Genomic DNA, 72,089 nt, shown 5'->3' with positions numbered 1-72,089 from the left:
ATTCCCCTAGAAGTAGGTAGAGGTCAGAGCTAACATAAAGTCAAAATAAAGAAGTAGGTTAGAAGAAGGAGCAAACATACAAACAAAAAGAGAATTCCACCATAAAGAACTATTATGGTGACCCAGAAGCTCAAGGCATAAATCCAAAAGAAGAGAATGACTCAAAAATATCTACCAGCAGATCTCAAAGAAAAATGCAGCTTAGACAACAAATCCAACTAGAATTCCTAGAAGAGTTAAAGTAGGAGTTAGAAATAAGAGCTAAAAACAATTTTAAAACCTAATGAAAACAAAAAGGAAAAAGCTTGGAAAATAAATGAGGATCATGGAAGATATGAAAAGACAACATCTTAGGACAAGAGGTAAAACCTTATGCAAAGTAAATAATTCCTTGAAAATTAGAATTGACCAAAGAGAAGTTAATGACTGTATATGAGATATCAAAAATAGTCCACTAGACACCATAAACATTTGGTTTTTTTCTAATAGGAGTGTCCTCACCTTAAGGCATAAAACAAAATAATCAGTCCTTCCTACAGATATATTAAAGAATTTTAAATCTGGACATATAAACATAAACTATTATATGTGAAAAAATTTGAATGTTACATTTAATGAGAAAAAGAGATTCGAATCCCAGCCTGTTCTGCCATTTTACTGTGTGACCTTGGCCAATTCACTCAATTATTCTGGGTCTCAGTTTATTCATTTATAAAGTTACCTCTTGTAATGGCAAGCGAAGTGGGATTTATTTTTTGCTCTTTTTTTTGGAGTTAAGTTTCTGTAACACATTAAATGCTTAATGTAATGTTGATGGAATGTAACGTTAATGGAATAAGACCTGTTTTGAGCTCTAGCTCAGTTAATAGCTGTGGTGCATCCTGAGTCACATGGACCTGACTCACATGGAACCTGGGTCACATGGAGGAGTTTGCCAGAAAAGGAAAAAGAGCAGAAAGTGAGAGCCAGTCAGAGGTGATGGAGAGCAGCAGAGGGCAAAGGGAGGAATTTTCCTGGGGGAACTTGTTTGTGGGAAGGCCTAACAGAAAGAATGTTTGGAATGTTGGTGCTCCCTCTGTTGATCTGTGTTAATTTCTCAGACAGAAGCCCTGTCTCTTGGTCTTTATGAGTGAATTGAGCTTCAGGGTGGAGACCTACCCACAGGAAGGAGGCTTAGCTTAAGCCCCTTTAAGAGTTGTTAAACTGAGTTGATGGTGCTGGTAATGTGTGTAAATATTGTTGTAGCCCTGTTAAGCTTTGTTTTTCCAGAAACAGAAGCTGCAGACAGAAGCCCCTGGAGCCTGCTGTTAGGCAGCAGCAGGAAGAGCTTGGAGTGGAGCAGTCCCCACGAGCTGAGACAAGGAGCAGGAGTAGAGAGCTGCCTGTGTGTGAACCCAGGAAAAAGCTGGAAGTGGTCAGTCCATGGAGGAGGAGTCATGGGGTTTGGAAGTCAGCCTCGAGTAAAGGTGAAAGAGGACTTTACTTAGACACTCTATATTGATTGAGGAGATAGTGACTTACTGTGACCTAAGGGTGGATGGTGTTTGCATTTTCTGCTATGCCTTAAGGATGATATTTTGTGGTAGGGAAGACCCTGGCCTGGGACCTCCTGCTCGTGTAAACAAGTATTTCAGGGAATGCTACTGAATGCAATGATAGATGCCATGTCATAAGATATAATGAGTGTTATGATATATATATATATATATGCATATATGTGTAGGTATACATATACACACACACATATATATATACATATAAATATATATATATATATAATATGTTTTGCTTAAGGATATTGCTATGAATGTTATGATTTAGTTTATTGAACAATGTTTAGTTCTGAATAGAGAGTTCATTATACTATGTGATTAGACCCTTAAAATTATCCATGGCAGCAGTCCTCAAGAGTGCTACCCCGACTGGCATTATACCTCTATAATCCTTTCTAATTTTAAATCTGTGATGTTATGACAAAATGAATCCTCTTGAGAGATATAAGCTGATTTTTATTGACCCAGGCTCTCTGTGTTGCCTGAGGTGAAGCTCATTTACCCTCAAGTTATTTAAGTAAAATGCGTTTTGAAAAAAAAGTCTAAAAGAAACAGGCTTGTATAGTTAACAAGTGTCTGTGTTTCTTCATAAGATAATTGTTGGAAGAGTCAATGGTACTTCAAGGCAGCGAGGTAATAGACTAGAGGTGCAGAATGAGATACACATTTTCAGCCTTGCCCAATGTGCTGATCTGTTTTTCTTGACTATACGTATTTTTATGGGGATAGGAGGCAGGCTTTGACTTGGGACTAAGTATGAATTAATAAGATGTGATAGAGATACAGAAAAATAAAGAAAATTGTGGTAAAAAATAAAATCTATTTGGGAACACAAATAAGGCAATTTTACTGCTACTTTGTTAAATTTAATGTATAATTAAAAAATCTGTATGTTACAGAAGTTCACAGGTTCAGAAGAGTCTTCCTTTTTATTCCTTTTTTCATATTGTAATGTAAGTGCTTTTGATCATCATTAAAATTATAATTTTTTTTTCCTAAAATAGACTTAGTGAGTCAGAGTTAAATAAAATGTGACCTGTTACCTAGATGTAAATGAGTCATTTTGGAAAGTGAGCTGAATGATTTGCATCCTACTGGCAAGGAGAAATTAATATAGTTTCCAAAAATGCCTTAGTATAGGAAAAAAGTATTTATGTTGGAAGCCTCTAAATTAAAAAAAAATTACTTCAAGTATTCAAATCAGAAAATGACTAATGTGACAATAGACAATGACTCAGTCTTGGAAATAAATCACTCGGATTTGGACGGTTTCACTTGCACACACGAACCATATGTTAGGTTTTGTCACAGATCTTGAATATCTTTGTTTCAGAAACAATAGCAAATGTTTGCTCCATTTCAGGCATTCCAAAACTATGCTTCCTTCTCTTTAAAGTGTATAATGAATATATCCCAGAAAATAATTTTATAGCTTTCTACTTCTCAAATTGAGCCTAGAAATGCAGGGTCAAATTTAAGCCACATCCGATTGGTATTTTACTGTTGTTAGTATCCCATCAGCCATGAAAATCTGCACTGTAAAAATGCAACTCTGCATAGTGTGATTTGGTTTAAAAGATTTCTACTAAAAGAGTTACTTCTGAGATACATTCCAAAAGATAAACAAATTGAGTTCCTGCACATTGTCCACTTCTCGATAGAGTAACTGCAGTCTATTAAACCTTAGAGTTTCCTACCGTAAACAACAACAACAAGAACAAAACCCATTGAAGTCCTTCCCAAAGAATGCTGCGTATCCTAGGTAACTAGTATTTCTCATTGTGGGGGAAAAGAGGGCAATTTCCAAATTCTTGATTAATTTGCACAGGGGGAATTACTGTTAGAGTGATAGTCATGATGATTTCCTCAATATCCAAAAGAACTGAGATTACATTTGTAGGTCAGCATGGCATGGTGAAATGGATAGAGAGCCAGCAAACTCTGGGTTCAAGTCCTACCTCTGATTGTTCGCACTAGCTGTGTGACTCCGGACACATCATTTCATCTCTTGGTGCTCTACGTAACTAAAACAATGAATTGCAGAGAAGGGGCTAATCTGTATTTGTAGAGGGAATTTCCACATCCAGTAGTTCTCTGTACCAATGAAATAATAGGTCTATCTGCTATTCTTATTTTTAATCAAGTATTAAAGTTGAATCATTCTATGTAATACCCCAAAATGAAACTCATTAGAAAAAATGCCATCAAATTCTGGCATACTTTTTTATGAAATTATACTATTGTCAGACATCATCTGATATCAACATAAGTTAATGTAAGCCTCAAGTTTTCATTGCTAAATAAATAAAGAAGAATCAGAGAATACATGATAATTTCAATGATAGTATATGAAATATGAATGTAACATAACTTATCTTTTCCATTAAGTAAATTGATCCTGTTTCTTGAAATTGCATGTTATAAAAACAATTTTCATAAATAAACTAATCCACTAAAAACAAAATTATGAATTAAAATAACATACTAAGTAAATATGGACTATATACACAATTTATTATGATTTTAGAAGCAATTCATTTTTATAAAGTGTTTGATCAATGGAGATTTAAAAATCAATTTTGGTACTGATTTTATATTTCTTAACTGAACAAACAAATATCCTTTTCTTTGAAAAATGAGAAAAGAATTGTACTTAAAATAAATGGGAGGAAATATGTTCTGTATGTATAGTGTTCAGATAGGTTGCTGTCTATCAACATGCTGCTATTCAAAATACTCAGAAAGCTAGGAAAATGAGAAGTACATTTATATCAATTTGAGTTTTAGATATTTATTTTCATGAAGCCATTTAGCCATCGAAGCTTTTCATTTCAGAAACTATTTTTGCGAATTTGCCAAAGAGAGCAGTTAGACAGTCTTCTCTGCTTTGTTACAGTTCCTCTAGGAAAAAAAATCATATGCAATATTTTTCTTTTCTTCCATTCCTCTACCATCAAGGCTTCTCCTAGGGATAGAATTTTTCTGAGACTTTCAGATAATGAATATGGATAATGCTTGTGTGACTTCAAGGGGGCATATAGTGTGATATATCCACAAATAGAATATGCTAGATTGCGAGCATGCCTCCACAAGAATGTGTTTTCCATATGCCTGCTCAGGAGCTTTGGAAAAAACTTTTGTCTTCTGGAGTCCACAAAGAATTCCCTGAAGAATGACTGAGGCAGTATAAGTTATTGGAAGAACTGCATACATGTTTTAGGGCCTCATTCTTAGAGGAAAACAAAACATACCTCAATAGCTGATGCCTTAATATTCTAATTGTTTCACTATGAAAGAGCATTGGTTCAGGAGTCAGAAGACCTGGGTTCCATTTCCAGCTCTGTCACTTAAGTGACTGAAGGCAATTCATTTCAGATGTCTAATAGTCTTGTGGAACAAGGAGGCTGGTCTTTATAGAACCTTTCAGCTCTAAGTCCTATGAACCAATATTTTGTATCAATTCCTACCACAGAAATTCAACACAGTCAATTGTCTTTCAGAAATAGAGTTGATAACTGTCTCTGAATTCTGCCACAAAATTCAGTATTCTGACAGATGACCAACCTGACAGACTGTGAAGCTGGTAAATCAGTAAGCCCAGTAATTCTTTAGGGTGATTGGCTAACCAAGTATAGCAAAGCACATTTAAAGGTCTAAAGAATTCGTCTACCTATCCAACCTGTTAGAGAATTGCTGATTTGGACCTTGCCAATTTCTTGGCATCCAACTAGAGTAGAGTTACTCATTCACATACTATCATTGGCATAAACAATGTAATCTCAAGCCATCAGAGAAGAAATGATCACGTCAAGCAAGTTCTGCTGAGAAGAGAACTATTCCCCTCCTTTTTCAATGGGGTAAGGACAGAGGTGTACTAGAGCCAGCTCAAACTGGCTCACAAGAGTCAATTGTTAAAATCACAAATTTTGACAAACACTACAAATCAGGGCTTGATTCATTGTTCTGTCGATTTCTAGACTTAAAAAGTAACACAGAAAATATTAATATTACAGATTAAACTTAAAAGTGTGATGAGGGTACATTTTTTCCCACAAAGAGATCATTACCATCACATCCCTGGGTAGGTGTATTGATTATTTATTTCTATGATCAACTAAACTAACTTGAACTGATTAGAAGAAGAGGAAGAATTCTTTCTTGCATCTACAGAGTTCTCATGTTGTCTTTCAGAGATCTTCACAATTTGACTCCAATATATCCCACTAGAGCCAAATTGTATGGTAGCCTTTTTTATACTAATGCCTTTCGTTTACTCTATAAACCAGTCAAAGTGGCTTTACTTGCCAATCCTCATTCTCATGCTACCTACTCCCACTCTTTTCCATTGTTCACACCATCCCACATGCCTGGAATGGAGTTCCAACTCAGGTGCATGGAGGCCTTCTTGGGATAAACATCTCCTTGGGATAATCATGATCTCTTCCTTTTCAAATTCTTCAGTCTAAGACATTCGCTCTTCTTTCATAGTCATTTGTCAACATGTCTTTAGTCTTTATCAGACTGTAAGCTCTTTGAGAGGTTTGTGCTGTATCTTTTTGTCTCCTTGTTAAATTATACTCCCTGCTAATTAGATGCTTCATAAATGTTGTATGAATTAAAATTAATTGTATGTAAGATAGTGAGGGCTCATGACAAATCTGCTATCATCTTTCAGTTTTAAAACTTCTCTGTAAAGGGATCTTTTATGCTAAGTACATAAATGCAATAAGAGAAGAATTGCTAATGTCTAGAACATTTCCTTTGCCTCTCCCTCTACTCCACTGACAGTTACTGAAGTCTTACAGATGTTTAAAAGGGGCATTTCCAATCACTAGTATATTGGGAACTACATTAATCAGCATGAGACCTGTCTCTGGAAATATGTCTGCATTTCCCTATAGAAATATAATTGCATCTTACCTGTTTAATTCTTTTTACTCCATATGATATTCTGGTGAAGATGGCTCACAAAGGATAATTTCATTCCAGAGGGACATTTCCTTCTTTGCAATGTTGTAGATTTGCCTAGCTCCCTGCTTCATTTTCTTCTTCCTTGTTTCGCAGGGATGTGATGAGGCTCTGAGACTTTGTTTGCCCAGTATATATGGTTCCAAGACCTTGTGTATCATGTCTAACCTTGAAGCACTGCTGCTGGCCCACATGAGCTGGGAGTACTGTGCCTACTCCTTTTTCTGTTCCCAGGCATGCAGATTGACCAGGTTCAGACTCAGGGTATCTGGAGGTATCTAGAGGGAATAGGCTGCCTTATCACACACTCTTTGCCTGATTAAGTCCCCACTCCCCTGTTCCCTGGGGGATATTTTATTTATACCTTAGGATACAGATCACAAGTCTGGAGTTTCCTCAACAAGGGGAGAATAAAGAGGGTGTGTGTGTGTGTGTGTGTGTGTGTGTGTGTGTGTGCGTATAAAATATGGGACAGGTGATTATTTCCTTCGCACAAAAGGAATGCTAAACACAAGACACTCAAAAGTACACAATACCACTAGTCTGCTAGGAGGCTGATTTTAATATAAGCATTGTTTGGATAGTAAAACAACTAGCAGCAATGGTGATTAGGCATTTTACTTTGGTTCTGCACTATCACTCCAAATCCAAAACTCCTCTTACCTTTGCAATCACCTGTTTCCAGAAGAAACCATGTCTACATCTGATACAAGCAACTACTCCTGCCCCTGTTTTAGCTTGCTAGTTCCAAAGCAGTGAGGCTCAAGACTTAATGATTCTTTGAACTCAGAAGATTGCCTCCAAACCTGGGCATGTTGAACATGAAAACAATGTTTTGTCAACTGCTCTGGAAAAGAAATATAAAGTGGAAAAGTAACAAGTTGTCTTCCCCTCTCAGACTGAATTTTTTGTGCGTAGGTAAAAGAGGCTATTTTTTTGCCTCATTTCTTACCTAGCTTTAATCATCGAATGGTTGTTACCTCAAACAAACTGAGAAATGGGAAAGACCTTAGCTTAAAAAGGCCAAAGTCTCCCTCTGTATCCATGGCCATCTCCAGTTGTCCTGACCTATGTCTTGCCACTGAACCCACGTGGCTCTCAAGAAGAGAGTGAGGCTGGTTACTTTGCACAACCCTGCCTCACTTAAATCCAATTCCCTTAAAGGTCAAGACATCACCTTCCTGGTGTCATTGGCTCTCTTCAAGAACAAAGGGCAAACAACAACAGCAACAGATATATGGAGACCAATTAAGGTAGGGCTAGCTTCCCTTCCCACATGTAATTCTTGGAATGCAGCTTAAAATATTCCCACATAATTTATAGACAGAAAAAAATGAAGCTGGGTAGGACAATTCCTTTTGTATAGCCACTAAATCATCAGCTTTTCTGACTTTTGTTGTTGTTTAGTTATGTCCCACTCTTCATGACCTCATTTGCAGTTTTCTTGGCAAAGATATTAGAGTAGTTTGCCATTTCCTTCTCCAGCTCATTTTTACAGATGAGGAAACTGAGGCAAACAGGGTTAAGTGATTTGCCCAAGGTTACACAGTTAGTAAGTGTGAGATGAGACTTGAACTTAGGAAGATGAGTCTTCATGACTCCAGGGCCAGCACTGTATCCACTACCACCTAGCTGCCCTTTTTTAGCTTAGGAGTCAATAAAAGGACTCTTCATCATCTGAAAGTGTCATCCCTTTGTGTTAGTCACACCTGATTGAAAGCAGGTCCCAAGGTGCTCAACTGGAAGGATGGCTCTGATTATGCTCCATGAAATGGCTCTATTAAGTCCATCCAGACTCTGGTACAAATAGAAGTCTAGTGCATCTATGTTATGATGTATCATATTTTCTAGGGTAAGGTCTATGCCAACAATTTGTCATATTTTCCTGGAAGTCCAACAGTTTGCCATATTTTTCTGGGTGGAAAGTAGGTTAGTATTTAAACTCTGAAGATGACTATACTGCATGAAATGGGAAAATTTACCCATGAAACATGTCTATGATAATCTCTGTCTCTGTCTCTGTCTCTCTCACTCTCTTTTCCTTTCTCTCTTCTTTTCCCCCCTCTCTTTCTTTCTCTTTTTCCCCCTTCCCACCCCCACTTCTATAACTCCTGACTTCCTTCAAGTCCCACCTAAAATCCCCCCTTCCTCAAGAAGTCTTTCCCAATTTCCTTTAATTCTAATTCCTTCCCTCTATTGACTATGTCTAATTTATCTTGTACGTAGCTTGTATATACTTGCTTACATGGTATATCCCCCATTAAACTATGAGCTCCATCAGAGCAAGGACAGGCTTTTTTTGGCATTGATTTGTATCCCCAATGTTAATCCCCAATGGCATAAGTAGGCACTTAATAAACGTTTGTTGACTGAGTGTTATCCAGGCTTACAGAGCTAATAAGTGGCAGAGGCTGGATTTGAACTCGGGTTCTCTGATTCCACACCCAGTAAATCATCCCCTGTACAATGCTGTAATACTCATGAGTTCAAGGCAGTGTTTTGTGACATAAAGGTGATGGGCAAGGTCAGAATTAGTCAAACACATTGTCAGACGTGACCAATGTATTAGTGTATTTTAATTAACTGTACTTCTTTGTTACATGAAAGAGTTGTGAAGTAGTAGTTGTGCAAAGGACAGAAAAATAAGAAAAAGAATATCATTAAAACAAAGCTGTTCAAGAAGGGGAAAATGTTACACTATGCCAAGGAACTGTGCAACTTCATTGGTATGGGAATTGTTTCCATTTATAGAATGCAACATGTCGATAACTTATCACAATGCTTCTTAAACTTGATTTGGGGTGGAGGTGGAGAGAGGGTCTTCCTTGCAGTAAGAAGGTCTGGCACATTAATTATTTAAGTTGTCAAGAAAGAAGAATTTTCAAAGAGGCAAGCATCTAGACCCAATCTCTGGGCCTTTGGATTCCTTTAACTCATTTCTTCCCATTCCCTCTTTTTTGTTTTTGCTTCCTCAGCCTCAAAGCAAAGGAGGTTGGTTTTCAGGCTCCATGGAGAGGATTGTCATTGTGACCTTCGGGAAGACAAATCCAGAAGAGCAGTCAACCAACTGCAGCTGGAGGCAGTGATCAAGGTATGTGGAAGTGTTGGGATTTGGGGAGAATTTTCACAGCATACCTAGCATCCAAGATCCACACTGTTAGAAAACCAGTGATTTACTATCACAGACATGGGCCTATACTCCAGGGTAATTTAGTGACATGCCCTCTGTCACAAAGCAAATAAATGTTAGAGTCAGGATTTTCCTAACTCCCAGTCTATTATTCCATATTCCTTGCTACCTTTAATATTTCAAATGACCCTAAAACAATACTGTAGATCAGAGGTATCAGACTTGTGGTCCATCGACCTCATATGGCCTGCACAACTTCATGATTTTGCACCCAAACCAGATTAAAATGTAATTAGGAAATATTTAGCAAAATAAATAAAAAATGATGCGACATAATGTTAATTTGTGGTTTTCTAAGTCAATAAGCAGCCTGCCTGGATTTGTTTCTGTTTGAGTTCCACATTAATGCTGTAGGTAAACATGGATACACACTAACCTTTGCTATGACAGTACCAATATGAATGTAGCCAACTACATAGGAAAAAGCATGGTTACCACAGGAACCAGTACTTTCAGAAGAGACAGGATTTCCATGACTCTTCATTTCCTCCTTATGAATGATGGTCTTAAAGGAAGGTTACACAGTTTAGCATATGTACTTAAACCTCACTTGCATTAATATAGGGAATTGCCAAATAGAAAATTCCCTTTACCAATGCCCATCATCAACCCTTCTGTGACTTCAGAGTCCTAGAAAATTGCCTAGGATATGGAGATATTAAGTGACTTGCCTAGTGCTGTGTAGCTGCAGTGGCCAGTTTGTATAGGTTGTGGTGCTCTACCCAAATATTTATGGCTTCTTGGACAGAAAAAGTCCAGTTTTTATCAACTACTCCATGCTGCCTGGGAAACATAGCACCTAAAAAACCCTAAAAAACAAACTCCCAAACCACCTTATTCCAAGTTAACTCTAAAATGAATGAGTTAAGTGAGATGATTTCTAAGTTCAAAGAATCATAGATTTCTCAGAATGGGAGCTAGAACCAGACCTTAACAAGTCTAACCCCCAGATATCAAAAATGAGGAAAATGAAGCCCTAAGAGATTAAGGGACATGTCCTAAATCACATAGAATGCCAAAACAAGAATAAAAAAAAACAATAAATAGTGTTTTTATAGTGCTTTAAGGTTTCTAAAATATGTTAGATATATTACCTTTGGATTTTCACAAAAAACACTGTTGAGTAGCTATTATTACCACAGTTTTACAGATGAAGAAACAAGTTGAGAAATTAAGTTGCCCTGGATCACAGAGCCTTTAAGAGTCTAAGGAAAGATTTGAACACAGAGCTTCCTGACTTCAAATCCAGTACTCTATCCAAATCAAGTCCAGTAAACAAATACTTATTAAGCACCTACTATGTGCTAGGAATTTTTTTAAGCAAGAAAATGCAAGAAAAGTAAAGCAGTGCTTACTTTCGAGGACCTGAGTTCATGGAGACAACATGAAAGTAATTATGTAAGAACAAGTTATATATGAGGTAAAGTAGAGATAATCAGAGACGGAAGGTATTAACATTGAAGGGAGGGGGCAGGGAAAAGCTATTCATTGCACTACTTCTGTCTCTAAATCCAATGCTCTTTCTATAAATCTCTTCAACAATGAATTTCTATTTGGGGGTTGGAAAGAGGAGAGAGTCAATAACAGTTACTAAAAGAAATTGTCCATTGTTTGTGTTTAGACTTTGAGGAGCACAGTAGTGAGAATACCTAGAATAATGAATCATACTACATGAGAAAAGAACGAAGAATATGTTGGTCATGCAGCTTCTAATGGTCAGGAGCAGAGAGTAAAATTAAAAAAAAAGATTAACAGCACGTTAAACGCAACAATGTGTGCAAATGAGACTAAACATTTATAATTAAGGCAATAAAAATGTGCTGTGATATTTGAACTATTTCTTTAACTTTATAAACCTAATTTCAGCTGTACTTTGTGCATCTGAATGTGTCCATTCCATCAGAAAACTGATTGATTATTTCAAACTACTGGCTCATTGAATCTACAAAACAATTTCTTTCAAGAATGTTTAATGAAATTGATTGGATCTTTGAATGACTGCCTGCTCAAAATTGTTCTGTTAGCATGGATAATGCTTATTTTCAGAAACCTCCTCATAAAACATTTTCATTTTTCTGAATTTCATTTCTAACATGTCTTGTCCAATATTCTTTGCACATTTCTTTGCTATGCAGAGAAAACAAAGTAAAAAAAAACTCTGAATACTATACACCTGTATCAAAAAAGCAGCATATTTGTTTCAGACATAAGTTGTAGGAGTATGCAAAGAATGTGTGTGATGAAAGGCTCAAGTCCAAGAAAGACATAAGCAATGGAACAAGGCTTAAAATCTCCCATAAAAATAAATGCAATATCCATCTTTTCCTCACCTTGATGTTCTATAGTTGACATTACTACTGCCTGCTGTGTCAAGACTGGGATAACTAACCCTGTAAAGTGATAGCAAATTCTGAACTTCAGTGCAGAGTGTGTGTGTGTGTACACGTGTTTGTGTGTGTGTATATGTGTTTGTGTATATAATACACACATATATATATATATGAGTAAGTGTAGACATTATTTTAGAATGATTTATTATATCTTAGCAGTCAAAATAAATAACTGTGATCCTATAGAGAATAATCTGTATTGCTCTTCTAATTCAAAACTTTAAGGCTTACATTTTCTATCAAGATTTATGTTTCAATCCTTGAGATTTTGTTGTGAGTTTCTTAACATTTCACTGTATCATTACATTAATCAGAAGGCTATAGTGTCAAAGTGTTACTGAACAATTAAATGAGGGATGAAGGACAGAAGAGGGAAAAAGAAGCATATGATGATATTCTTATATTAACATCATTGAAGAAAGATAGGCAATATCTTTTAGCATCATAAGATGGTTTTCTTCATTCTATATTACAACATTGATGATATAAAAGTGCTTGCAAGTAATGTGTAGAAACTGTCAAGGTTGTTTAACTGTATGACTTTGAAATACAACAAAATTGTATAAACATGCATATTTAAATGCGACTATTAAAAGATTAAGGGCAGTGAGGTGTTAAAGTGCATAGAGCATGGGGCCTGGAGTCAGGAGGACCTGAGTTCAAATTCAGTGTCAGATACTAGTGTGACTCTTGGAAAGTTACTTAACCCTGATTGATTCAGGTTCTTCATCTGTAAAATGAGCTGGAGAAAGAAATGGCAAACCCCTCTGGTATCTTTGCCATGAAAACCCCAAATAAAGTGAAGAGTTGGACATGAATGAATAACAGCATTAAAAAGATATGTACACACATTGCATACTGTATATTATTTTTTAAAGCATACAAAAGTTGTCACTAGATGCAAACATTAATGTTTATGAAATGATTTAAAAAATAACTTTTTAGTTTTCCTATTTTTATATAAGGCAGTACCACCTTTTCAATCTTCCAGGTTTATAACCTTGAACGCTTCCTTACCCTGTCTGTCTAATAAGTTGCCAAATTTTGTGATTTTTACCTCCACAACCCCTTTTGTATTTATCCCTTTCTCGCAATTCACATGGCCACCATCCATAGTTTGGGCCTTCATCACCTTTTGTCTGGACTATTGGAATAGCACCTAATTTGGTCTCCTTATTCCCCCCACTTCAATTCATCCTCTGCCAGATTGTTCCTTGCAAAACATCGGTCAGCTTATGACACTTCCCTGTTTAGAAAGTAAAGTTGCTTGTGGCATAAATTGAGAACTCCAGTGTTTGGCATTTAAAGCCCTTTACCATCTGGCTCCAAGCTATCTTTCCAGATTGATGTCACATTACTCTAATACATTCTGCGTTCTGTGCAGGATGGCTTGCTTACCAAATTCCATGTATTAATGACTCCATGTTCCACCTCTGTTCTTTTGCCCAAGCTGTCAACCATGCCTCAAATGTTCCCTTATCCACAATTTATGCCTCTTGGAATCCCTAGCGTCCTTTCATGCTCATCTCACATGCTAGCTCCCAGAGCACACCTTTATGGATTCCTTCCCACTATTCAAAATCCCCCCCCCCATTTTTAACTGACTTTGCGTGTATTTCCTATTTACTTATTTGTGTACATTTTGTGTCACTCCTCTTTCATCTCTCTACTCTCTCCAACCTTCCACAAAGTAGAATGCAAGTTCTGAAGTAAAAACCTATTTCTTTTTTGCCTTTGCCCAGATCTTCTTACCATCCCTTGCATATAGCAGATGTGTAATAATGCTTGCTGAATGGAATTTAACTTAATTCATAAATTTTAATTAAATTTAGTGCATGAAAATAATATTCTCCCATTGTAACAAATGGATCAATGGATTAGAAATTGCCCTCAACATGTGAAATAAAGGTATATCAGAGTCCTAATTTCCTCATGCTTAAAACCATTTCCATTTTCATGCCCACAGTATTCATTCTATGCCAAATTAAAAAAAAAAACAGGTTAAGAAACTTCAACACTTGACCTGGAAAGTTTGTTATAGAACAATAATGAGATGCAGATAAATAGAAAATTTAATAGGAAGGCTAGGCAAAGTTTTAAACACTGATAGCTCTACCAAGTTCAGATCAACTAACTTTTAGTGAACTTTCTAAGTCTTATTTGATAAATTGGAAAACTTTATTCATTTTCATGGCTTCTTCAAGGCCTAGATAAGACATTCTCCCATGCCATAGTCTGATGGCAGTATCATCCTGTTCTCCTGAAGAAAGCAATTCTCTATATAGTTGTGTAACTCACATTCTGAGTTATATAACCCCATACTAAATATAAACAAACTGGCTTTTGTTCTTCTCGGGAGAAATCCGTTACAGAATAATTTTAAAGAGCATTGCAAGCTGAATGAAGACAGTATTGAGCAACTGTGATTTTGAATGCTGAGAAAAGATGAAAAAGTCCTTGCTAATTTAATACATTATACAACACGGCTGTCTGCTTCTTACCTTTTTGTTAGAAACACCCCAAATTTGGTTTTCATTAGATTAATTATGGTTGCAAGGTCAATACTTATTTTTAAAAGGATTTTTTTTCATCCATGCTTCTCTAAAAGATTTCCCCTCTAATGTTCTTGCTCTGATGTTTTTATGAACAGTATCTTTTTTATGATCTCCTGTCTAGCACTATCAACATTCTTTCTTTGAGGATGCTGTATAATAAATCTCTGATGAATGGTGGTGGACCTTAATCCACTAGGCCACATCACACATATTGGCTTTCTGATATTTAATAGTCATTAAAAGATTCAATGAGAACTTTTTTGAATGTAACAAAAAAGAAAAAAAGTGAATGAATCTGTCAATAATATTATCATCTTTCCATTTCAGAAATTAGATCTGAGATGAAAGAACTATTTGTTCAAAAGTTGGATTGCAGTTGATAGAGAGAGGAGTCACAAAACTTTTGTCTTATATGAATTACTATGATGAGGGGATTACATAGCTTAGGAATTTCATAGGAGAACACAGGGAAAGAGTTGTTTAGATTTGAGACTACAGTGAGGCAACCATGAAAGTTCCATAATGCAAGCCTATCATAGAAAGAAAGAAATATGGAGAGCTAAATTTGACTCTCAACTCTGAACTCCTAAACAAATTCCTTCATTTTGCTTACATAAATGTAAGAAGAAAATAGTTATAAGAAGAAAATAATTTAAACTTACATTTTTAGGCACTTAACCACCTACCCAAATTGAATCCAAGTCATTGTGTTTTTGGAACCTGGTTCAGAACCATCTGCTGTTAAGAGACTTATCTGTTCTTTATTCAGCTTTCCAGAGAAAGGCATTTAACTTAAGGTTCTTTAATTGCTCAAAGTCTATTACCTTCACATTTTCAGATAAGTTTTTCTGGTTTATCACTGACTTTTAGTTGTTTTTTAATCTTGTAATTAGTTGAAACAGTACAAGGTAAAATTTTATACCATCTGTCATTTTGTCAATGCATTTCCTTTATTTATTGTAGGTAACACCAAACTTTCCCCTTAAATTGTGTCATTTCTTTGCCAAACCTTCCTTTGCTTTGAATTATAGGAAGGTTATGTTTGACAGACCAGTTTGCTTGTATTGTGGTTACACATTTTGCCGTGAACTTAATGAAATCATCTAGTTTTATTTATCATTGTGGTAGACTGCTTCTGTATTTTTCCCATTATTTTTTACAAAAGCAAAGGATCATAGATTTGGAGACTGTGGAGGTCTGTAGAGGTCATCTAGCACAGAGGTATCAAATACTCATGCCACAGATTTTACCCACAACGTATGAGGCCTGAACCAGGTTAAAATGTAATTTGGAAATATTTAAGAAAATAAAAAAATACAATAAAACATTTTGTTGTTACTGTTCAGTCACAACACACTCTTTGTGACCCTCTTTGGGGTTTTCTTGACAAAGATACTGGAGTGTTTTGTTGTTGCCTTCTCCAGCTCCTTTTACTGTTGAGGAAACTGTGGCAAACAGGGTAGCAAATATCTGAGGCCAGATTTGAGTTCAGGAAGATGACTCCCAGCCCAGCACTCTATCTAATGCACCACCTACCTGCTCCAACAACAAAACATAGATGATGCTAATATGTGATTTTTAAGTCAATATGTAGCTCCTAGGCATCCTTATGTATGGTTTAGTGGCTCTAGTTTTTAATCTGTTTGACACCAATAATCTAGATTAACACCCAAAACTTACAGAGGAGGAAACTGAGATGGTTTGTGACTTTCCTAAGTTTATCATGGTAGTAAAATACATAGGTCACATTTGAACTCAGGTCTTCTGAGTCCAAATCTAATTTTCTTTTCGCCATACCTGTTATTTCTTTATAGGGAGGGAAGGACTATTACCTGGACTTAATCATAGCCCTCTGATGCTTGGGACCAAGAATAAATTAATCTTTAGATGGCTTTCAAATCTATCAACTACTTTTTTAGAGTAATCATTTTTGTGGAATTTTCTACAGTCATTAGCTTCAGAGGAAGAACACAAATGAGAGCTTTATCAAGAAAGAATGTGTCATATCATTTGATCTTAATACTTGAAATACCTCTCTTACAAAGTTATTGTGAAGCTCAATTAGGATAATGAATTAAAACATTTGGTTGCCACAAAGCACTGCAGAAGACTGATTTCTGGTCAGTGGTTCAGTCTTCATGTAGGCCACCTACATTTGCTAGCTTCTATCCAATCAGCTGCCAAAGTTTGTTGTTCCTACCCACACAACATCTCTCATCTATGTTGCCTTTTCCTTATGTACAAAGCAAACCTCCTAGTTTAGGCCTTTACCACCTGTAGTCTGGACTACTGCAACAACCTTCCAATTGGTCTTCCTGCCTCAAGTGTCTAGCCGCTCCATTTTATCTTCCAAACAGCTGCCATGATGTTGTTGTTGATTTGTTTCTACCCCCCTCCCCCAGGAAGCACAGGTTTGATCATGTCATCACTCTCCTACTCAGCAGCTGTCTATTACTTTCAGAGCAAAATAGGCAATCCTTTGCTTGGAATTGAAAACTCTTCACAACCTGCCCCCTTCCTACTCCTACATCTTTTGTATACTTACTGCTCTTTATACCCTCCAGCATCCCACTATATTAGTGTACTTGTGCTGAGAACAAGATACTTCCTCTCCAGTCTCCATGTCTTTGTGCTAGCTGAAATACGCCCCCTCCTCACCGTCTCTTAAAATCCCTAGCTTCCTTCAAAATAGTTCAAATGCTACCTCCTGTTGGATACCTTTCCTAGTGTGTTCTCTCACAGGTCTTCTTTCTATTTAGTCTCTCTCTCTCTCTCTCTCCCTCTTTCTCTCCCTCTCTCCTCTTCCCTCCCTCCATTTATTTATATATTATTTTCCCTCTCAGAATGTAAACTCCTTGAGGGCAGGGGTTGCTTTTTTCCTTTCTATCCCCAAAATTTAGCATAGTGTCCACTTCCATAATATGGAGAAACAAACTAGACAATGAGTCTTATGGTTTGTGAAATTTTTAACTTATCCTGCTCTGCTTATTTACTACTTGTCAGAAGTAAAAGAAAAAAAAAGATTAGGTCATACAAACCAACCCAGGGAGGAGAAATGGCCATTCTGCTAAATTCAGGAGGGAGTTCTGATTGCCAAAGATTTCATTTTACGTTCACCAGTGGATAGAGAAATTCATCGCTTTAACTCATGTTATTATGTCTTTCCCAGTGGACCTGATAAGAATGTTGGTCCTTACCCAGAGGAACGGAATTTCATGGCTATGGTCCTTCTACTTGAATATTCCAGTCTAAATCCATTTAGAAGAAAGGGCCCTTTGCAAGAATCTGGTCAGTTACCAGAAAACTAATCATAGTGAGTCCCTCTTGAAGATTAAATAGTATGATAAGACTTGTAAATTCAAGATGGAATTGATGGTATTGATGGAAGACAGTACTGAAAAGTCAGTTACATGGAGAGTTTTTCTGCAGTTCTCATACCAGATAAAGACAGTTGCAGCATTCTGAAATAGAAACAGTAAAATTTTATTCTTAGAGTTACTAAATTGTCTGTGAAAGTGGTTAGTATTCAGTGGATAGAGCTGACACTGGAGTCAGGAAGACTTGAGCTCAAGTTCTTTGTATGTCATATACTAGTTGAATGATCTCTGGCAAATCATTTAAGTTTTTGGTGCCTCTAAATGGCATCCTAATAAATTAACCAACCAAATTAATAAATTTAACATCACTACCCTTACTGGACTCAGGCACTTACCCTGAAGAACAGCTAAATGAATGGTAGTAAGACCTAATTCCCCACTGACTAGGAGCTGAACCTCTGAAGTTGCTAGGGCATAAGTGAAGGTGACCACCTGATGGGTAGAGGGGAAAAAAGTGAAAGAGAGAAAGAAAGAGAGTGTGTTAAAATTATATCCTGTTCTGGTCCCTGTTACCTCCCCCATAGTTTGCTAATTATATTGGATATTACCCAAAATTCACATCCTGGTAGCAGGTGCTGAATCAGGGGAAGCCTTCTAGGCTTTGCTGTCAGAGCCTTTGGGTCCTATAATATGTACATCTCAAGTTCCAGAAGACCAGCAGATCACCAAATGGTGGTGATAAATTTGAGGCATATTAATTTTAAAGTAATGCCAACAACTTTGAAATGATTTGGATATGTTAATGAGCCGATCTTGAAGTGGTATGTATAAGAGTTAGTCTGTTCTCCCCAAAAACCTATTAAAATGAGTTCTTGAACTCCTGACCTGCTGAGCACTCTTCCGTCTCCATTGGGTCTATGATGCTGAATCTTTCCAACTCCAATCCATGGTTAGGTTATGTGAATGATACTCTCTGCCTCACCTCATCTCCATCCTTCTCCTCATTGCTGCCTGCCTACCTTCACCTTTCTATCCCTTGCTGTATGTCTCTGTACCCCTTTTGCTTTTTTTCTTCATACCTTCTGTACTATCTGCTCCCATAACCCATGTGGTTATTAAAATGTGATTACAATCCGATTTCCTGCTGCCATTGTGGGCTTTTCCGGCAGGAAACCAAAGAACCAGGCTTTCCTGACCCCATTTCCTAATTTCCTAAATTAATTATCAATTCAGAGAGGCAATGCAAAGACTTTGAATGGCCTGGGGAGACTTTCCTAAACCTGCAGTCAAGTGGGAAAAGTCAATACTCTGATATGTCTCTTAATTTCCAAGAGCTGTATTCTCAAACATTTCAAAGAATAGACTTCTTGAGGTGTCACAGAGCTGGTCTTCTTCTTCTTTTTTTGGATTAAAGGGATCATCTCTTGGTTTACCTCTTAAATAGCCCTGATCACTTAATGGCATTGCCTCAGTCAAAGTGAGATCGCTGAAAGACCTTAGGAACCAAGGTTTCCCACTGCATCCTGGGCCATCTCCAGTTGTTATGATCTATATTTGGCCGCTGGACCCAGATAGCTCTGGAGGAGGAAGGAGAAAGTGAGGCTGGTCACTTTGCACAGCCCTGCCTCACTTAAATCCAGTTTATTTTCAAGTCATGTCATCATCTTCCTGATGGTCCTCTTTGAGAATGTAAGTAGTCTGAGCTTCCCAAATGGGGACACAGCTAGCCAGTTCCAGTCAGGCAACTCAGCCCCCTCCTTATATCCTCTCCTCTCCTAAGGATACAAAGTCAAAAATAAAACAGCTCCTGCCCACAAGCAGTTGAGAAACAGAAGTTGGGAGAAATTAACAAAATATATATTCATGTTGGTTGCACTTAGGAATAACTTTGAAGGCAGCTAGGGTTTCTAAAAGGAGGAAGGGAGGATTACTTTCTATACATAGGGGCAGCCTGTGCAAAGGCATATTGATAGGAAATGAATTGTCATGAACAAGAACAAGACTAGAGGACTACTAAGTTGTAGATCTTCTTTGGTGGGGCTAATTTTCATATCAGGTCTCCTTTATACCAAGAAAATCATGGGCCTGGAAACTGGTAATAATAAGAATAACAATAATTAACATTTCATAGCATCAGGCAGCTAGATGGCTCAGTGGATAGAGTGCTGGGTCTGGAGTCAAGAAGACCTGAGTTCACATTTGGCTTCAGGTATTTACTAGCTGTGTGACCTTGGATAAGTCACTTAACCTCTGTTTGCCTTAATCCACTGGAGAAGGAAATGGCAAACCTCTCTAGTATCATTTCGAAGAAAACCTCATGGACAGTATGATCCATGGGGTCACAGAGAGTCAGAGTCAGAGTTTACAAAGTCTCACATACTTTATCCTATTTGAATCTCACAATATTAATATGAACTAGGTCTTGATTTTGTAGCTAAGGAAACTGAAATTAAGAATAGTTGTAAACTGTACCATATCAAACATCTAGAAATGATTTCAGGTAGGACTCAAACTCAAGCATTTGGGATTGTTTCATTATACATATATATTATATATATGTATATATATGGATACACACATAAACACATATACATACAAATTTATATATATATACACATATATGTATACATATACATACATATATATGTATACAGATATATACATACATATATATATAGATATATATTTAGTTACCTAGTGCCTATTACAAGGGCTTAGAATATAGTAGGTGCTTAATAAATGCTTGCTGACTGATTCTTGCTTCTAGGTCTATTACTCCATCTACATTGCCTCCCATCTCATAAAAATATCTGATGTGTATGATTTTTCATGAATGTAAAGTGCCAATCTAAGATATAAACAGAACTAATATTACAAATTCAACAGTTTAGTAATTGTAAAATATTTTTAACTGTTTAGGATCGCTCTAGTCAACAGCTGTACGGTAAAAGAGTTACACAGAGATCTTCCACCAGAGGCTTCTGGCATCGATCACAGTCCTTATGGACACACCATGGTTATTGTATAGATGCTTAACTCAACATCCCTCTAACATTTAGGCTGTGCGTCCAAATAGATGATAGAGGAATGATGAGATCTGCACAATGTCCCCGATGCAAACATCCTAAACCCACTTCACCATTTGTTAAGTATGGAGTGACATTATAGATGTCAACCTAGCCACTGAATACAAGTAACTAAAGTTTCACCATTACTAGGAAACAAAAAAGAATCAAATTTATGTGTAACCAGCTTCCAATTATTCAATTTGAGGTTTTCTTGGCAAAGATATTAGAGCGGTTTTCCATTTCCTTTTGCAGCTCATTTTATAGATGAGCAAACTGAGGCAGAGTTAAGTGACTTGCTCAGGGTCACACAGATAACAAGTGTGTGAGGATGGATTTTAGCTTGGGTTTTTTTGACTCCTGACCCACCACTCTATCCACTCTGCCACCTACCTGCTTGTATACGTCTATCCATCCATCCATAAATATATCTATTCATATATGTGCATGTATATATGTATACACACACACACACACACACACACACACACACACACACATATATATATATATATATACATATGCACAAACTAAAGATGAGGTTCTTATAGGTGTTGCTTTCATTTTTTTTCATTTTTTGAAAAAATAATATACATTTACATGGTGCTTTAAGGTTTGTAAAGAACTTTACAGATGTTATCTCATTTGGCCCTCAAAACAACATTGTGTAGTAAATTATATTTTTAGTCCAATTTTACAGATGGGGCACTAAGAAAGGTTAAGTGACTTACCCAGAGTCACACTGCTAACATCTGCAGCAGCATCTGAACTTAGTTTTTCCTGATTCAAAATCCAGCACGCTATACACTATGCCACTGAGTAGTATCAATAAATTGTTAGTTCTACTGAAAGAAAAAGAAACCTATAAATTTTTTTTGTATACATTCATATTCTGAATGATTTGGGAAAATTTTGCAAGCAGTAGGAACACTGTTGTGTTTGGTATAATTTATTAAGTATCAATCTAAATTTTTTCCAAATATATTTGTAATTGACCTTTAGAACTAAGAAACTTGAAAGTCATGTTCATCCCCAAATTGGCTTTTTTAAATAAATGAAGTTATAAATGACCTTTAGAAAAGTCATGAAAGGCTACATTTTTCCAAATCCCACTTAGACTTCTGAAGAGTCTAAATGTAGGGTTCAGTCCTAGATTCATGGTATTCTAGAACTAGAGGAGACTTTAGAGATAATCAAGGACAATCCCAACATTCTTTGGAAATTCTTTTCTTAAAAATCATCGATAGCTCTCTATTTGCCAAATCTAGTGGCCTTTTCTCATCAATTATTACCATTGCCTTCTCTGCTACTCCTGATACTGCTGTTGTTGTTCTCGTTTGTCCTTCATCCTCACAAAGGACCAACGACAACATGAGGGTGATGTCTTGACTTGCTCATGAATCAGAAATAAGTGAGCCAGAGTTGCGCAAAGTCATCAGACTCTCTCCTCCAGAATCGTCGAAGTCCAGTGGCAACACAAAGGTCAAGATGACTGGTGAGAGCCCAGGATGAAGTGGGTGACCTTGGCCTTTCTACTGTTACCCAGCTTTACACTGTTACCTATCCTACTCTACACCTTCTCCTCCTTGCACTGCAGAAATATTATACTCTCTTCTCTTCTTACCCTCTGACCGATCTTTCCTTGTTTTCTCTGTCGGTTCTTCACCTCCTCTAAATTTCTTGATATAATTATTCCTTTAAGAGTTTGTACTAACTTTTTTTCTCTTCTCTCTCTTTATTCTCTCCCTTCACAATTACATTCTTACACATAGCTTTAATGACCACCTCTGTGCATGTGACTTACAATCCATATTTCTTGTTCTTTCCTCTCAGTCTCGGTTTTCTAACAGACTATAGGATATGTATACATATATATTTTCAGACTTGTTGTGTCCCATTATTTTTCTCCCTCAAATTGCTCATCTTTTTGATTTTACTATTTTTGTCTGTGTTACCACCATTTCTACTTTCTCTCCAACATGTGAAAGCTTGCAGTTAATCTGACTCCTTTTCCTTTTATAAACATTATCTCATTTGAACCATATAATAGCCCTGTGAGGTAGGTGCTGCTATTATAACAATTTTACAGTTAAGAAAATCAAGGCAATTAGAAGTCATGACTTGTCCAAGGTCACACAGCTAGTATCTGAGGCCACATTTGAATTCAGGACTTCCTGACTTCAGTCCTGGCTCTTTTTCCACTGTGTAACCTACCAGCCTCAATTCTGCCTATCATCATTGTACATATATTACAATTACTCCAAAAGCAAAGTCTACAGATACCTAGCTTCATATGAATTATCCAAGTATAATAATATGGAGTAAAGGGATACCCAGAATTCTTTCCATAATAATAATAGTGATGCTTTTGTCAGTGAAAAGCAAATGAGGGGGCTTGAGAATGTGGTATTTCCTTTTTCTAACATATGACTACATAAAAATTAATCTTAAATTTGTTAAATATTACCTTCCTGTCTGAATTAAGTTCTCTCATTAGTCTTCCTGCCTACAATCTCTGTCTTTTCCTTCTTTTCTAATCTGTATTACACGATGCTGACAGTAATTTCCCTAACTTTCTGCTTTTATTGTGTCATTCATAACACTTTCCCAAAGGGCCAGATCCTGCCCTTTTTAGACTAGAGGGCTGGGGATGGGTGAGGAGTCTGAAAACAAAAGTGAGCAGATAAAAAAGAAAGGGGAGATATTTCAAGGAAACGTATCCAATGTTGATTGACCCCAGGATCTAACTTTTTGGAATCCTGCCGTGGAATAGGCACTAAAGCTAGAATATAGGAGGAAGAATCCTGCCGTGGAATAGGCACTAAAGCTAGAATATAGGAGGAAGAAGATGAGGATGGGTGAGTTTGAAATAGGAAAAAATAGTGGTTGGAAAGAGGATGACTGCAGCAGGATAGTGTTATAATCAATAAATTAACTAATAAGAATTTGATAAGGGCCGCACGTATTTTTATCTGAATACTATTTGATTTTTTCCCCAATTATATGTGAAGACAATTTTAACATTCATTTAAATTACTTTTTGAATTTGAAATTTTCTCCCTTTTCCCTCCCCTCCCTCATTCCTAAGGTGATGAGCAATTTGATATGGGTTATATATGTGCAATCATGTAAAACATATTTCCATATTAGGTTGTGAAAGGAGAAACAGATCAAAAGAAAAAAACATGAAAAAATTAAAGTGAAAATAGTATGCTCTGATCTGCATTTAGACTCTGTCAGTTCTTTCTTTGAATGTGGATAGCATTTTCCATCATGAATCCTTTGAAATTCTCTTGGATCATTGTATTGCTGAGAAGAGCTAAGTCATTCATAGTGGATTGATGCACAAATTACTGTGTACAATGTTCTCCTGGTTCTGCTCACTTCCTGTTGCATTAGTTCATGTAAGTCTCCAGGTTGTTTTTGAAATCTGCCTGCCTGATACTTCTTATGGCAAAATAGTATTACATTACATTCATATGCCACAACTTCTTCAGCCATTTCCCAACTGATGGGCATCCTTTTGATTTCCAATTCTTTGCCACCACAAAAAGAGCTGCTATAAATATTTTTGCACAAACAGTTCCCTTTCACTTTTTATGATCTCTTTGAGATACAAACCTAGTAGCAGTATAGCTGGATCAAAGGGTATGCATGGTTTAATTGCTCTTTGGGCATAGTCCGAAATTATTCTCCAGAACGTTTGGATCAGTTCATACTCCTCCAGTAGGGTCTCAATTTTCACACATCCTCTCCAACATTTATCATTTTCCTTTTCTGTTATATTAGCTAATATGATAGGTGTGAGGTGGTATCTGAGAGTTGTCTTAAATTGCATTTCTCTAATCAATAGTGATTTAGACCAATTTTTTTCATAGTACTTTAGAGAGTTTTGATTTCGTCATCTGAAGGGCCTGCTATATCTTAACCACTATTCATTGAGCACACAAAGACAAAAATGAAATAGTTCCTCCCTCAAAGAGCTTACATTATATCAGAAGAAAGACATGTATACACTAAGTGTACATACATAATACATACACACATATTTTTATATACTTTAAACATGCAAGGAAGAGTGAGATTGTAACTTATATGTTATAAGGAAACTTCCCAAGAAGAGGAACCACAAATACAAACTAAGGTTGAGCTTTTTTCCATTCATTCTTTGTCATGAATTCTTATCTAATATATGCTTTATTCTCCTATGACATTTCTGGGAGACCTGGCATTTTATTTAATAAAGACATTAAAGATGAAGTATTACGATTGATAATGGTCAAATGATAATGATTATATAGTTATAGTGGGATAATAGATGAATAACCCAAGTGTTGCACTGGCATCCAAGGGAAAAAATATACATACATATATACACCACTACCACCAGTAGAAAAAGAGCTCCAGCACATGGGGTAGTGACAAACAATGGAAAACCAAAGACCATTCCCTTACCTCACCATCCTGCTCTCCACCTCCACTCACTCTGCAACTGAGCTTTAGACTACATTTTCCCTAAAAGGTGGTGGGCTAATATGGTGGGCCAAGGTTCTAACTGTGTCTTCCTTGACACAGCTTCCTGGCCATCTCTGGCTATGTTGACATGGCTTCTGGGTCATTTAGATGTATCTAGAGGCATCTAGCTCTTACCCATGTTGGAGTCAGTACCCTTCAGATTTGGTATATATCCAAATACCATGTAAATCACCACACCTCACCCTGATGACCAGACATGTTTCCATAGAGAGACCAAGGGAACCATATCTAACCAAAATTAAGTGCTCTTTGTTGCATGGCCTTTCTATGTTACTGCTAATTAAACTGCCTTTTGTCAACTGCTCGATGATCTACAAGTACCACCTTTTCTATTGATATGGAACCTGAACTAACAGGTGCCAACGTTAGGAAGCACCTAATAGCAAAGCAACTATAAAAATAACTTCAAACCAAACTAATAAAGAGGACAGGTCTGGGATATGAGATAAGGAGCTTTCTGCAGGCTGAATCTATAATATCTCCAATAAAATTAGTGAGATAATGTTAGATAATATAAACCCTATATGGAAAAGTTGTTATGGAGGGCAGAAAGGACAGCTTCTTCCTAATCTAAGGAAGTAAGAGCAAGAGCACATCCTGCCAGACTCCAAGAAAGGGAATAGAGAAGGCTCACTCTGGGCATATCTGAAGGATGGAGAAGGGAATAAATATTTATTAAACAGCTATTATGTACTAGGCATTGTGCCAAGTATTTTATAAATTTTATCTCATTTGATCCTTAAGAAAGGAATTATCTCTCAAGGGTAAAGAGATTCAGGAAAAATGGGCCAAAAGAACAATCTCCACAAGGACAAGAACAAGGTAAATGAAACAATTTTAGTAAAATAGAAGAGTAAAAGTAGCAACAATGAATTTCTTTTATAAACCAGGGGCATACTGTACCACAAATAAATACACATGGAATTAATAGAGAGACAAACATAAGGAACAGATGGCGATGTGCACACAGGAGGAACATGCGTGGTCATAGTGAATTTGTTGATGAGCAAACATGTCATGAGGCAGCTAATAACTCTGACCCTACAGGGCCACTGATGTTTTGCTCTCACTGTAGCATATGCATGCATAATCTCTGCCAGATATGGCTCTGTCGGATGGTCTACTGCCTCAAACATCTGGAGCAGCTAAAATCCTTGATTATTTCTTCTTTAGGGGATAAAGATGGCTTTAAATCCATAGTATTTTTCAACAACTTTAGGAAAGGCAGAACTGGTAAAAAATACACCCCCAAAAAATCAAAAACAAAACACAAAAACCCCCACCCTGTTGTGTTGTTCTCTTCAGTCCCATTTTCCCACTAGGAGATTCTTCTCAGTGTAGGGTACCAAACTCTTTATGCTAAAAAGGAATGTCCTCCTTTCTAGGTATTACCCTCAGTCTTAGTCTTTTCTGTGAATTGAACATCTTTCTAGACCAAGGGTGGGAAACTTGCAGCCTCAAGGCCTCATGTGGCCCTCTAGGTCCTGAAGTGTGGCCCTTTGTCTGAATCCAAACTTCACAGAACAAATCTCTTTAATAAAAGGATTTGTCTGTAAAACTAGGACTCAGTCAAAAGACTGCACCAAGGCCCTAGAAGGCCACAGCTTCCCCATCCCTGGTCTAGACTCCAGAATCAATCTGCAAGATAACATCAACTCTGAAACTGACAGTTCCTTGGTAGCCCCTGCCCATGGGGCCCCTCCATTCCTCTGATTGGAGGAGGAGAAAGGTAGACAGTAGAAAGCTCCTCCTTAATCCTCTGCCTTTTAAGGAGGGCACCCAAGGAATTCTCCTTATTATTTCCCATCAGGCTACTTTCCTGGACTTCATAATCTGCAGAAACTCATCATCCTGCAACTCTGCAAATCACATCTCCTCAGATCATTTATGACCTGGCTTTAGGACTTCACTGTGCTCCTGTGCTGGGTAACCTCCCTCACTCTTTTTATCTTCTTTTTATGTATTGTCTTCTCCCATTAGACCATAAACTCCATGAGAGCAGGAACTGTCTTATTCTTTTCTTTGTACCTCCAGCTTTAGCAGAGTGCCTGGCACATAGTAGGTGCCTAATAAATATTTACTGACTCATTGACTTTTGCTCCAGATGTTTGTGCCCTTGGTCAGAATCTCACTCTAGTTTATGGTTAACATTTTTTTATAATCCTAATTTTAATGTTTGAAAACTAAACTTTCAGTCAGTTAACAGTTCTTTGCCCAATAACTACCAAAAAGCTTGGCTTATGGGGTGCTAAGTTTTTGAACCTTAAGTCTCCCTTGTAAATGAATGGGGGAAAAGGCATAGAGACTATCCCAAGTTTAATCTTTGCTTCTTCTACTTACTAAGCCACAGTCTTGACCTTTTTATATGCAAATGTACCCAGCAAAGGATTGAAAAGGCCTTGGTGGTAACATCTACATTTTCAGAAGCCTTGATAAATTTGTTTGAACTATATTGCTAAAACCAAGATACCATAGGATTCACTGAACCATAAAATACTCTACAGATGAAAAATGGTGGATAAAGAAGGCCCAATATAAGTAGGGTTTTTTTAAGTGCTTAAAACATAAAGAGTTACCACTGAACAAAAAAGAAGAGATCTCTAAATTGGAGCTTTGACTAACTTAGTAATTTACCTTCCTTTTTTCTTCTTCTGTATTAAATGTTTAAATGTGTCAGAGACCAACTATGAAAAAAAGCAATAAGCTTAGCATAGGAATTGAAGATAAAGTAAATTTCTGTAAGAAAGCTTTATTAGTGATGTGGCTGAATTTCAATCAAAGGAAAGGGCACAGCATATGAAGATGTACAATAATTGAAAGAAGAAAGTATAAATGTGTTTCAGAGTTAGTATTCCTAGGAATTTTCCAAGCAGCAAAGCTAAGCATATGCATTTAACAAGGTGCCAATTAAGACCAAATTAGAGCAGTAAGCAATATTCCTTAGCTCAATGGTAAAGCTTAGAAAACTTTAATCCATTAGAGGAACTGGCATAGAAATTAGTCACTGACGCTCATGTAGAAAAATATCATACAATTCATGAATAAGTCATGGGAGTATTATAACTGACTTTGAAGGATTAGAGAAACCAATGGGCCAACTTAAACACATACATTTTGACCAGAGAAGGTTTTCTGTGACCATGAGATCCATAATGATAGCTAAATATAGAAAGGCAACACTCTTGGGGGGAGAATTTTTCCAGATACAGAAGCAATGTGGTATTACCAACTAAATGTGAGCTTTCAGATTACTGGGTATTAGAAATATTATATTTTTCTGACTTTTAAAAGACAACCTGCTAATTCTAAAAATGTTGTAATAATTTAAAACAACCCTTACAAACTAATATTGTAAAGTAAAAATATAGTAATCAGGAATTGAGGAATTATTCTAACTTCTAAACATATGGAGTAAAAGTAACTTGAGAGTCATGAGAAACCTAATGCAGCTGCAAAACATCTGGTGATATTAAATCAAGTTCTAATACATCTGAGCCTCTCTTTCCCTAATGGGTTGCAATAGACTCACTCCCACATAATTATAGTAATACTTCGTATTTATATAATGTTCTTAGAGGAACTCACAACTCCTTTAAGGGGTTTATTATTCCTTATAAAATCCCAGTAAGATAAGTAAGTATCATTATCTCTATTTTGTAGATGGGAGCATCAAGGAACTTCTAAAATGATTAGCTGTGGGCATTTGGAGTGTTTATGGTAAAATCAGGAAGAGAGTATCCCAAGATTTTGTGATTAGCTTTCTCATTAAGGCCACTGAATCACAGAATATTAGAACAAAAGATACCCTATCTAATCTACCCCTTTATTTTGACAATGAGAAGACTGAGGTTCAGAGGTGTATAATAACTTGTCCAGATAAAGTGGAAAAGGCAGTATATCAAACAGATGCCTATTGACTCCAAATCCAAATACTGCCAGTGCTGTAGTCACATTGGTGACTCTTACCTTTAGACTCCTTTTGTAATTTGTAGTTTTAGTGAACTTAAAAACCAACAAAAAGAACAATATTTATTTTTCTAATAACCATTTCTTGTTTTCAAACTTTAAATTAAGTTTCACAATGATGGACTTCTGCCTAAGACCACTTTTACCTAATGTCTGAAGCAAGTATCTTAGAAATTTAAAAAGATTAGAGTAAGAAACTATAGAAGTCTGTCTTGAAAAACCAATCATTCTAAAATCTACAGTGTTCACATGGCTTCCCCAACTCCATTCTCTTCTCCAGCAATGAAAGACCTTGATTCTCTCTTCTGCTGCACCTACCATAAGATGCTGCCTAGTACTGTGGAATGATGTTTGCTATTTGGACTTGGTAATATGTAAGTTCAAATCTTAACTTCAGATACCAGCTGCATGACCATGGGTGAATTAATTAAAATCTCTGAACCTCTATTCCTTTGTCTGAATAATGGGGCCAATATAATAGTTCCACTTATGATATGAGTTTCAAATTAGGGAATGAGTATAAAACAACTTATATACCATTAGGTCACAACCTCTTTCTGCTTCAATTTCCTCATCTGTGATAATAATAGCACCTACCTCCCAAGGTTACTGTGAAGATCAAATTAGTTACCATGCATAAACCTTAAGTTGATATTTGCAAAACGTAAAGAACTGTGTAAACACCAGCAATGATGATGATGATGATGATGACAATGATGAAATAGATAACAATCTCACTGGATTAGAGGTCATGAATTATAGATTTGGAGCTAGAAGCAAATTCAGAAGCCATCTAGTCCAAACCGCTCATCTTACAGATAAGGACTATGAGGCCTAGGATGGCTCAGTGAATTGCCTAAGGTAATATACATAACAAGCATCAGATCCAGAATTTGAACCTAGATCCCCTGATTCTAGAAAAAGAGTGTTTGTCACACCATGATGGGTTTTCATCTGCAACAGTGAATTGAGTACCCATACCCAGGAGATCATTAATCCGTTAGAGTATTGAAGAAATGTCAACATATTAATCCTAATAGAGAACATAAACATTTTAATAAAGTCCTTCACCTAAAAAAGCAAAATGAAAATTTATGACTGTGTAGCAGAGTAAGCAAGGAAGACATTGAGGGAAAGAGTCTTTCTTGGCAGCCTCTTTCTTTCATGGCACCCCACCCACCCCCCTCCCAAAATTATGGAGAAAGTCATCTCCTTCTCCTACATGGTGAGCTGGTCTTGATTAAAAGATGTGTAACAAATGTTTAAGTCAACTATTACAGTGGAATGTGGATGTGCAATTGAGATAGCATTGCCCTCTTTCAAGTTCTATTTGCATTTATTATTGTGGTCTTTCAAAGTTGTGAGTTTTTAGAGTGGGTCACTTTTTTCTTGGCCAGTGCTTCTGGGCAATAGATTAAAAAAAAAGCCTCTCTGCCATTCACATTTGTTGATGTTTCTTACGAGAACTGGAATGTTGAAAGAGAGTTCCAGTAAGAATCAATTTACATATACGTAATGCAATTGCTGTTGAGACCTGTATTCAATTCTTGCCTCAGACACTAGATGTATAACCTTTGGAAAATTTTTCCTTATGTCAAAAGGAAGGGATTGGATTCAAAAGCCAGCACAAATCTGATGATCCAGATGGCCTCTAAGGTTTCTTCCAGCCTAGCTATTATTCTACGACCTAGTAATTTATCACCCAAGATAATAAGCAATATATATTGTACCAGAGTTAAGCAGCACAAAAAAGTCTTTGAACCAACTTTCTAATTCATGAGGTAAAAACAACACAGAAAATAATGAATATGAAGTCACTTTAGTATGTGGATGAATTAGCTATTGTAATACATGACTGAAGGGGGCAGCTAATGGATAGACTGCTGGGCCTGGAGTCAGGAAGATTCATCTTCCGAAGTTCAGATCTGGGTTCAGACACTTACTAGCTCTGTGTGACCCTGGGCAAGTTACTTAACCTTGTTTGCTTCAGTTCATCCTTTATAAAATGAGCTGAAGAAGGAAATGGCAAATTACTCCAGTATCTTTGTGATGAATTTTCATCTTTGCTCTGAAAATTCCAAATGGGATCATTTGGGTTGGACATGACTGAAACAACAATAACACTGAAAGAATTCCATGTGCTAAAATTGTCCAATTGCTAACATTCAGTACCCTGGGGCAAAGCTCTGATCAACTCATGCTAAATACAATTTTTCTACCATGAAAAAAGATGGTATTTAACTCAAATGATTTAGATTAATTTTGATTATATTAAATTTTGAAATAAGTTGTTTTGTCAGTTAGTTGTGTCCAAAACTTTGTGATACTACTTGGGGTTTTCTAACTTCACTTATTTAATTTAACAAGGTATTTCTGGTCTTAGTGTATCTAGCAGATGATTTTACCTCTGAAATAACATAGCTCATTGTTTACACTTCTGCTATTGCCTTTTCATTATTGTTGTTGAGCCATTTTTTTCAGTCATGTCTGACTTTTCATGATCCCATTTGGGGTTTTCTAGGCAAATACACTGGAGTCGTTTGCCATCTTATTCTCCAGCTCATTTTACAGATGAGGAACTGAGGAAAACAGGTTAAGTGATGTGCGCATGGTCACACAAGAGTAAGTGTCTGAGGCCATATTTGAACTCAGGTCCCTTTTGACCCTAGGGCAGGAACTTTATCTGCTGTGCTGCCGAGCTGCTCCCAAAATAAGAAGACTGGATTCTACTAGAAGTACATTTTTCTCAGGGAAAATGTTCAGTCTCTTTTTTGACCTGAGATTAAAGGTACTGGTAGTATTTCCACTATATTGATCTCAATTATTGACAACATTCTTAGCCTATTTAAATCTTATTCATGTTTGACTATCACCTCTTTTCTGATCAATTGCCATTAATGATATGTTTTGTACCATTTCTCATCAATAAGCTATTGCAGTTAATATGCTGGGATTAACTTTTTCTCATCATATGCCTTTCTATTGCCCCTTTCCAAATTGTGATTTTTGGACATCATGGAGCACCATAGAGCCTCAAAGGCATACAGCCTAACTAAGAAATTATTAGTATCAAAAAAGATGGCTATTTGCAGTATTAAAAGGTTTTTTTTAATTCAAAGTTTTTTGTGTGTAGATAATGCCAAAACTCAACTTACCAAGTCTAGTTAATAAGCATTTCTCAGGTCCTTGCCACATGCCAGGCACCGTGTGAAGTGTTAGGGATACAAAGGAAGGTATAAAGCGGACCGTGAAATATTCCTACTTTCATCAAAAGGAAACATTCAGAAAGGTTTACGTAAGGCCTGCCCATCTCACTATACACAGGGATATTCATTTCTGCTTAGGCAGAAGAGGAAGTCTGCGTTTGTATGCTCATCTTTACTGTGGTAAACTTTGTGGGAGAGTTAAGGAGAATAAATGGAATTGATGCATTTCTCACAAATGAATTGCAAAAAGATTTATTGAAAACAAAGGTTAAAAGTAGAACAGGAAATAGAGCAGAAGAACAGCAATTTTTCTATGAGGAAATCTTATTTTCTTTTATTTTTTTATAATCACGGCCAATACAAAGACACATTCTTAAATTAATGGGCCATGAGAGATTTTTCTGGACTGGAGTGGGTTGATTGAATAATCAAATTCCAGAGCTTAATTGAAATAATAAACCCTCTAAAGCCCAATCTTGCAAAAAAAAATCCACTTAAGAGGTTTTATTGGAGAGAATTTTACATCACTGCTTAATGACATGGCAAACTTGCATGAATAATTATTTTTACTTACTGTTCTCATTAATGAAAAGATATATTATAATTCTTTCAGTCAGAAGTAAAATTTCTACCCTGACCATTAAATTGACTTTTCATTTTATATTTAAAGAAATAAGTCCATTTAAGTTCATCTTCATCTGGGCAGGATGAAAAGTTATCTTGAAAACACAAAGGGAAAATGGAAGGTGGGGGGTAAAGAACAAACCAGTATGTAAAATTGCAAACTAAAAAATTAAAATTTTTGAGGAGTAAAATAAAAATTCAACATTGCATCTGCCATTTAGTAAGTGCTTACCAAGTGGGTACACAAAGACAAGAATGAAACAGTCCATGCTTTTGAGGAACTTATACTCTCCCCATCTGGCTGCTAAAGTCAACCTATCTAGCACCCAAATTGCTCACTGAATGCTCATTCTGAAAAATGTAGGGAAAAAGTCCCCCCACAAAACAAAACAAAACAAAACTTGATTGTCAGGGCACTGACATAAGATACAATTTCATTCCAAGAGTCAATACAAAATGAATAATTTTCTGATGTCAGCCTTGTGATTTGCCTTTCTAGAGGAAGAGAAGAATCACATTATCTCCATGTTTTAAGGGACCATTTAGTCTAACCTGAAAATGAATATATTCCCTCTATATCACTGAAGCATGATCATCTGTTCAATATTAGGAGATTTGTGGCTACCTTCCAAGTACATTCCAATTTTTCACAGTTTCAAATATTTAGGAAGTGTTTTCTCATATTGAGATTAAATATGCTTCTCTGAAATTTCTACTGATGGATTCTAGTTCTGCCCTTGAAGAACTTACATTCTCTCCCATCTGCCCAAGACTGGGGTCAAGCAAAAGGTAGTCATTATTCCTCCAACCATCTATTGGTTCAACAACTCTGTTTCTCTCTACTGATTCTCAAATGGTCTGGTCTCCTGTGCCTTGATCATATTGGTTGCCCTCATCTAAATGCCTTTAAATTTGTGGATGCCTAGTTAGACTATGAGATTCAGAAGTGAACACAACCCTCTAGATGTGGTATGGTCGGAACAGAGTACCACAAAATCATCACCTGGTACATTCTGGGTGCAATACTTCTCTTAATGAGACTGAGACATCAAACGTGGAGACTGTTACTCAGAAGAGTGTCCAAGACATTTTAGGTGTGACATATATAAAAAAAATTCAAATTCAATTAACATTTACTAAGTGCCTACTCTGTTGAGTGTTTGAGGATGAAAAGTTTAAATAAGAAATGATCAAAGGATTCAGGCAATTGAGATGGCAAATAACTGGATCTTGGGTATGTTAATAAGTAAGTCTATACATGTTACTCAATAAGTCATGTCTGTCACTAGTGCAAAAACAAGTCAAGTAATTCAATGGAAGACTCTGTTCAGTGTAGCTTTTTAGTGTAGTGAAAAGAAAATTATATCTGAGGTCAAGACTTGAAGTCTTTTCCTAGCTAATCTAGGCTAGCCATGTAATCTTGAATAAGACAAACAACCCCTCTGAATATCAGTTTGCTCATCTTTGAATTGAGGCAGTTAGGATTAGATGATATCTAAGGCTTCTTCTAGCTCTTAAAAATACATCAATTTTTGAGAAATAAGTGATAATTCACAATGAAATTAGAAGAAAGAACCTTGGGATACAGATAAGACTCCTTACACTTTAGGAAGATTTTGCTTCCAGTCTGAGGGCAAGTCATGCCTCTCAGGGCTTCAGATGACTCTTCAGTCTATAAATTACGTAGCTATTGTTGATTTGCATTGGTTGAAGAAGTTTCTAAACCAGAATTTCTCTGTGATGATGAAATCACAAGTCCAGGCCAATTTAATAGATAGGCTAAATGCCTTTTACAAATATTATCTCAGCTGATCCTCACAACAACTCTGAGAGTTAGGAGCTATTATCATCCTCATTCTATAGTTGAGGAAACGGGCAAATAGACGTTAATTGACTTGTCCAGGGTCACATAGCTAGTAAGCTTGGATTTGAACTCAGGTCTTCCTGTCTCCAGGGCCAGTGCTTTATCTACTATGTTATCAGCTGCTTCATAACAGATAGATATGGGACCTGTTACTTTATTGGCAATGCAGGTCAGCATCTTATCTGAAGCTTAGAGTCTGACTTGTCCAGTGCACGGAGGGGCTGAGTACCTTGCCTGGATTCACATGACCAGAATGTTTCAAACGAAAGACTTGAACTCAGTACTTCCTGGTTCCAATTTTAAGTCTTTAATGTGGATGAAAACACATATATACACAAACACGTATAGTATACAATTACTTTCTACATACGTCTTATCTTCCCTGGCAGACTATATGTGCTTCAAGAGTGGGCTCTGTCTTAGCCTTAGCCTTTTTGTATCCCCTCAACCCCATGTAGTACAATGCTTTTTACATGGTAAGTATTCAAGATATATTTGCCAAATTAAACAAATAAATGTTAACTTTCATTCCATATATCTATGGAATTTAAGAATAAATGGAACATTAAAGACGATCCTATCTAATAATCTTGTTGACAGGTGAGGAAACTGAAGTTTATAGAGTTGAAAAATGTCTTACTCAAGGTTACTTAGATAGTAAGGGGTGGAACTGGGATTCAAATACAGGTCTTCATACTCCAAATGTTTTTCTCAGAACACCACATAATTCAACATTTATTAATTTATTTTAAGCACCTACTACATACAAAGCATTGTTATGTGAGATAGGCTTTGGGGGTGGAAAGAGAGACATAAAGCAGACTAAAACAGGCCCTTAACCTCAAAGTAAGGATATACTTTACTCTGAGTATACACCTCACATATGCAAAGGTGTATGCCCAATATACAGAAATAGCTATGATACATGGGAGAATATGAAAGAAGAATGGGGCACCTAGGTGGCTCAGTGGATACAGCACAGGCCTGGATTCAGGAGGACTTATCTTTGTGACACTTACTCCTGTGTGACACTGGGGAAGTCATTTAATCCTGTTTGCCCTGGTTTCTTCATCTGCAAAATGAGCTGGAGAAGTAAATGACAAATCACTCTAGGATCTTTGCCAAGAAAACCCCAAATGGGGTCACAAAGAGTCAGACATGACTGAAAAACCATTAAATTGAGAACAAAGCTCTTGTGAAGAATGTAAAGAAGATGTGGAATGGAAAATGTAGCCCCTGAATTTGTAGAATTTAAAATCCAAGACAAAGAAGAATTATGTTCCATCTCTTTCGCTGTCACTTATTGATAAACTTTTTTTCTTTTGTTGAGAAAGTTTGTATGAATCTCTTTCCAGTCAAACAAGGCTGACTTGAAGTTGTCTAAATTCATTCCTTTAATTTTTATTGTACTTTAACCATGCTTCAGTAATTTTTGTTAAACCAAGAAAACTTTTTTTCATGTTAAGATAAGAAAACTGGTCTAGATATGAAAACATATTCTTGCTAACTCCAAAAGTTGTCCTAATTCCTAAGTTCTATTTCCATTGTGCTACTGTAGTGCATCAACTAAACAACGGGAAAAAAGAATGACTGTATCACCCAGTAAAGAGAAAACCAAAACTAAATATCTCTTCATGCCCTGTGCTCTACATTTAAGACAAAAGAACCTGTCTCCCTTGAACTTGTGCCATATGCCTGGATGATAGTTATACATGGCATGTATTTCTTTCATATCTAGAGCAAAAATATATATCACTGTGACTTCAATGGAAAAAGAGATTATATTTTGCAGCAATTGATAGCTTTTAGGTGTACTTTAAACCCCATGAGAAGGTTTTAGTTCCATCGCATTTATCTTTTAACTTATGTATAATGAGTTTAGGAAACATCCTTTGTGATGAGAAGCAATTTAACCTTTTCTTAGAGTATTGGATTTCCCCATCGTTGTCACTGAAACAACTATTACATAAGCAACTAATAGCAACACCACGTCAGTGTGCTCCGAAGGATAATTAGAAGCATAAGTTAAAAACAAATGTATTCTTCTGAATACTCTGCACTCTCTTCTTTGCTGTTTTTAAACCATACTTGGTTAGATTACAGTGTATTTAAAGTGGGGCATCATACTCTAGGAAACACATTGAGAAATGGGTGCATAGTCAGAGGAGGGCAGCCAGGATGGTTAGAAATTTGGAAACCATACTGTAGGAGAATTTATGCAAGGAAGTAAAGTTGATTAATCTGATAAAAAACTTAGATGTTTTCAAGTATTTGAAGGGCTGGTCAGGGGTATGAGTGATTAGATTTTTTTTCCACTTGAGCCTATGGGTGAAAAGACCAGGTTGAAGACCATAGTGAGAAAAAGATTCTATTTACCCAAAAAACCATATAGATTTTTATACTCTTTTGTCATGACACTTTTTCAGCCTGGTGAAAAATTTGCCACAAACTTGGTACACAAGTAGTTGTGAACCACTGCTATAGACCACTAAATATTGTCATAGACTTTATGGTGACAAGGGAGTAGCCGTGAAATGAAGCTTTAGAATGTGGAATCACTGACTCATTCATTCACTTAACAAGTTTTAAACTGCTTGCTATGTGTAGCTCCTTTTATCAAAGGATGAAAGTAAGTGATAAGACCTAATCCTAGTCCTTAAGGAGAGTACCCTCTAGCAGAGGTGACAAGATGTGTACAAAAGTAATTATACTGAAATTTTTGATACGATGACTCAGGTCCAAAATACTTCAGGATTTGATTTGAAAGAAATCAATTCTAATTGGAGGAGTAGTGTGTTAGTAAGCAAAATGGGCTCTTAGCACTTAGCTCAACAAGTGCCCTTGAAGAGTTTGGCTTTGTTTCTTTTGAGTAATTCAGTGTATTTCATTGAGTCTTACTAAGTGCTAAGCCACAGTCTCTAACCCCTATTAGGTGTTAACCCAACCTATATGGATGTGAACCTCCTAGGGTCCTAAGGGGAGGGGCTAACTCAAGAGCCAATCATAGCAGCCTAAGTTCTGGTCATTCAGATGATGTTTGATGACGTCTGAAGCCCTATAAGAAGAGAGGACAGAGCCATTTGTGCAGGGCCATCACTCGAGATGGTGTTGATGCAGAGACTCCGGGCAGCTGTAGCTAAGGGCCCTCCAGATCGTAAACCCAGATGCTGAGACTTTGTTGAACTCTGGGCTCTCACTCGTGATGGTGCTGATGCAGAGACTCCAGGCAGCTGTAGCTAAGGAGCCCTCCAGATCGTAAACCCAGATGCTGATGACTTTGTTGAACTCTGGTAACTATGTATTGGGATTTGAATCAGACAAGGTCTGTCTGTTGATGTTTGTAATTTGTTTGTATTTGTTCTGAAGTTCAGGGTACTGGCTTTTTCCCCTGAACTAAGTGAATGATATTTGTATGCTGAATTAAAGTAAGCTTGTCAACCCCTTCAACCTTGCTTTCCTTAGTAAAGCAGATCGAAAGAACCTGTGCTTTTGCAGCATGCTGGTAGTGTTCTTGTTGGGCTTTCACCCCCACGACAGCTGCTAGCCGGATTGTTGAAACAAGTAGGGGTGGCAAGAGATTAAGAGAAGGCTTTCTGGGTGAGATACAACCATTATTTTCATTTCCCCAATATAATGGAGGTTGTTGTGAAGGAAAAGCCTCATTTAACTTACTCCTTGTCAGGATGTTAAGAGCTTTTCAACCAGAATCCCAAAGAAAGTTTGGTCACTCTTATCCTAGAGCCTATTTTTGCTTATAGACTTATAGATTCTTTCCAAATGCTTATAGACTTATAGATTCTTTCCAAGCGTAATCAAGTATTCTGATAGGTTTGCACTAATTTCCTAAGGGCAAAGAATTCAGAAAACCCTAATTTGGAATTCTGGGATCTGTAGTTCTAGAGAGAAATATCTTTTTTCTGTGCCTGGAAGAGAGACTGTCATGGTAAATTTAATACAAATACTTCCAAACACCAGGTCACACAGAGAGTGAATGTCATAGTGATAATAATAACAACAATATGATAATAATTAATTATAATTATTCCCAGATGTTACTTAAATAAAAATTTATACATAGTAGTTACACATTTAAAATCTTTTGTTACACAAGTATCTAGAGAGAGTCTTTTCTGAACTGACAACAATACAAGTAACCCCCATTTATTTAAGAAAGAAACATAACATGATGTTATATAGGTGCATATATATGCATATATATCACAATGTATTTTCCTCCTTTTTAACATTCATTTAAAAATTTTTTTGAGTTCCAGTTTCTTCCCTTTCCTCTAGCCCTATTCCCACCCATGGAGAAGGCAAGCAAGTAATATGATACTCATTATACATGTGAAGTCATGAAAAACACATTTCCATATTAGCCATGTAGAACTCAAAATGTGTTTTGCAAAATGAAGTATTATAGAAATGAAAGTTATGATAATTATTTACTTTGAAGTATTTTATTATCCATTTATGTTTTAGAACCTCTTCAAGGCCCTTAAGCTTATTTATTTGCTATATCACTGTTCTTAGGCCATTGCTGCCCAGAAGAATGGTAACAACAATAAAATATCCTGTTTTATTAGTTTTGGCCAACAACAGATGATCTATTCCTTTAGGGAAAATTTGTTGGTCTGTTAGCCTGACTGTATTCCAATATATCTTATGTGTGTAGGAAATGCCATTCTCTTGGATTTATATATTAATCTACTTAGTACCTTACATTTGGGGGTTAACTGTTCATGCAGCATCATTCATAATGATATTTATGATGATGATGGCTACTGCATAAACAGCAGAAGCAAAGCAGTATAACTGAGGCAATGAACTGGAATCTCCAAGGTCTGTGAGTTTCACTCCTTTATAAAATACTGACTTGCTTGCAATCTTGAGCAAATGACGTAACCTCTTAGTTCATAAATATCACTTCATGATGGTGCTGATGGTGCATCAGTTATTTGTCAGGTGGGAAGAACATTTCCTATTGATTTCTTTGGGTTGTTGGGGGTGAATAACTAATCAAACTCATTTTAGAGTACTTTGCAAATATGATGTGCTGTAAAAATGTTTTATAATGCTTCTGACTCTAGTGGGGTAAAAACACATCTAAAAGAAATATCACTACACTACTTATTACCCTAACCTGTGCTTTTTCCTGGGTCGCTACCTTTCCTTATGTGGCCTCTGTTAGGAACACTGGTCTCTCTCCTCTTCTCTCTGTCAGTACCCTCCCCATTCTACTTCCAACCTCCAACTCACTACAAAAAAAAAACAACAAAACCATAACAACAACAAAAAACCCTTAATGAATATTGACCCCTTCTACAAAGCCTTTCTTTCTTTCTCTCTCTCTCTCTCTCTCTCTCTCTCTCTCTCTCTCTCTCTCACACACACACACACACACATCTAAGCTGCTTGTACTTGACTTTAAATTATATAATTATGTTTTTTGTTGTTTGTGTTGATATCTATTTAGTCTCCCTACTAGATTCTTGTAAGATCCTTAAAATTACAGAGTGTTTCATTTATATCTCCTCCAGACCCTTACACACTTTACTGTATATCTTATTTTACTTTAGTTCTAACCATTGAAAAAACCCTATCAATATAAATCAAACAAATGCTCTGCAACTTAATAGTTTTTGTAAGGTTCCTGTGGGACTGAGATGTTAAATTACTTCCCAGGGATTATACAGGAATGCCAGAGGCAGGACTTGAATCCAGGTCTGCTGGTTTTTTGTCAGCTCTTACACATTGTCTCTCTGCCTTGTCAATTGTAGGGACAGAAATAGGGATTGCATATATGATTTCATTGGTATAGGGACCTCCCAAGTAAGAAAACTCCCTCTAACCATTCATTTCAGTACCTTCTCTGCAAGTTTATGTTTTAGAGAGTGATCTAGAGAGCACTGAGATATTAAGGGACTTATCCAGGACCAGGCAGCTAGGATGTATTAGGGGTGAGACTGACCCAGGTTTTCTTGACTTTGAGAACAGCTCTTCATTCACTAAACAATACTGCCTCTAACAGTAGATGTGTAGCATACGCTAAATGAACATTTTGATTAAGGAGAGTACAGAAAATGTCTCCCTTCCATCCTCAAGAAAGGGTCCACTAGTCATGTGACTAACTGAAGTTGATCTCCATCTATCTCCCAAAATAATAACTTATATTTATATAATACTTTGTGGTTTACAAAGAGCTTTTAAAGACTAGATCTACAAGATCTGGAGTACAAACATAATAGTCCCAACTTTATGGATAAAACAAAGATTTTAGGAAGTTAATAGATTTGCATAAGATTATAAGTCTAGCAAGGGGCACAGTTGGCATAAGACCCAAGCCCAGGTCTTCTCATTTCAACTCTAGCATTCTTTCTACTATGCCTTGAAATGTTCCAGGTAGGACATTTAGGGACTAAGGATAGAGGAAGTATGAGGAAGTGTTGTGGTTTTACACCAAAAAACTGAATTTAAAAGTGTGAAAGCATAAACTAATGTCTACAAAGTTTAGAAGCTATATGTTTGGTTTTCTAAAAGAACACACACAACAGCATAAGCATCAAGCTGTCTTAGGAATGTAACTATTTTTTTTCCTTTAGTATCCAGCACAACTTATGATGTGCTTCTTATGCTTCATTAAAAATATCTTCCAGGATTTTTTTCCCCAGGGGAAGAGCAGTCTATTGAGATCAACAGCTATCTCACCAGAGAGTCTTTTCAAAGAGGTATAGAAATAAATCAGAATCCTATAGCACAATGAAATCTGTGAACTACAATGCAGAACATCTTATACAGGCACTAGAGTGTTATTTCCACCCCAAACTCCCTAAATCCTTCTCATTTATATGTTCGATGCCTTGCCATCAAACCATACCAAGGCTTACACAATGTATATAAGTCATATCTAGGAGAAATTGTTTCCTCTTCTGAAGGCTTGAAGTCCAGGCATGCATAGGTTCGGCTTTTCAAAAAATGCTGTGAATATTTCATAAGTTAAGAAATTTAACAAGTTTCAAGACAAAAAAAATCACAGGAGGATTGGTCCTGCAATGCCCATACTGGGATTCAGGGAAGGTATGCTTATTTAAACCTCTCCAAAATCAGTTTTCATGTATGGAATATAAAACCTGGTTCCCTGGACCTAGTCTGATCTTTTCAACTATATGCCTTTTATATGGTGTAGTTCATTTCTGTATGGTCTGAAGATAAATTATGGGTCAAAGAACATGAGGAGAACACAACTGCCCACACAATAGAGCCTAGTAAAACAGTTTCTCTGTAATTTGGAAATTAATACTGCTAATAATACTAGCTAGCATTTATAGAGCACATTAAGATTTGCGAAGCACTTTATAAATATTATCTCATCTTATTCTCACAATGCTCCTGAGAAGTAGGTGCTATTATTATCCACGTTTTATAGATGAGTAGAAACCAAGGCTGGCAGAGGTTAAGTGACTTGCCCAGGGTCACACAACTATTATATGTCTGTGGCAATATTTAAACCCATATTCTGGACTCCAGGTCCAGCACCGTATTCACTAGACCATCTAGCTACCTCTGCAGATACCAAAAGAGCTTTACTTTATGCCTAAAATATAGTGCATTAGGGGTGGAGCCAAGATGGCGGCTGGTAAGCACGGACTAGAGTGAGCTCCGTACCCGAGTCCCTCCAAAAACCTATAAAAATGGCTCTGAACCAATTCTAGAATGACAGAACCCACAGAACAGCAGAGGGAAGCAGGGCTCCAGCCCAAGACAGCCTGGATGGTCTCTGGGTGAGGTCTATTCCACACAGAGCTGGGAGCTGGGAACGAAGTGGAGCAGAGCCCAGCCTGAGCGGTGAGGACGATCCAGACCAGAAGCCGGGCGGAGGGGGCCCTAGCGCCCTGAATATGTGAGCTGCGGCGGTTACCAGACCCCTCGACCCACAAACACCAAAGACTGCGGAGAAGGTTAGTGGGAAAAGCTGCAGGAGTGGAAGGAGTTCGTGGTTCGGCTTCCAGCCCCGGGGGCAGCGGAGGTGGGGCAGCTACACCTGTTGTTACTTCCGGCTCCAGGCCCACCTGGTGGGAGGAATTAAGTGGCGGATCAGAGCAGGAGTGCAACAGCTTGCTGAAGATCTAAGCCCGGTCTGGACTGGGGGTCCTTGGGGAAGGAGGAGCGTGGCTCTGACAGAGCTGGCACCTCCCCCCCAAACGTAGAACATAGAACTCATTAGTCTACAAGCAGTCATACCCCACTGAAAAACTCAAGGGTCAAGTTAGTTGGTTGGGAATATGGCCAGGCAGCGAAAGTACACCCAGATTCAGTCTCAGACTTTGGATTCTTTCTTTGGTGACAAAGAAGACCAAAACATACAGCCTAAAGAAGACAACAAAGTCATAGAGCCTACAACCAAAGCCTCCAAGAAAAATATGAACTGGCCCCAGGCCATAGAAGAACTCAAAAAGGAGTTGGAAAAGCAAGTTAGAGAAGTAGAGGAAAAATTGGGAAGAGAAATGAGAAGGATGCGAGAAAACCATGAAAAACAAGTCAATGACTTGCTAAAGGAGACCCAAAAAAATACTGAAAAATACACTGAAGAAAACAACACCTTAAAAAATAGACTAACTCAAATGGCAAAAGAGCTCCAAAAAGCCAATGAGGAGAAGAATGCCTTGAAAGGCAGAATTAGCCAAATGGAAAAGGAGGTCCAAAAGACCACTGAAGAAAATACTACTTTAAAAATTAGATTGGAGCAAGTGGAAGCTAGTGACTTTATGAGAAATCAGGATATTATAAAACAGAACCAGAGGAATGAAAAAATGGAAGACAATGTGAAATATCTCCTTGGAAAAACCACTGACTTGGAAAATAGATCCAGGAGAGATAATTTAAAAATTGTTGGACTACCTGAAAGCCATGATCAAAAAAAGAGCCTAGATACCATCTTTCAGGAAATTATCAAGGAGAACTGCCCTGATATTCTAGAGCCACAGGGCAAAATAGAAATTGAAAGAATCCATCGATCGCCTCCTCAAATAGATCCCAAAAAGAAATCTCCTAGGAATATTGTTGCCAAATTCCAGAGCTCCCAGATCAAGGAGAAAATACTGCAAGCAGCCAGAAAGAAACAATTTGAGTATTGTGGAAACCCAATCAGAATAACCCAAGATCTGGCAGCTTCTACATTAAGAGATTGAAGGGCTTGGAATGTGATATTCCGGAGGTCAATGGAGCTAGGATTAAAACCTAGAATCACCTACCCAGCAAAACTGAGTATCATGTTCCAAGGCAAAATATGGAGTTTCAATAAAATAGAGGACTTTCAAGCTTTCTCAGTGAAAAGACCAGAACTGAATAGAAAATTTGACTTTCAAACACAAGAATCAAGAGAAGCATGAAAAGGTAATCAAGAAACGGAAATTGCAAGGGACTTACTAAAGTTGAACTGTTTTGTTTACATTCCTACATGGAAAGATGATGAGTATGATTCATGAGACCTCAGTATTAGGGTAGTTGAAGGGAATATGCATATATATATATATATATATATATATATATATATGTGTGTGTGTGTGTGTGTGTGTGTGTGTGTATATATATGTTTATGTATATATATAAGTGAATGTGTATGTATGTATATATCTATGTGTATATGTATGTATGTGTATGTATGTGTATATATATGTGTGTTTATATATATATATGTAAAAGAGAGAGAGCAGACACAGGGTGAGTTGAGGATGAAGGGAAGATAGCTAAAAGAAATAAAATGAAATTAAGGGATGAGAGAGTAACATACTGAGAGAGGGAGATAGGGAGAGATAGAATGGGGTGGATTATCTCGCATAAAGGTGGCAAGAGGAAGCAGCTCTGTGGGAGGAGGGGAGAGGGCAGGTGAGGGGGGAATGAGTGAACCTTGCTCTCATCAGATTTGGCCTGAGGGGGAATACCATACATACTCAGTTGGGTATCTTACCCCACAGGAAAGAAGAGGAAGATTAAAAAAAAATAAAAGGCGGGGGGATGATGGAGTGGAGGGCAGATGGGGGTGGAGGTAATCAAAACAAACACTTTGGAAAGGGGACAGGGTCAAGGGAGAAAATTCAATAAAGCGGGATGGGTTGGGAAGGAGCAAAATGTAGTTAGCCTTTCACAACATGAGTATTGAGGAAGGGTTATACATAATAATACATGTGTGGCCTAGGTTGAATTGCTCAACTTCTTAGGGAGGGTGGGTGGGAAGGGAAGAGGGAAGGGAATTTGGAACTCAAAGTTTTAAAATCAGATGTTCAAAAACAAAATAAGTTTTTGTATGCAACTAAAAAATAAGATACACAGGCAATGGGGCGTAGAAATTTATCTTGCCCTACAAGAAAGCAAGGGAAAAGGGGATGAGAGGGGAGGGGGGTGATAGAGGGGAGGGCTGACTGGGGAACAGGGCAACCAGAATATAAGCCATCTTGGAGTGGGGGGGAGGGTAGAAATGGGGAGAAAATTTGTAATTCAAACTGTTGTGAAAATCAATGCTGAAAACCAAATATGTTAAATAAATAAATTGCATTTAAAATAAAATATAGTGCATTATTGAATGTCACAGTTGAATCACTGACATTCATACATTGGAATAGTAACAAAGATTAGTTTTTGCTATTTCTTGCTCTTTCTGACTCTAATAACTTTCCCCAAGTATTTGTTAGATTTGTATAGCAATAGAGGGAATCCTAGTTCTCAGAAAAATGGAAATATTGTCTTTTCAAAATTTCTAAACTGTTACCTAGATTTCTAAATTAATCAATCAATAATCATTCAATACTTACTATCTTCCAGGCAATATGCTAAGCACTGGGTATACAAATAAAGAGCAAAACTTGTTGCTACCCCTTGGGAGCTTGCATTCTCATGGAGGAGACAACATATAGAGTATGTCCTAAAAGTCTTAATAGTTTTAGGGTCAAAACTTAATCTGCACTAAGACTTTTGGGACATACTTATATGTAGAACGTATAATACAAATAAAGGTGAGATGGAAGATAATCTTAGAGGGGATGATCTATAAAAGCTGGGTGTATGCATGGAAGACCAGGAAAAACCCTTGGAGGAGGAGGCATTTATACTGGGTTGTAAAGGAAGCCATGGGATCTAAAGCCATGGGAGGAAAGAAATTTCTAGGCAGGACACAAGAATCAGTCCAAAGAGACTAATAGGAGATGCAGTGCCATGCATAAGGAGCCACAAGCAGGCTATTAAACCTAGGTCATAGAGTACCTAGAGGGCAGTAGAATGTAAAAAGATTGGAAAGGTAGGAAGGGGCCAGGTTACCAAAAACTTTAATGGGGAGCCACTGGAGTTTATTGAGTTGAAAGTGAGGGTAGGGATGGGATGAGGATATATGAGATTGTCCAACCTATACTTTAGCAAATTCACTTTGGTGTCTCTATGGAGGATGGATTGGAGAGTGGCGAAATTTGAGGCAGGATGACTTATTAGAAGATTGTTGTATTTGTCTAGGTGACAGGTAATGACTGCTTGAGCTTGCTAGATGGTGGTTATGTGATCTGAAATAAGGGAATATATGTGAGAGATGTTCTAAAGAAAGAAATTAAACAATTCAGCAACTAATTAGATATGTGGAATGAGTGAAAAAGAGATATCAGGTTTAATACAGAAATTAAGCACCAGGTAACTGGGAGGAGGGTAGTGACCTTGATAGTAATAGAAAGTTGAGGAGAGAGGAGGTTTTGGCTAACTGACCAGTTGCTTTCCATCATATGCCAGGTGACCAACTCCAAAGAAAGAAGCACATAAACTTTCTATTCTATGGAAAGAAATACATTTTCATAAAAACTGGATAGGAATGTATAACTCAGAAAAAAGTTGACCTGTGATGGTAATTATAGATTTCAATATTAAAATTAAAACATGCCAAATAAATTGAGAGCTCACACATTAAACTGTCACAACAATGTATTTTATTATTGGAACACATGGGAGCTTAATGGATATACTTTGGAATTGGAGTCACAAAGTGTAGAATCCCAAATCTCATTAAACAGCTAGCTTTCTGAGTGACTATGAGCAAACCATTTAACCTCTCTGTGTCTTCATATGTGAAATGTTAGGAGTCTATTGCATATAAATAGTGATCAAAATAAAAATTAAGGAGATATGATGATCTATTTTAAATCTAAATGCAGCAAAAATTATGGTTCACTATATTCTTGAGCAACATGTATATTTTGCATACTCTAAAATCGAGAGAAGGTCAAAGAGCTGTGATCATATACAATGGAATATCTATGGAATCTCAAATTTTCATTAGTAACTTTTGAGGCACACTTAATAAAGGCAGGAGGAATTCATTAATGGCCAAGTCCTTAATGATAACCATTCTCACAGTTTGAGTCAATAATCATGGCCCCAAATGACTCTTGGCCATTTCCAAAAATAAAATCAATACTGAAAGAAGGAAGACTTGTTATTGTGGCCCTAATTAGAGCAGCAGACTGGTATAATGGATAGAACATAGGACTTGGAGTCAGAAAGACCTGAGTTCAAATACCATTTCTGAATCTATATATATATATGTATATATATATATATATATATATATATATATATGTACGTATGTATGTGTGTATGTATTCTGCTCAAGTAATGGAATCTTATAAAAAAACACTCAATTTAGCAACAAATCTGAATCATGTTTTAAACTCACAAACTCAGATTTCTGTTGGGCCATATGCAGGTTACCTTTTGTGTTAGAGGTGCAATATTTCAACTCAGTCTCAGTTTACTCATCTGTAAAATAACGATATATTACTACTGGTGCACAGTCAGTTCAGAAAGCTTATGATTCCACAAATATTCATGAATTTCCTACTATGTGCCAAATACTGGGGCATTAATGCCTGAGTTAGGGGATAAATGAATAAATTCTTATCTCAGTATTCTAAATCTGGTCTTCCTCAAACTCCAGACGCAGGCTTTATTCTATCTCAGCTGTTATAGCTGGATACCAGGACCTGGCCAACCTGAGAATCTTTACATTTTTTCTTCTGGAAAATTATATCTGTAATCCTACTTTGCTGGGCCGTCCTAAGGTTAAAAAAAATGTATGTAAAATATTATACAAATGCCAGTTATTATTAATTCAAAAGAGTGTGCCTTAGGCTCTGAAGGCAATCCCCAAAGACAAGTCCTGCAAATGTTTTCAGTGTCAGCATCATTGGATTAAATGTAAAACTTTTTGCAGGGTACATACTTAGGGATGCATGGTTTGATGTATGCCTGCTTAAATGTGTCAATTACTCATTAGCCAAAATTTATATTGTGTTTGTATGTATGCATATTACAATTGTGCTAGAGATTTAAACTTTGTAGAACAAATATAATATTTATAATAATTCCTTGTCACTCTAGATAACTTCATTAAAATGGATATTCTTAATGAAGATGGATATCACTTGAGAAAAGGAAGAGGTATTTTTACACATTTTTGCAAACATTAAAACACAGGATCAAGACCAAATAAATCCTATGGATTCTTACTGTTCTTGGGCTTTGAGGAAGTTTGAAAAGGTCACAGATACAGGAGATACCTTACATATGAACTCCTTGTGGGTAGAAAAAGTTAAAAAAGAAATCATTCTATCCACAGGGACCAGTAGATCATCAATCAGTCAGCCAACAAGCTTTTATTAAATGACTACTTGGAGGTCTGAATACAAAAATGAGACAGCCCTTGCTCTCTAGGAGATTAAATTCTTCTGGGAGATAAAATGCATTTCAAGGAGTCTTGACCAGAGAAGGGAGTTTTGGTCTTGGCATTCACTGGAATTGTTAGCAAAGCCATAGAGTTTTAAATGCTGAATTATTTATTGCTTTCTAAGCAAGAGGTAGGTGAAGATATATTGGAGAGGAGGTGGGGGTGGAGGTGGAATGAGTGATATAACTCCAGAAGGAAAGATGATGGCAAGATTGTCGGGATGGCCAGGCCCTGGTATCCAGCTATATGGTTGAAATAGAATGAAGCCAATGTCTGGGGATTGAGGAAGACTAGATTTAGAGAACTGAGATAATTCATTCATTTACCCTCTAAAAGTCAGGAATTAACGCCCCAAGAAGAAGGCCTTTGTATTTGGTGCATGGTAGGAAATTAATGAATATTTGTAGAATCAAAAGTATCCTCGACTGCGTGGTACCCCAATAATATACATACACATATAAGAGAGAAAAGATCTGGGAAAACCCAAGCCAGAGCTGTCACATTTCCCCTTGATAATGATCCATACTCAACTCTTTCCTTCTTTTTTCTCATATGTGATCAGTATGTTTCTGTAGGATTGTGACAGATGACTTAATAAATTAGCAATAATCATTTTCCTGTTTGGGATTTTGCATATCCCTTGATCAATCTTTCAGTGCAGCAAAACACTGGTACTACATCTACCCCTGTCTTTATGTGTGTTAATGCATCTCACTATCCTTCATCACACATATCCAACCTGTTGCCAAGACTTATAATTTCTACCCTCACAGCATCTCTCACGTATAGTCCCTTCTCTCTATGTCCACAGCCATCATCCTGGTGAAAACTCATCAATCCACACCTGGACTGTTGTACTACTACCCTAATTGAATTCCCTTATTCAAGTCTCTCTGTTCTCTGATTCATCCTCCACACAGATGCCAAAGCAATTTTCCTAAAGCAGAAGTTTATCAGGTGATCCTCATGCTCATTAAAATGCAATGGCTTCCTATTACCTGTAGGGTAAAATAATAATACCCCTCTATCATTTAAAACTCTTCATAATCTGGTACCAAATGGCCTAGCCTTATTATACAAAAGGCCTAGCCTTATTATAAAACTCTCCATCGTATGCTTTACAATTCAGTCAAATTTGTCTTATGGTTCCTCACATAAACTCCTCTATTTCTTTACCTTTGTCCATACCATCCTCCATGCCTAAAAGGCACTGCTTCCTTACCTTTGTCTCAGAATTATTAGTTTCCTTCAAAAACTAACTTACACATCACTTATTGCCCAGAATCTTTGATTCTTTGCAGCTTAGTGGAAAGGGCCCTTATTTGGAATCAATAGACCTGGATGTAAAATATACATCTGGTACTACTTGTGTGATCTTCAGTATACTGCTTCATTTTTCTCTTCCTCAGTTTACTCATTTGTAAAATAAGTGAATTGTAATAGATGACTGTCAAGTCTCTCTAGTTCTAAATGTATGATTCTATTATCTAATTATAAACACTCAAGTTTTAGGAATAATGGATTGGAACAGCTAGACAGTACAGACCCTGGTGTCAGGAAGACCTAGTTCAAATCCAGCCTCAGAGGTTTATTAGCTGTGGCACCCTGGGCAAGTCACTTAACCTCAAAAAAAAGAAAAAAATAATGGAACAAATTTACTTTCTTTATACTAGGGGGTTTAAAAATGTGGTCCATGAATGTATTTTAAGTATATATATATATATATATATATATATATATATATATATATATATATATATGTATGTATGTATATATTTGGTAACTATTTTGATATGACTGGCTGACTTTTTAATCCCATGCATTTAATTTTATGCCTTTAAGACTATTATTCTCACATGAAATAGATTCTATGAGGAAAACCTACAGGAATATCATAGCTAGATTCTGAAATCAGCAGCTCAAGGAGAAAATATTGCAAGCAATAAGAAAAAAAACAACAATTCAAACATGGTAGAACCACAATTACAATTACATAAAACCTAGCAGTGGCTTCACTAAAAGACCATAGATCTTGGAACACTATATATGGAAGAGCAAAAGAACTGGGCTTGCAGCCAAAAATATACCCTGCAAAGTCAAGCATAATCCTGAACAAAAAAAGGACATCCAATGAATTGCCAAACTTTCAAGATTTTGTTGCAAAAAGATCTGAAATCAATAGGAAATTTGACATACAAGGTCCAAGAGGTAAATATCAAAGACTAATTACAAGGGACTCAATAAGGACAAACTGTGTTTTACATGAGGAGCAATTGGGTTGATCAAAAGAAAGATTGGGGTAGAGCTGAGAGTAATTGCCTTATACAAATTAGGTACTAGAGGAATTAGATGGGGGTGGAGGGCTGGTAGTTCTAGAACCCCATTCTCATCAGGAAATGGGCTAAAGAGGGAATGATACACATATATCTATAAGGGCATAAAATTCTTTTAGATTCAGAAGGAAATAAAAGTCTAAGGGGATGGGGGGAGAGATTTTTATTTAATTTTTTTAATTATACATTTATTTTTTATTTTTAGTTTACAACACTCAGTTCCACAAGTTTTGGGGTTCCAAATTTTCTCTCCCTCCCTCTCCTCCCCCTCCCCCCAAGATGGCATGTAATCCAATGTAGGTTCTACATATACCTTCACATTGAACTTATTTACATAATAGTCCAGGTGTAAAGAAGAATTATAACCAATGAAATGAATCATGAGAAAGAAGAAACAAAACCAAAAAAGAAGGAAAAAAAGAGAAAATAATTTGTCTCAATCTGCTTTCAGACTCCATAATTCTTTCTCTGGATGTGCTTAGATTTTTCCATCATGAGTCTTTTGGAGCTGTCTTTGAACCTTGTATTGATGAGAGGAGCCAAGTCTATCAAAGTTAGTCCTTACAGATACCATTTGTCTGTAATTGGGTATAATGATCTCTTGGTTCTGCTCCCCTCACTCAGCATCAGTTCATATAAGTCTTTCCAGGTTATAATGAAGTCCATCTGCTCTTCATTTCTTATAGCACAATAGTATTCGATTACATTCATAAACCACAATTTGTTTAGCCTTTCCGCAATTGATGGGCATCCCCTTGATTTCCAATTCTTTGCCACCACAAAAAGAGCTGCTATAAGTATTTTTGTACATACAGGTCCATTTCCCAATTGTGTGATTTCTTTGGAATACAACCCCTGAAGTGGTATTGCTGGGTCAAAGGGTATGCACATTTTTATAGCCCTTTGGGCATAGTTCTAAATTGCTCCCCAGAATAGCTAAATCAGTCCACAGCTCCACCAACAATGTAACAATGTTCCGATTTTCCCACATCCTCTCCAGCATTTATCATTTTCTTGTTTTGTCATGTCAGCCAATCTGATAGTTATGACTTCGTACCTAAGAGTTGTTTTAATTTGCATTTCTCTAATTAATAGTGATTTAGAGCACTTTTTCATATGCCTATAGATATCTTTAATTTCTTCCTCTGAAAACTGCCTTTTCATAACCTTTGACTGTTTCTCAATTGGGGAATGACTTGTATTCCTATAAATTTGGCTCAGTTCCCTGTATATTTAAGATACAATGCCTTTATCAGAGGCACTGGTTGTAAAGATTCTTTCCCAATTTTCTGCTTCTCTCCTAATCTTTGTTGCATTGGGTTCATTTTCACAAAAACTTTTCAGTTTGACATAATCAAAAATATCCATTTTATATTTTGTAATGCTCTCTGTCTATTGTTGGGTTATGAATTCTTCCCTTTCCCATAATCTGACAAGTGAACTATTCCTTGCTCTCCCAAATTGCTTAATAGTATCAGCCTTTATTCCTAAATCATGAACCCATTTTCATTTTATTTTCATATATGGTGTAAGATATTGGTCTACGCCCAGTTTCCGCCATACTGTTTCCTAATATTCCCAGCAGTTTTTGTGAAATAGTGAATTCTTAGCCCAGAAGCTGGATTCTTTGGGTTTATCAGAGTAGATTGCTATAGTCATTGACTACTGCTTCTTGTGTACCTAACCTATTCCACTGATCCACCACTCTGTTTCTTAGCCAGTACCAAGTAGTTTTGATGACAGTTGTTTTATAATACAGTTTAACATCTGGTATGGCTGGGGGGGGGAGATTTTTAGAGGTAGAGGGGAAGGAATGGGACAAGACGAAGTATAGAAGGATGTCTAGATTAACTGAGAAGGGATCTTTGCAGAAGGTTAATTAATAGTAGGTCAAGGTAGTAGGTAAAAGTAGAGGAGTCAGGAGGGATAGGAAATAAGAGATACATACAAACATAAGATAAAGATCAGGAGTGGAAATCATTAGAAGAAAAAGCAGGGGTAGTAATCATGCACTACATGTCAGTCATATTAATAGCGTTTTAGATTATTTTAAGTAACTAGACAGGATAGGGTTGGAATATTGCTGTGGTGCAGGAAATGAGGAGTTGGTAGACTTAGAAAAATATGGAAGGACTTGGACTTATGAAGGAAGATGTTATCCAACCTCAGAGAAACAGAGGACAAACAAGTATAATATGGTCTTACATAGATCATATGAATGTATATGTCTATATATGATTATGATTACATATATCTAAGTATATATATGTGTGTGTTTATGTATGTGTATAGGTATGTATACATGTTTGTATGTACATACATGTATGTATACATATATAAGTTAAAGTATAAAAGTATGTAGAGGTACATATGTGCATATGTGTATATATGTGCACATGTGTGTATGTGTGCATGTTTGTGCATGTGTGTGTGTGTGTGTGTGTGATGTACTTAATTGTAGCCTTCCGGGGTTTGGGGGAGGAAAGGGGAAAAAAGAACAAAGTAAAAAGTGCACCGCAGAGAACAAAAGAAAACTTAAAAGGAAGCAAAGAAAAGATTGACAGTTCTGAATACAATGCATAGTATTTACTATATATGCTTTCCTAAAATGGAAATTTATTGCTGTATATTTCGAATCCTTTCTTATATTCTGCTGTACACAATGCAATGCTTGTTTTCCTTTTCTTACTGTGTAATTAAGTTTTAGTATTTAAGTTTATAATATGTTTCTTTTTCTTCTCTTACTGTACATTTAAGTTAAAAATAAATTAATTTTTCAAAAAAAGACTATTATTTTGAAGAGGAGTTCATAGTTTACCAGGGGTTCATAGATTTCAGCATACTGCCAGAGGGGACCATGGCACAGAGAGTGTAAGACTCTCTCCATAAACATGCAAGAGGACTATACAAAGTTTATAAATAAGCCGACATTAAGCTGCTATCTTTATTGTGTGAAAATCAAGTAAGAAAATACAAATCAGCCCAATGATGATAGTATCAGCATTTAGTTTCACTCAAAACCTTAGTTTTGACTTTGACTTAGTCAAAGTATTAAATCATGAGAAAACACTCATTTTGCTTCCAAAGTTTGTCTGCAGATCACAAATTGGAAAGTAATAATTTTAGCATTATCTAGATAATTACAATTAACATTCCTATGATCCTTTGTTTTTCAAGGTGCATATATGTATAATATCACATTTGATTCTTACAACAATCTTGAGGTATCATTATTATTATTACTACTACTATTTTCTCTTCATTTTAAAGATGAAGTAACTGAGGCTCAGAGAGGTTGTGATTCACCTGTACCTCTGTTTGTACAGATACCATTTGAAGCATAATTTGAATCCAGGATTTCCTGAATCAAAGTCTAATATGCTATCCATTACATTACACTGTGTCTTCATTATAATTTGATCACTATAAAATAACCATGCCCAGAAAATTAAGACCATCCAGAGGATATTTTAGAAGTAGAATGCAATTTTGCTGTCCACACTAATTAAATTAACCAGATAACCATGATATTACTTACTTTGTGCCATTCAGTACACCCTCCATGTGAGCCTTTCTTCTCTAATAATTGGTATTTCTTTAACTCTCTTGCTAGTTTCTCTGTGCCAAATAAAGGGATTTTGCTATCCAAGTTTTTAATCTCAGGAATTCAGCACTGTTAGTTTGGGCATTTACAAAAACTATAAATGCCATAATTTAATTCCAGTCATTAGTAAGAGCATGTTTGGTTTTTGTTTGTTTGTGTTTTGTTTTGTTTTTTTTTTCCTCTGCTGGTACATTCCTTGGGTTATCACCCATGGAAAGTGATTTGCTCTGTAAGGAAATTCACTTTTAGTTCAAACAACAACCACCACCCTCCCAAAAATTATCTTACTTTTTAAAGTACTATGCATTAATATTACAAATGACAAAATACATGAGATATTCCATTTTACTAGATTATGGTTGGTAAAGAATGCATATTTTTTTTAGTCCTAGATTTATGGAGGGACATACATGAAGGAGTTTGATTAAGGGAGTCCTCTTGTTAACACGATGCTACAGGGTGGTAAGGGGACACCTCCAGTCATTCTGATCTATATCTCACTGCTGGACCCAGATGGCTCTGGAGGAGAGAGTGAGGCGGGTGACTTTGCACAGCCCTGCCTCATATAAATCCAATTCGCTTTAATGTCATGACATCACCTTCCTGATGTCATGATCCTCTTCTAGGAAGAAGGACACATGACAGCACAGGGTTGTGATCATTTATTTGAAACTTTGAAAGACTTTTTATTGTATATTCTTGTGGAAAGTATAGATATCATCCTTGGCGCATCCTAGAAGAAGGGTTTCACTAATGGGGGCCGGGATTGACTAGTTTATGTTTTTGTGTAAGTGTAACAACAATGTGACTTGCAGCTACTGGGGCTGTGTAAGGCCAATAACACCAGCATAAGGAGGGCTGCTAACATAGGTTCCTTGATCTGCTATTCTAAGAAAAGCAACTGTTAGTGGTTTACCATCTCACTTTAATTAAACATACATGTATCATTCACTTAGTTCAGGAGAGCTTCAGAGCAAATACAAACAGAAATTACAAACAGAGAAAATATAAACAGACCAAATAACACAAATCAACATCCAGGGTTCTACCTGTCTGACCAAGACATTACATACATAGTTACCAGAGAGAGAAGCACCAACACATGGGTTTTTAAAAGCCAGGGTGGGGGGCTCCCTCATGGATACCCAGAGTCTCATCTGTTCAAATCACAGGATACTCTTAGAGTGAGTGAGTCCCCAAAGCAAAAACTCTGTTTCTGCATTTTTTTTGTGCTTATTTTTTTTATTTTTTTAAATTTATTTATTTAACATATTTGGTTTGCAGCATTGATTTTCACAACAGTTTGAATTACAAATTTTCTCCCCATTTCTACCCTCCCCCCTACTCCAAGATGGCATATATTCTGGTTGCCCTGTTCCCCAGTCAGCCCTCCCCTCTATCACCCCCCTCCCCTCTCATCCCCTTTTCCCTTGCTTTCTTGTAGGGCAAGATAAATTTCTACGCCCCATTGCCTGTGTATCTTATTTTTTAGTTGCATACAAAAACTTTTTTTTTTGTTTTTGAACACCTGTTTTTAAAACTTTGAGTTCCAAATTCTCTCCCCTCTTCCCTTCCCACCCACCCTACCTAAGAAGTCAAGCAATTCAACCTAGGCCACACATGTATCATTATGTATAACCCTTCCACAATACTCATGTTGTGAAAGGCTAACTACATTTTGCTCCTTCCCAACCCATCCCGCTTTATTGAATTTTCTCCCTTGACCCTGTCCCCTTTCCAAAGTGTTTGTTTTGATTACCTCCACCCCCATCTGCCCTCCCCTCCATCATCCCCCCCCTTTTATTTTTTTTATCTTCCTCCCTCTTCTTTCCTGTGGGGTAAGATACACAACTGAGTATGTATGGTATTCCCTCCTCAGGCCAAATCTGATGAGAGCAAGGTTCACTCATTCCCCCCTCACCTGCCCTCTTCCCTCCTCCCACAGAACTGCTTCCTCTTGCCACCTTTATGCGAGATAATCCACCCCATTCTATCTCTCCCTATCTTCCTCTCTCAGCATGTTGCTCTCTCATCCCTTAATTTCATTTTATTTCTTTTACTTATCTTCCCTTCATCTTCAACTCACCCTGTGTCTGTTCTCTCTCTTTTACATATATATATATGTATATACATATATAAAAGCACACACATATATGTATATACCTACATACACATGCATACATATACACATATACATACGTACACATTCACTTATATATATACATAAACATATATACATGCATATTCCCTTCAACTACCCTAATACTCAGGTCTCATGAATAATACACATCATCTTTCCATGTAGGAATGTAAAGAAAACAGTTCAACTTTAGTAAGTCCCTTATGATTTCTGTTTCTTGATTACCTTTTCATGCTTCTCTTGATTCTTGTGTTTGAAAGTCAAATTTTCTATTCAGTTCTGGTCTTTTCACTGAGAAAGCTTGAAAGTCCTCTATTTTATTGAAAGTCCATATTTTGCCTTGGAACATGATACTCAGTTTTGCTGGGTAGGTGATTCTAGGTTTTAATCCTAGCTCCACTGACCTCCGGAATATCACATTCCAAGCCCTTCGATCTCTTAATGTAGAAGCTGCCAGATCTTGGGTTATTCTGATTGGGTTTCCACAATACTCAAATTGTTTCTTTCTGGCTGCTTGCAGTATTTTCTCCTTGATCTGGGAGCTCTGGAATTTGGCGACAATATTCCTAGGAGATTTCTTTTTGGGATCTATTTGAGGAGGTGATCGATGGATTCTTTCAATTTCTATTTTGCCCTGTGGCTCTAGAATATCAGGGCAGTTCTCCTTTATAATTTCTTGAAAGATGGTATCTAGGCTCTTTTTTTGATCATGGCTTTCAGGTAGTCCAATAATTTTTAAATTATCTCTCCTGGATCTATTTTCCAGGTCAGTGGTTTTTCCAAGGAGATATTTCACATTGTCTTCCATTTTTTCGTTCCTTTGGTTCTGTTTTATAATATCCTGATTTCTCATAAAGTCACTAGCTTCCACTTGCTCCAGTCTAATTTTTAAAGTAGTATTTTCTTCAGTGGTCTTTTGGACCTCCTTTTCCATTTGGCTAATTCTGTCTTTGAAGGCATTCTTCTCCTCATTGGCTTTTTGGAGCTCTTTTGCCATTTGAGTTAGTCTATTTTTTAAGGTGTTGTTTTCTTCAGTGTATTTTTCAGTATTTTTTTGGGTCTCCTTTAGCAAGTCATTGACTTGTTTTTCATGGTTTTCTTGCATCCTTCTCATTTCTCTTCCCAATTTTTCCTCTACTTCTCTAACTTGCTTTTCCAACTCCTTTTTGAGCTCTTCCATGGCCTGGGACCAGTTCCTGTTTTCCTTGGAGGTTTCTGTTGTAGGCTCTTTGACTTTATTAATTTCTTCTGTCTGTATGTTTTGGTCTTCTTTGTCAGCAAAGAAAGAATGCAAAGTCTGAGACTGAATCTTGGTGCATTTTTGCTACCTGGCCATATTCTCAGCCAACTAACTTGACCCTTGAGTTTTTCAGTGTGGTACGACTGCTTGTAGATTACAGAGTTCTATGTTCCACGTTTGGGGGGGAGGTGCCAGCTCTGCCACACCAGCACTGCTCCTTCCCCAACCCCCAACCCGAACTGGGCTTAGATCTTCAGCAGCCTGTGCACCCCTGCTCTGATCCGCCACTTAATTCCTCCCACCAGGTGGGCCTGGAGCCGGAAGTAACAACAGCTGTAGCTGCCCCACCTCCGCTGCCCCACCTCCGCTGCCCCTGGGGCTGGAAGCGGAACTGCGAACTCCTTCCACTCCTGCAGCTTTTCCCACTAACCTTCTCTGCAGTCTTTGGTGTTTGTGGGTTGAGAAGTCTCGTAACTGCCGCAGCTCACTGAATCAGGGCGCTAGGGCCCCCTCCCCCGGCTTCTGGTCTGGATGGTCCACGCTGCTCAGGCTGGGCTCTGCTCCACTCCGTTCCCAGCTCCCAGCTCCCAGCTCCCAGCTCCGAGCTCCGTGTGGGATAGACCTCACCCAGAGACCATCCAGGCTGTCCTGGGCTGGAGCCCTACTTCCCTCTGCTGTTTTGTGGGTTCAGCCGTTCTATAATTGGTTCAGAGCCATTTTTTATAAGTTTTTGGAGGGTCTCCATACGGAGCTCACATTATTCCCTGCTTACCAGCCGCCATCTTGGCTCCGCCCTGTTTCTGCATTTCTGAGAGTTCTTGACTCTCAGTTCTTGATTCTGTGTTCAATGGCTATCCTCTGGGTGTATATATATGTGTGTATATATGTATATATATATATATATATATATATATATATATATATATATATATATATATATATATATATATACATACACACACACCCTTTTTCAGGGCCTGAGGGCTTCACACATCTCAAGGACATCACATCTCATATGACCCAAGTATTAAAAGGGTGCGGGCCTTCCTACAGACAAAGGCAAGGCTCAATCAAAGGCACTTGGTTGCCTTAGTGCAAAGAAGCACTCCCCCAAAAAATCAAAAAGTCCCACTTTCTTTGCTGTTACAGTAAGACAGAGTAGTGAGAGGAGCCACCGTTTATGTTTGCTTGTAAAAAGGAGTTTTTTATTGTGAACTTGGCCTTTTGTCTTATTTCCTTTTATTTATTATCTGTCAGAAGTAAGAGGCTTGAAAAAGGGTGAAGAGAATAAGTATCATGCCTACTATGTACCAAGGACTGTGTTAAGCACTTTAATTTCTTATTTGATCCTCACAATAACCCTGCAAGATAGGTGCTGTTATTATCCTTATTTTAAAGTTGAGGAAACTGTGGAAGTAATTTGCTCAGGGTCACCCAGACAGTAAATGCCTGAGGCTGAATTTGAATTTATATATTTTTTACTCCAGGCCTAGGACCCTACCACTGTACTGCTGCTTAACTGCCTCAGAGTGAAGTTTGGTCATTGAAGGGTACCTGCAGGGTACCCAAGGATGATATCCCAAACATACACTTTTCTTCTTCCCCTTGCTGCCCATTTGACTCAAGATGGCAGTCTTTTAATCCACATAAGAACTTCAGCTGGGATAGTGGTGGAGTAAGGAGGGTGTCTGAACTTAGCCCTGGAGAGGCGGAGGAAGAGGCAAGTATACTTTTAACCACATGACAGCCATAGGGGAGAGTGGTGGCTCAAATAATGGGAATCACTAAACCCCAGTTTTCCTGAAAAGTGTAAGAATTCCTGAAACCTAGTCCCCAGCATAGAGTAGAAGAGATTTCTTGGATAGTGAATCCAGTACCTAGTACATAGTTGATAAATAGTTGTTAACTTGACTTCTATCCAGAGAAGAGGTATTTCCTAGGTCGTGTCAACTTCAGAGATTGTTTCTCCAGTAGCCCCAAGTTTATTCAACAAGCTTTCCTCAAACACTCACTATGGCCAAGCACTATGCTAGGCACTGGAGATAGAAAAAACAAAATGGTACCTGACTTCAAAGTACATATATTTCCTGGGAGAGAGGGGACTGCATATTACTACACATATATAAAATATACAGGGCAGGAATTAGACCTAGCATTTATTAGTACTGTCAAAAGAACTTGTGCATGAGGAAACTTTATCGACGTAGGAACTAGACTGTCTAAATGACTTGCCAAGGGTCACACAGTGAATATGGGTCAGAGAAGAGACTTAAACTGTGATCTTTCTGGTTTCTACACACACACACACACACACACACACACACACACACACACACACATATGTATATATATATATATATATATATGTGTGTGTATATATATATATATATATATATATATATATATATATATATATATATATGACAGAAAGATGGATAGATAAATGATAGAGTTCTTGGTCCTAGCAACTATGGAGACCAAGCTAGGTTTCTTGTGCAAAGTAGCCCTTGAACCAACCTTTTAACATGAGTAGAGATTCCATGAGGTGGAGGTAAGGAGGGAGTATGTTCAAGGCAGAAGGTGATAGCCTTTCTATGTACAAGACAGAATGGAACGTAGAGCTTGTAAGGTAAATATTATTGTGCTGCAAGAAATAACAAGTGGGATGATATCAGAAAACCATGGAAAGACTTATATGAACTGAGGCAAAGTGAAATGAGCACAACCAGGAGAGCATTATACACAGTAACAATAATATTATCTGATAAAGAACTGTGAATAGTTTATCTATTCTCAGCCATACAATGATCTAAGACAATCCCAAAGGATGCATAAAGAAGCATGCTATCTGTCTCCAGAGAAAGAACTGATATTGACTAAATACAGACTGAAGCACATTTTTAAAAAATTATTTCTTTACTCTTTTTTTTTAAAAATGAGTCTTATACAAAATAACTAATATGGAAATGTTTAACGTGATTGCACATATGTAATCTATATCAGATTGCTTACTGTCTCAGAGAAGGGAGAGGGAGGGAAGGAAGGAGGAATAAAATTTGGAATTCAAAACTGAAAAAAATCCAGAAATGTTAAAAATTGTTTCAACATGCATGTAATTGGGGAAAAATAAAATATTATAAAAAGAATAAGATACAATAACCCTGGAAATCAGGGTGGAGCTATGGTTTGAAGGTCCTCAAAAGCCAGAGAAGTTTGTATTTTATCCTAGATGCAAGAGAATGACACTAGAGTTTCTCAAGTGAGGGAGCCCCAAACTTGTTCCTTAGGAATGATCAATTTGCTAGTTGTGTGGAAGATAAATTGGAGAGGGGAAAGACAAGATTATTACAAGATTATTGCAATAGTCCAATGAGAGGAACTGAAGTAGTGTGATAGCCACATGAGTGGGGATAAAGGGTTGAATACAATAAGTATAGTGGAAGTAAAGGTGACTAGACTTAATGAGTGAACAAGAAATTGAGGTAGAAAGAATAATTGAGGATTACTCTGAGCTTGACACCCTGGTAACTAGAAGGAATGTGGTGTCCTTCATAGAAATAGAGAAATAAAGAAGAGGGGGATGTAAAAAAGTATATGGCAGCCCCTGATTTCCAAATATTTATGACCCATTTAGGAATACAAGGTATTTATCCCAATAATTGCAATGCAATGCAAGTAAATACAAAGTATCAAACATTATATATAATTAAAGCATTTATCAGAGAAGACGTTATTAAGAGCTTCTGAACAAGCATGGCCATGGTTCCTGAAGCTGTAAGAATACTGGAGGATTATATCTACAATATAGGAGGATGAAACAGGGCCCTATGAAAAAAGGAGACTTACTTACCAAAATATTGGTAGATTTATCCCACTGGTAGTTCTAAAAGGATTTCAAACCACAGTGTGGTACTATGAATGTGGGAGATTTCATTTGTCCCTCTAGATATTGGGACTTAACCAGAGAGAGAGAATTGTATCCATTGTTTATGAGTTACAGAGAATACTTCATATGTGTTTCTGCATTATTTATAGACCCCAGTGAATCCTTTTATATATTTTCTCACTTTTTCTGGGGTGGAATAAAGGATGTCCTTTACCCAACATATACATTATTATCTTAAGTGTTTTTATGTGATCCAAGAAATTTCTTTTACCTATATTTACGGAAATCAAGACAAAAGCTATAATGTGCGATTATGAATTTATGATGTAGCCACCAGTATTAGATGCAATTCAGATCATATGGTCAGAGCTTACTAATAGATCAAATAGTCCCTACCACACATTCCCTTGTTACCCTTTTACTTGAAAGGTGTTGAAAATTTATTAGGTAGCTTGGCAGGTCTAATTAGGGGTGGCCATGGAAGTGAGCAAAGCAAAGAGACATACAAGATTCAAACTCGTGACCTAGACTCATTCACACTAAGCTCTGACCAGCTGAGCTAATGTGCCATGGGCAAAGCCAGCTATATTTTAGCCAAAGCCTTGTAATTTTTTGTATTGGTTATATAGCTCAATTTGAGCTCATATCCTGCTTCTGATACTTATTAACTGAGTAACCACAAATTAATCTGGTCATGTCTCTGAGCCTCAGTTATTCATTTCTAAAATAGGGATGATATATCAGTGGTATCTATCTCTTAGGACTGTTGTGACTTAAATGAGTTAATGGATCTAAGGTTCTTTGGGAACTTAAGAGTTCTATTTTAAAGTTAGTTGCTATTTTATTCTGTCATTGCCACTGAGCCAAAACACCTGATACATGCATACTGTATTTCACTACATAGTCATTGCAGATTTTATGCCAATTTTTTTTTTACAAAAAGTAGGTGTGACCATTATGTGAAGCTTTAAAACTTGTGCTGGTATTACTTGAAAATATTTTATTACTAAACTACCTTTGGTGCAAGATTAGGATGCTCTGAATAGTGGTGAATATATGTGAAAAGTGAATACTGACAATGCACAGGCACTGAGAATTCTAGGCTCCTGGCTCAAGAGATAAATGTGTGTCCATATGCCACTGGTGAATACATTGCTGCTCTGTTTATCTTTTAAGCAGCATGATGAACAGAATTATACTCTACAATGATTACACGATGAAAGATTATAAACCAATTTTTGGACTGAAAAAAACAACAGGGTAGAATAATTATGCAGTGACAATGATTATGTGGTGAAATAAGGTAGTCATGAGTAAAAATAAGAAAAGCTTATCAATAACTGAAGTATCCAAAACTAGGTAGATACAAATGGTAAATATTTCACAAAAGTTTTCCAGCTGTTCTCATAATTAGGGAGTTTGCTTAGTATGAAAATGATAGAATTTAAGAATGTTTAAAAATTGCTTCAGTCTTTGAGTGCTAGTTCTAAACAGACATCATTTACTGTTCAAAAAAAAAAGTCCATGTACCCATTTCCTTATTACTATTGCATTTGCTTAATGTATTTAAAATGTCATATGCTTATTCAAGAAAATGATCTGTTATTTGGAGTGACTTGAGAATGCCATTTATTCTTTTGCATGGGAAAGTGATCATAATACAAATAGTACCACTTCTTTGTGAAACATTTTAACATTCCTTTCTTATAGAAAGTTCTTAATAAACATGATCATAAACCAAAAAATAAGGCAGTTGCTTAACTTGTGATTAAAATGGTTTTATTTTGGTTATATTAGTGTCCTAGTGCTTGCTGAGTGGAGTTCCTGCCTCATTAGCCTGGAAGAGTCCCTCTACAATCTGACATTAACCAGTCTATCCACATACATCTTATAGTAGTTATCTTATTCATGTTCCAAACTAGATGATGCCCATCTCCTGTGCCTGAAATGGTTGCTGTCCTTTTCTAACATTTGAATGTGTCATTTAAATCTCAACTTAAAATTCTTGTCCAGGAAGTCTTTCTTTATGATTCCATTAGGGAGTGATTTTTCCCTTCTCAGATCTTTCATGGAATTTTGTATTTCTCTTACGCACTTATGAGTTTTTAAAATTATAAGTATTTTCATCTTTGTCAAATCTTTCTACTAAAATATAACCTCCAGTGGGACAGGAAAAACTTTTTTTTTAATTTTTGTACTTCCCTCAGCACAGAGGCTAGAAGAATGCTCCATTGTAGCGTCCATTGTCGAAATGTTTGTTGAATTCAATCTTAGACTTTTTTTTAAAAGAAGAACTTAAAAACCTAAAACTTCTAACATGCTTCAACCTTATGTTCCCATAGGAATCAGGTTGATTGTTACCCAGTGAGACTTGAAGAATTCTACATTCTTTTAAATCTTTTTTTTTCTATCTTTCCCTATATTTTGAGGTTTACTTAGTGTCTTGGTGCTATTGAAATTACCATTAGAATTTTTTCCTTAAAATTCAAGGAATTCTAGTATTTCTCCAACACTGAAGCTTTCTGTTAATTTTCAGCTCCCTTCCCCCCAACCCTGAGCTTTTGCTCCTGGAAATTCTTTCTATATTTCAAAGGGATGTTTCTATTCCCTGTCTCTATTCTCTGATATTAAGTAGTGTTGCTGAGATGCTATAGAAAGACACATGAAAATCCCTGCTTTTGATTTCTACAACTACCTAGCAAGACACTTTGCAATCCCAACCCTCTCTTAAAACTCAGCTTTCTAGAAATCTTACAGCTGTTTAGACATTCTACAATTAGAAGCCCAATTAACTTAAAATTGACAGCAATTCCCCATCCTCCACTTTTCACAGCCCTCTGGGCTTTTATTTTCCCCCCCTGGTATACTCTAGGCCAGATTTTATTAGTCTCTCTCCCTGACATCAAGTGCTTATGACATTTTAGCAATCATCCACTCCAACCAGAAACATAACTGAAATATACTATCAATCCTTACTCTGCCCCTGCTTCTCAGGATGATCTCTCTTGGAGCTGGACTTACATAAGGTAAATGGTATTATGTGGAGCTGCACTCCTGGCTCAGACACGACAAGTTCCATGCACTGAGATTAATGCATATTCCTTGTAAATGTCTGTTTTTTAAATATCATTTATCTATAGAGCTATATATTTATTTCCAATTCAACAATCATTTGTTAGGTTCCTATTATGTGCCAGTCTGAGCTCCATAAGGGAATGGGGGCAGTTAGGAGACTAGTTAAGAGAAAAAAGAGGCAGGCCTTGTCTTGAAGGAGTTTATATTAGTGTCATAACAGCTCCCTTTATAGTAACCTTAATACTATTTGGTGTTGTTCAGCTATTCAGTCTTGTTCAACCCTTGTGGGCTCTGTGGACTATAGCTCACCAATCCTGTCTATGTGGTTTTCTAGGAAAAGATACTGGAGTGTTTTGCCATTTTCTTCTCTAGTGCATTAAGGTAAACATGAGTGACTTGCCCAGAGTCACACAAACTAGTAAGTGTCTGAGGCCAGATTTGAATTCAGGTCTTCCTGATTCCAGGCCTAGCATTGTATCCACAGAGCCACCTAGAAAAAGCAGGATCATTGAATTCAGAGCTGGAAGGGACCTTAGAGGTCATTTAGTCTAACCTCATCTTCTTCATTTAAAGGATATGGAAATGAAAACCTGGAAAGAGTGAAGTGACTTCTGAAGGTGACATATATAAAAATAGCAGAGAAAGGAACCAAATCTTTTTTCCGACTCCAAACATAGTTCTCCTCCACAGCACACCATACTATGCCATTCCTCTTTTTAAGGGCATTAATTCTGTTTCCTAAAAATAATAGATTTAGATTCACTAAGTAATCTATGAAAGGTGAAAAAAGTGGAAGATACATTATGCTCAGATTATGCCATAAAGTTGGATGGGCAGCTTATTGAGTTAGTCTATCAGTAAACGGAACCATAAATCAAAAATGAGCTAGGACCCAAATTAAATAGGACAACAGGTTGAATTGAATTTAGAAAATTGTGATATTTCGATGACCTCAAACTATTCCATCCTGCCAAACTCTTCCCTCTCTCTTGTGAATATTAACATTCTACAGGTGATACTATGTGGCTATAAATCAATGGATATCATGATCTCAGAAGTCTCTGGGCAAGTTGCTTAACCTTTCTGGGCCTTACATTCCTCATTCGTTAAAGAAGGAATTGGGACTCAATGGTTCACCACTAATTCTTATCCTGTAATCCTATAACAACAAAAACAACAACAAAATAGTGACTTTGAAAATAACAACAATTGAAAAATGCATGGCAGATAAAAGTATGAGCCAGAATGTTGCCAGTGTTTTGTTCATAAAACATGGCATAAAAGACCTAATCAGTGATATGTAGGAGTTAGTCTAGTCATGAGAGAGTGATAACACATAGATAGGCCATATCTTTTACTGCTATTCACAAACTATTAAACCACTCCAAGGATGGTCTTCCATGTATTGGCTAGATCTTCTATGAATAATTTACGGAAGGATATGGACAAGAATCCCATAGGTAGAAAAGGAATAGGAACGTTGCAATTTGTACTGTGGAAGGGAGCCCCAATCATTGAGATTGTGGATCCAAATCCAAGAGATTGAAAGGTCAATCTTCTTAAGTACATTCTACTGTGCTGAAATGCATTCCTGCCCTTGGTTGCATATGAAAATCATGAGATAGTTGTGTTCTAATTTTTCTGGTGGGATAAGTAGTAGGAAAGAATTCGAAAACATACCACTTTTCAAACTTATAAGAATCTAGAGGTACTTATGTGCAGCAGAAGTTTTTCTATACCAACTGCCTTTGTAAATGGGACAGGATACTATTCTAATTTTTCTCTTTCCACCCACAATGCCTCTTAGCTATTTTCAATTGTTAGTGACAAGAGCTTCATTTAAGAGAGAAAGAGTCAATTGAGTTTAACCAGCATGTGGTTGTCTTTTTTTGGGGTAATGAAAACAGGCGAGCAGAGGCACTCAGTAAGATTAACTGGAAGTTATAACCAATTAGTTATGCCCCTGTATTCTCAGCTCCCTTCCAGTTCTGTGGGTGGAAAGATATAAGCAATCTAGCACCTACACTGATCATTTGGTGAAACAAAGAAGTTAGCCAATCCAGAAGAGCTATGCAGATTTCAGAAAAGTATGCACCTCCCTCCATGTAACCATTGTGATATCTCATAATAGCTTGAGACCCAAAACTTACAGTTTTTAAAAAGGAACAAATAAATTAAGCTTCTGCCACCCACCTCCCTTATGTGCAGTTAAGCAAAATCAAATGAAATAAACAAGTAAAGTAGCAGCTGGCATGCGAGTTTTTTTCTTTCCCTCATGAACATGTTTCGAGGACTCATAACAGCAATGAATTAGTTCTTCCTGAATCTCTGTTTTGTTCTTGCTGGCAAAACTATGACATGGTCATCAGACATATGGAAACTCTCCTTAAAACATAGCTTCAGAAATTCTAGGTTACATAAAAATAGTGTCTCCTATATGTTAAAAATGGAATGTTAATGGCTGGCTATTCAGCATCGAGGTATGAGTTATTTTGCTCTTGCTGATTGCCTAAGAATTTAACCTAACTTGATTCAGAGAAGCGACACTGCCAGGTCTCTGGTGACAGGTCTTTTCTAATCTTGTGGAAAGGTTGAATGAAACAAAGCCCTTTTGTTAGCCACTTGGAGATTAAATTCAAATGATCAAGGAAAACAAAAAATCAAAGTGATTAGCATTCATTATTTGAGAATATTTAAAGTATATGCTGAAGAATATTAGTTTGAGGAGGGACCTTAGAAATCATCTTGTCCAATTTTTCACTCCATAGGGATATCTTTTCTGTAAGATCTAGTCTTTCACTGTTGAGGAACTCACTATCTATCAAAAAAAATCTATTTCCATTTTGGTGTAAAAACCTATCAGACAATACCTCTTATGATATCTATGTGGACAACAGCATATGTCAGATAATACTGTAAAGCCAGGTTGTCATGATGTCAAAACTGCTTTTCTACCCACTGTTCTACACTCAATCTCAGTTCAGACCTCAACTTTAGGAATATCACATTTTGTCAGCTGTGTGGATGATGGACTGAAGAGTGAAGACTGGATGAAGGGAAGTTAGTTAGGAAGATATTGCAATTATATATGTGAGAAGAGACGAGAGCCTGGATTAGAGTGGTTGTGCTAAGGGAGGAACAAAGATGCTTGTTATCATAGTGATGGACATCAAAGTTTACTCATGAAGGATTAGTTATGTTCTAAGGCCAACTTTGTAGGAATTATCATTGCTATTCATATTACTTCTGAGACATACTCTGTGTCTACATTCCCAAACAGTGTGGGACCTGACCACAAAAATCCTTAGAGAAGTAGTATAGACAAAGCATATGAGTTCCTTCCCCAAGGTTCAGAATGAGGAATTCTTGGGCAAGCAGAAGGGGAAAATCCAAGAGTAAGTCACCACAAAGCTTCTTAGAGACTCAATTGCTGTTCACCTCCCCCCCTTCCAGGGCAATCCCCTAAAACTATGTTGGAGAGAAAGCACTGATACGCATTTAAGTGCCTCTCTGGAAGCATACTCTACTGATGAAATCATAGGGCCCATCGAAAACTATGTGTGTGTATGTGTATACATACCACATGCTTGTGTATATGTATATTATATATACACATTCATATACACATGCATTATACATACAATCATATATAATAGATATGGATTTGTGTCTATATGTACATTTAATAAATGTATGTGTATCCATGTTTACATAACAAACATATATATTGTATCAATTGTAGTATATTATTTTTATTATATATGTGTATATGTATTTAGCTTGTAAGTTCTAGTCTTATGTAATTGCCTGGGGGTATTTAAGGGTTCAGTGACTTGTCCAAGATCACATAACCAGAATACATCAGAAGTAGCATTTGACCCTAGGTTTCCTGACTCTGAGGTGAGTCTTTCATCAACTATGCCATGTTGCCTCTCAGATAACACATGTGACACACATACAAGTGTGTCCATATGCATATGCATATATGTATATAATATATAGAAAAATACATATACTATTGTAGCTAATATAAACTCATGTGATTGTTTCCAGAGACTGTACATGAGAACCAGTTTCATTACTTTATAGCTGAATATTATGCACAGTGATGAATTTTAAAATATCCTTACTTGAACAGATAGGGGATTTTGATTTGTTTGCTTTTAGTTTTTCCTGCTTCATGTGAATTTTTATTGCTCATGTGTTAGTGTATTTTACAATTATTTTTCAAAGGAAATTCCAATTTTTAACTAATCCATATGAAGGGCAAATGAACTAACAGTCAAAAATACACCTAGAACTCAAAGATTAATTTCTTTGTCCTTTTTAGCTTTGAATTACATTATTAGGGTAAAAAAGATTCCAAGGTTCACTTCAGTTAAGTTAATCAAGTTTTTTCCCCAGACCAGTACATCTTAAAAACTTAAAAAAATACATTATTAGAACAAATCTATAAATCCTTTTGTGAATAATATAGAGAGATTTAAAGAGAGCTAACAATTTCAGTCTTGGCATATGCTTTTTAATACTCTTTGTTACCAATGAAGAATAATATTAGAGTTTCAATAAACGAATAATTATGGCATTTTAGTTATGATGTTATTTTACTTCCCTTTATTTACAAACTTCACACAGATGTAAATGGTAATTTAAAGACCTTTGCTTAAATACAAGGTCAGTAAGTGCTTATTTGGATGACTATCAGCAAGTCTCAAACTCTGACCTTATTTTCTTCAGTAGAACACGATTAAGATAATTGAGCTACCTACAACACAAAACATAGTATACAGTAGATGCTTAACATGCTCTATGAGCAAAGCAGAATTGAAATAGCTCAAGAGAAACGCAAGATGAGCAAACAGAGAATCCACTCCGAATGTTCACCTGGACTATTTGTGCCCGACCTGTGGTAGAACATTCCAACTTTGTATTGGTCTGATCAGTGACAGTCGGACACACTAAAACTTGACTCTAGCATAGTGATGTCATTTTGGTCCTTTTTGAAAGCAAAGGACAACAACCAACCTCTACCACCTAGCACAGTGCCTGGTACACATAGTATTTGTTTAATCAATGCTAAGTGAATGAATAAAAATGCAACTTCCTGAATATAATGTTATAGCAAGCTTAGGAAGTTTGATTAGATCAGAAGCTTGATCTAAGTCTGCTTTATTGGCTGGTTATATGCAACCTCAGATAGATTAGAGAGCTTTGCATCAGTGGCTGCTTTTCTCCTCCACTGACCAAAGAAGCCTGTCCTTCACGACTGAAGAAACATTTAGCCCTCATTCTGCTGCCTGCTTGGGCACTTTCTGATGATTTTGGGAACTCCATTTCCCCAATTATTTCCTGTACTGAGGCTATTGGTAGATGATCACAACAGCAGTACATACATGGGCCAGTTTAGTTATTAATAACTACTTTCCTTTCGATAATGAAAATAGTATCTATATTATTTTGAATAAAAACTTTATAAGCCAGATAGGAGAGCTTTTACTTTTTCTCTATGTTTGGATAACTCTGTTTCTAGTTCCCTTAGAATTATTCGGAAATAGAGAGGGAAAATAGGAAACTGAATTCCCTTGGAAAGTATTCATCCCCAGTCCAATACTCTGCTATGATTCTACTATCTATCTAGGCTTTTGGTATCTTGGTGCAAGTCTACTCTTTCCACAATAAGGAAGTCTAAGTTTTTTCTTTAATCTCACTTTTTTCTGCTTCAACTCAAACTTTATTTTTTGGTCTTTTTAAGCCTTTTTCTTTCTTTCTTTCATGCGGTCTCAGAGTTCAGGCTCCTCTTTGTCGAAAATCAAAGTTTCTTAACCTGTGGATAGATTTAGGGGGTTTGAGGGTCTATGAATTTAGATGGGAAAAATTGCATTTCTATTTTTCCTAATTGGAACTTAATTATTTAAAACATCACCTAAGAAGTAGTCCATAGGCTTCACCTCCCTGGAAAAGAAGTCCATGACACATGAAAAAAAAGTTAAGAATTCCTGTTCCAAAGCAAAAAGAACGTTCAACCTTATGGTCATGGATATGAAACCATCAGGTAAATTACCTTCTATAAACATTAAAATTTTCAATACAAGGAAGAAACATATCCACATATAAAATATTGGCCACTTAAGAACATACGATGAAGGGAGAGAATATTTTTGGCACTGATAGGAAATAATGAAAAGTTTAGAATATAAGGGCAGTAACTTCTAAGGAATGACATTTATTGAGATTGTCACTCAAGACACTGATAACTTTATTGCTTTTATGAGACAACAGTAAGAAAAGCCTATTCAGAGAAGTAGTATAAACTATGGTTATTATGTTGCTGCTTTCTGCATAACTTGGAATAGCTCTATTCCATCAAAGAAAATCATAAAGTTAAAACAACTATTGTAGCTTTTCCCAGAGTGAGATACTTAGATCACCAAGAAAATTTCAGTCTTGGAGCAAGAGTGGTTACCAGGAAAGGGATTAGGACTTATAGTAAGGAAGCTAGTTTAGAAGATTTAGGTTGTTTTCCATAATCTGTTGACAGCCTAATCTCAACATACCAAATAACTTTGGGCCAAGTTAATTAACCTCTCTGTCCTCAGTTTTCTCTTCTATAAAATAAGGGGGTTGGATTAGATGCTCTCTGAGTTCATTCCAGCTCTAAGTCTATAATTATAGTATCTTTGATCCAGGTCAGACTATCTCTCATACAAGTGCAGGGAATGTTGGCATCTTTCTGCCTGCCCTTTTTCCTAAAATGAATGATGTCCCTTATGAGTTTAATACCTGAAGACTTGGAGGAATCTGAGGCTTTCCATCTTGGGCCT

Source organism: Trichosurus vulpecula, chromosome 9 (genome assembly GCF_011100635.1).
Source record: "Trichosurus vulpecula isolate mTriVul1 chromosome 9, mTriVul1.pri, whole genome shotgun sequence".
Classification (NCBI taxonomy): domain Eukaryota; kingdom Metazoa; phylum Chordata; class Mammalia; order Diprotodontia; family Phalangeridae; genus Trichosurus; species Trichosurus vulpecula.
Note: the sequence above shows the minus strand (reverse complement) of the source record.